Source organism: Vigna unguiculata, chromosome 7 (assembly GCF_004118075.2).
Source record: "Vigna unguiculata cultivar IT97K-499-35 chromosome 7, ASM411807v1, whole genome shotgun sequence".
NCBI lineage: Eukaryota > Viridiplantae > Streptophyta > Magnoliopsida > Fabales > Fabaceae > Vigna > Vigna unguiculata.
Window position 1 is genome coordinate 10,218,907 of NC_040285.1, and position 72,089 is coordinate 10,290,995.

Consider the following 72,089-nt stretch of genomic DNA (forward strand, 5'->3'; position numbering starts at 1 on the left):
ACTCAGCTTCAGTCAAAAATATTCGAATTCGATTTTATACACTATGGGTTGGTAGGTTGAACGGATTAGTTCACGGACTCACTTAATTAAAAAAATATAATTTTTCTATTTATTTTTCAATCAAAACTAAATTATAATTTTAATTAAAATCTAAATAAACTTTAATACAATCTAAATACAAACCAAAATCACAAAAATATAAATTATCTATGTGTTGACTAAAAAAAAAACTTAACATGACCAAAATGGAAAGTCCCAACTTAACAAAAAACATTACAAGAAAATGTTTTATTAGTAACTAGTTTTAGTGACTAAAAGTTGTTAGTCACTATAGTGACCAATTTAGATACCACTTTACAAAATTAATTGGTTACTAAAATAGTCACTAATATAAATAAAAAACTATAATTGGTCACTAAATTTGTCACTAATTATTAGAGAGCAATTTAGTAACTAAGTTATTTTGGTAACCAAAACTTAGGTAGCTAATTTTCAGTGACCAGTTTTCTTTGGTAGCCAAAACTATGGTAGCTAATTTTAAAAACCAATTTAGTGACTAATTATAATTTTTTTATTCATAATAGTAACTATTTTAGTAACAAATGATTTTTTTTACTTTGTAAACTTGTATCTAAATTAATAATTATAGTAACTAACAACTTTTGGTCACTAAAATTGGTTACTAATGAAGCATTTTCTTGTAGTGAAACAGTTGTGAGACCTTTTATTTGCGACTTGGTGAGCCAACCTAGTTCACCACGGGTTCAACCCGGGTGAGCCGGGTTCTAGGTGAGTCAGGACAAAAATTAACCCGTATTAAAATTTGTAAAAAAATTTCAACCTAACCCAATCCGAATCCATGAAGCCGGGTTGACTCGCGGGTTCCAACCCATTTTGATAACTATAGCTAAGATCAATGATGATCCTTACCATTACATTATTATTTTTTGTTTTATCAATGATAGACTCAAATTATATTCAAGAGAAGAGTATTTCTATATTTATTTATATTTATATATTTAACATCAATTCAAAACATTACCAAACAAGAGATATAAATCACAAGGGCAACATGAGTATTAAAACAATTGAGGGTATAAAAGAAAAATAAGGAGGTGCAAAACGTAGTTATCTAAACTTTTAAATTCAAAATAATGCATTCAATCATGAACCAAGGCCCAAGCCCAAACCACCAAGTGACTACTTCAGGCTTTTTTCTTCTGCACACCATGAGTACTAACCGCAGTCCCCCACAGAAAACAAAAATACTCTTCCCACTCCAAGGAAGAAAAAGAAGAGAAAGTTTGTTCCGAAAGACAATTTTGTTATGAAATGCATTTTATTTGTTCTGAAAATTTCATTTTGAAAAAATCGTTTAAAAAATTATCACATATGTTTTGGAATACTTGGTCTAAAAAATTTATTTTGAAAAACTTGTTATGAAACGTATTTCATATATTTAAGAAAGCTTATTTCATAAATTATGTTTCAAAAATTATATTTTAAAACTTTTGTTTTGAAAATCCTATTTTAAAACTCATTCAAAAAATTATAAAAAATTTTGAAAAATAAATAATTCTACAAAAGATAAATTAATCATTTTACATTTAGGGGATACAGTTAGAAATTATTGAGTACAGGAAAAAAATTGAAACAACTGAAATTTGATTATGTAGTATCTATTATAGAAAAAAGCACAATAATTATTAATGAAAAATTCTATTATGAATCCCAATTTTTAACTCTTATTCTTTATTTTTTATTTTCTGACATAGTTTGAGGTAGATCATTTATTCTTTCAAAAAAAAGATAGTAGTATATTAATCAATGACTCAGACTAAATTATATAAGAAAGTAAAGAATTTGAGTCAAAAATTAGAAGTCATAATATCATTATTCATTATTAGTTTTATTGGTATTGTATTAAATAACTTATTCACCATGAAACAAATTAGGGCATTATATATATATATATATATATAAATTGCATAAGATTACTTTTATCAATTTTCAAGCTATGTGAAGCACTAGAGATTATTGTGTTTATAAACCTAGCCGCAACGATTAAAAAAACAAATTTAATGATATTTGACTTAGTAAGTGATAACATAACACGTGAGCGTTGAAAATGGAGGTTTTGGTAAAACAAGTTTATCATATCTGTGGTGACTGATATTGATGCCAGGAACCATCGTTTTCAGATTTTGATCATCATTGGAATTTCAATATGTCCGACAACTGTGTTTGTTGAATACACATTACTTTATTCTCACTTTGCATATTTTTTACTTAATGCTTAGCTTCAGATAACGCTTACAGATAACCCAAAATAACTTAACACTCATCAAATTTTATAAATTATAACTACTTGTATCATAAAAAATATTACACGTATTATAAATTATAGATATACCAAATTATTTAATTTAAGTGATGATGTTTAGTAAACACTCTTCTAATACTTATTGCAATTGTTTACCTAACGTTGGAAAGAATTTGTTAAACAGATAACTTACTATTTTTAAAGGCATAATTGAATTTTAAGCCCTTCGTGAATTTATTTATTTCTAATCGAGTATTTCCATTAATTGCTTGGTTACTATGTTGTTTTATCGTGTTACTTGTTTATTATTGATAAAAATGTTGCTTTCTTATTTTTAACAAGTTAATAAATTGAAATTTTGTGTTTAATATAAAATGATATCATAGTCATCTATTTCAATAAATAGTGGTAACTAGCCCTCTGATTTGTATGGATGATGATGACATTGAAGCCATCGACCAATATGATGATCTCTTTATTCAACATATTTCAATAAAAGAATTATAAAAATCATTAATACGAACTCAATTTAAAATACTAAAATTTATGGAAGAGTTAAAATATAATTAGGCATTTTTTTATAATAATTTTATCTTAGTATATTTAAGGTTGAGATTATTAGATTCTACAATATCGTGTTTGAATTATTCTCAATAATGTTTTATCTATCAAATCATTCATTTAAAAGATTTAATATAATTTTTAACTCAAAATTTTAAAATATTAAGTTTGTCACTTATTTTTATCCTCTATGCAAATGAAAAAAAAAAAAAAAGAGGTTTAAAACGGAACACTCGTTTATTCGTTAGCCATCAATTAACCGTTCATGTTTTGGTACTTCCAGAAATTTTACATCATTTAAGAGTTAAAAATAATAATTATTATTATTACTAGTGTAAACACAGGCGCGATAGCGCCTGTGTGTACGCATTTTTTGAATTATATTAATAATTGATGATATTGTAATGTTATTAATTTAATAAACAAAATAAAAGTATATTTATAAAAAATAAAATAAAATGTACGGAGAAAATAAGAGAAAAATAACTGTTGATGAATAGTAAGAGAAAAAAAGAAAAAGGAGATAAGTAAATAATTTTATAAAAACTTGTAAAAGTAACCGTTAATTTTTAAAAATTTAATAAATAATTAAATTATAAAGGGTAAAGTTGGAATTATGAAATGTGAACACAAAAGAGAGAATCCCCTTTATATATAGTTATAGATTATTATTATTATTATTATTATTATTATTATTATTATTATTATTATTATTCATATACATCTTTATATCTTATTTATCCAAATATTTTTTTAAAGATAAAATTATAACGAAGATATAAAAATTCAAAGCAAATAATATCACACATAATAATTGATCTGATAGTATATTCTTGAAATTGGAACAGATGGTAGAATTGTAATTTTTATTTTGTTTTTGTTGAAAGTGCTAACGACTAGAGATGACAAATAAATCCGTTTCCGTGGGTATTGTCTGAACTCATCTCCGTTTTGACGGGAAATCTCCGCATTGACTGCGTATGGGTATGGGTATGGGGAATCTCCGACTTTTTCAGTTGGGTATGGGGATGTACATATCCCCGCCATAATACCCGTCCCCGCCATATCTCCATTCTCGTTTAAATTATTAAAATATTCCAATTAATGAAGTAACCCTCTATGGGGAATCTCCGACTTTTTCAGTTGGGTATGGGGATGTACATATCCCCGCCATAATACCCGTCCCCGCCATATCTCCATTCTCGTTTAAATTATTAAAATATTCCAATTAATGAAGTAACCCTCTATATATATATATTCTATTTTTTATTTCTTTTAATTATTTGGTTTGTCATGAAACTCATTTGCATCTCCAATATATTTTTTATCTTATCATAACCTTTATGTAATTATGTTAAAATGATGTATGTTAATTAAAAAAAAATTATGCCTCACATTTGAATATTTCTATTATTTTTTAATATTTTTATTTATTATATATTTTTCTTTCACATGAGAATGTTTATACTCTCAATTTAAGGTAATATAACAAAAATTATTTACTTATTATTATTATTATTATTAATTTTGGTTTAATCTGAAGAACTCTTTTGTTTCATTAAAATAATTTTCGTTATTTTTCAACTATTGAGTATATATGTTGATATTTGAAAAGTTTTCTTAGTTCTCTAAGATATTTTTCATCTTATCATACTTTAATTATACATTTGATTTTCTTTGTGCGATTTCTTTCGATAGTCTCTCAAATTATTTCTAAAACACACATTTGTTAGTTTTTTAATATTTTTATTTATTGTTTATTTTCATCATGTAAAAAAATATTTTGATATATTCTATCTAATTATTTTTTATTTTATAATTCATTATTAATCATACTGTAATTTTTTCACTTTAAATTATGTTTGAAGTAGTTAAAGTTATATATATATATATATATATATATATATATATATATATATATATATATATATATATATATATATATATAATGATATTTAGGAATAGTATATGATAATTCACTACAAGAAAAACATGAAATAGTGACTGATTTAGTCATTAACCCATATCAGTCACTATTTTTCGTCATTGGTGGTAGTAATTGATTTATTGTCTGAATTAGTGATTAAATTAGTGACCGATTCAATGATCGAATCGGTACTTGATTTAGTGACCAATTTAATTACTAATTTATTTGTAATTTAATGACAAATTTTTTGGTCACTAATGATATTTATATTTAATTTTAACCACTTCAAACATATTTTAATAATTAGTTCTCTAAGATATTTTTCATCTTATCATACTTTAATTATACATTTGATTTTCTTTGTGCAATTTCTTTCAATAGTCTATCAAATTATTTCTAAAACACACATTTGTTAGTTTTTTAATATTTTTATTTATTGTTTATTTTCATCATGTAAAATAATATTTCGATATATTCTATCTAATTATTTGTTATTTTATAACTCATTATTAATCATACTGTAATTTTTTCACTTTAATTGTATCAATAAATTTTATTTACTACAATATAAAAATTTAATGTAATTGCTATGAATATTTATTTGTCACTATCCAACATATATTGAAGTTCAAAAGATACAAAATCTATGTCAAAATTTTATTATTATGTTTATTATTTGTTCTTTGTTTCATTTTGATCAAGTGATGTATTATAACTTTTATTAGTCTATAAAAAAGAGATTCATTAGAATTTAAAAGATTGAAGTAAACAAACATTTAAAATATATTTTAATTTGATTTTTTTTCCTTTTATATTTTTTTGAAATATTTTTTAATTTTATCAACTAAGTTTCATCAATGTTGTAGTTTGCAAATTTAATAAATGTTTTGGTTCTCATGAAATTTTATTTGGTATTCTACTCTAAACTGTAGACAATTATAATTTATTTCAAAGTATTTGATATGGAAGAAATAATCATCCTCCTAATATTGAATATTTGATAATATTATGTTTGCTTTATCGTAATTTTTGTTCTTTTATAAAAATTAATATTGAAATAGTTAGAACACGGGTACGGGTATGGGTACGAGATTATACCCGTTATTGGGGATGGGGATGAGACAAAAGTTTGATACCCGTTGGGTTTGGGTATGGGGATGGAGATGAATTTTTTATGCGGGGATGAGTATGAAATAGCGAAACCCGTCCCCGCCCCGCTCCGTTGCCATCCTTACTAATGACTATACTTAGGACCAAAATTCTAAGTGTATATGTTGCGGATATCATGCAAATTAGTCACCGGTAGATCCATGTTGTATTTAAACTTCTATTTTAAGTGTTATTTGAACATTTTTTTTCTTATCATTTAATAAACATGAAAATTTTGTCACCGTTTCTTTTACTTATACAATTTGAGCTTTAGTTACTCATTGAAGTTTGTAATTCTTTTAAATGAATTACTGTAAAAGAGTAAGATCGTAAAAAAAAAAAAATCTATGAAACAAAAAAAAATAAATATATATATCATATTTATTTGGTATAAAATTAATTTGCTACACCAAAAATTCATGCAAAAATAAGATGAGAAAACTTGCTTTAATATTTATTATAAAAGAAACGTTTAAATATTGAGGACAAATATTTAATAGTTTTTTAATATTTTTTCACTCAATTAGGTTGCGATGTTTGTCTTTATATATTTTGATGTTATTTGGATTATGAGGTTAGATGAATAAATTGGTTTCCTCTTTTGATTCTTATTATGATTTATTTTCATCTATTTCTTTTGGTTCTTAATATAGTAAGAGTAATAATTTGGTTAAAATACTCCATTGGTCCTTATTTTTGTACCAAAATTTTAATTTGGTCATCGTATTTTTATTAGTCTCAATTAGGTCCTCAATTTTGTAAATTAGTATCAATTAAGTCATTTCCGTTAGTGTAGAACTAACACCATTAAGTAGGTGCCATGTGTCAGCTACTCGTTTTTTTTTTGTTTTTTTTAATTTAAAAAAAAATAAAAAATATTTATGTCACGTGTCACGTTTGTAGTGTGTCACATGTCAATCTAATATGGTGACACGTATCAAATTATTGTATGAATCTCAATTTGGTCCTCATATTTGTTAATTTGATTTGATTTCAGTCCCAATTTTTTTTTAAAATTTTCAATTTTAGGTGCTCCAAATTTATACCAAATTTTACTTTTATATAATGTTATGATTATTTTTATTAAAATTGATATTTTTATTAAATATTTCAATAATATTAATTGTATTTAATATTAAAATTTTAAATATATTTATTTTAATTTGTTATAAAATTGTTTTAAAATTTTACATTTGAATTTATAAAATTTTTATTTTTAAGTCAACTCTAAAATATTGTTGATATAGAATGTTATACAAATATTTCGAATATAAATTTATTAATCTATTTATTTATAATTTTAAAATAAAATTTAAATAAAGTTTAATGTAAAATATAAATTTAAATAAATTAAATATTGTTAAAAATATGTAATAGAAATATCACTTGTAATAAAAGTATCATCATTACATTTGTATAAAAATTAAATTTGGTCTAAATTTGGAGCACATAAAATTAATTTTTTTTTTTTAAATTTGGGATTGAAATCAAATCAAATTAACAAATATGAGGACCAAATTGAGATTCATACAATAATTTGACACATGTTACCATATTAGATTGACACGTGGCACACTACAAACGTGACATGTGGCATAAATTTTTTTTTTAATTTAAAAAAAATTAAAAAATTAAAAAAAAAAATCAAATAAACGAGGAGTTGACATGTGGTACCAACTTAACGGTGTTTGTTCTACACTAACGGAAATGACTTAATTGATACTAATTTACAAAATTGAGGACCTAATTGAGAATAATAAAAATACGAGGATCAAATTGAGATTTGGGGACAAAAACAAGTACAATGTTAAATCTACATAACATAACAATCATATGAGTCCAAGGGTTTTTAAATTTCAATTGAGAAGTTAGTTTTTTCTAATAATTTAGAAGTTAATTTGATTAAAGGTGAAAGCTTTGATTAGAATTGATCAAGAAGTTACTTTGGTTAATTTGTTTTTTACTAGATATAAGAGGTAAAAGAATAAACACGATTGGGCATAGTAACATTTAATTGAGAAGTTACTTTGACTAAATTTACTATGATTAATCTATAAAGTTCTTAAATCTAGATAACAAAACAATCATGTGAGTCCAAGGGTTTTAAAATTTTAATTGAGAAGTTACTTTGATTAAATTTAGAAACTTTCATACGATTGAATGAGTTTTTTCTAATAATTGAGAAGTTACTTTGATTAAAGGTGAAAACTTTGATTAGAATTAATCAAGAAGTTACTTTGGTTAATTAGTTTTTTACTAGATATAAGAGGTTAAAAATAAACACGATTAGACATAGTAATATTTAATTGAGAAGTTACTTTGGCTAAATTTACTATGATTAATCTATAAAGTTCTTGTTTTTTATTGAGAAGTTACTTTGGTTAAAAGTGAGGATGCCAACAAATTAATTAAGAAGTTACATTGATTAATTTGAAATCTTAGACAAGAAGTCAATAGCAATAATCTTCCATAAACCAATAATGAATCCTATTTTTAAAAGCAAGTGAAATCAATTTATTTTCTTTATAATTGTTTTAATATCTTTCTAGCTTTTTCCAATTTTATTTCTTTATTTCCTATTTTATTTGACTAACCCTTTTGTATAGTTTTTATAAGGACTAATTTATTTGGAATCAATTATGTGTTCGTTGGGAGACGAATTTGGGTTACTTTACCCTTTCTATTTTACTGACTACTTTCTTAACAATACTGAAGTTGTTATAGATAAGTAATATTAATTTGATCGTGTCAATGACAACGTTATCAGCATGACAACTCTTCGTTGAACGAATTATGAGTGATTTAATCTCTATGAGTTCCAGTGCTTGTGGATGATCTTCGTTAGGTGAGTAGACCTATAAGCACTACTCGTTGAGCGAGTGGATGATCTCGTTGAGCAGGATTAGCAGGGTTGTTCAGTCTTTCATGTTCACTATTTTGTATGTTTAATGTAATTTTATGTATGATTAAAAGAATTATTTGTGTATGTGATTTGTGTAAGGATGTGTCGCAACCAAAATCGTGACGGGACGACGAACCAAAAATTAAAATTTGTAAAAACAGAGTTTGGAGTCGCCACCATAGTTATTATAGGAAACTATGGAAAACCATAAAAAAGAGCAAGGTCTGCAAAAAACCAGATTTTGGATCCGGGAGTTGGTTACGTGTGGGGAAGGTATTAGCACCCCACAACGTCCGTCCTAAGACAGTACCTTTAATTAAATGTGCAAAAGTTGTGTGGTTTTTTCAAAATATTTAATTTTCCACAAAAATATTAATAAAAGAATGTACAAAAAATAACAAAACTATTTTTTTGAATGAGAATCAGGATTACGTAGTTCTTTTCGAAAAATCTATTTGGAAAATTATTTGAAAATGATTTAATTTGTTTTATAATTTTGAAAATCTTTTTATTTAAATTTAGTATTATTTTAAAATTGGTGTCACACGACGCGAGTGGCCGGACAGACACTTGAAATAAATTCTTTTTTCTAATATTTTATTTTTTTATTTTTTAATCATTTATAAATTTTTAATATTTTTTAAAGCTATTTTAAAGTAATTGTGGATGTCATTGCGACGTGAGCAACCAAATAGATATAAAAGAGTAAACAAAGAAAGTTATATTTTATTTTTAGATCATCTGTATATATTTTTAGAAAAAACAAAAGTCTAAATTAGATGTCATGCGACGCGAGTGGTCGGGCAGACAATAAAGAAAGGGGAAAAATATTTTTTATGATTTAAAAAAAAAAGAATGAAAATTGAAAAAAACTAAATCAAAAGCTGAAAGTATTGAGAGTGACGTACCTTAAAAAAAATTCAATATCTCCTCACCTTTTCTCTTTTCTTTTTTATTTTTGCTTCCTTTTCTAATTTGTGTTTGTCTTTCCTATAGAGATAAAGATGAGAGGTGTCTATGTGGGTGGTAATGAGAGGAAGAGAGAGTGTAGAGAATGTTTTTTTTTTCTACCTCCTTCAATATGTTTTTTTTAATTGAGATCAGAAAGGATGTGTGTATATGGGAGTGGTGATGGGAAAGAATTAGAGAAGTGTCAAGAATCTTTTCTTCGTTATGACAGAGTGCGTATTTATATTCACAACTTGCAATCTCAGTCTTAATTGTAACGAACAATATAAGGAAGGAATTGGTCATTATAGTAGCAAATTATGAGTATCAAATCGCAGCAAATCAGAGTACAAAATCAATCATCATCAATAACAAATCAGTGCACAAAATTAATCCCAATTAATAATATTGATTCTTACCATTTGAAGAGATATTGCTTCTAATTATTATTATATAATTAATTTCTCTATCAGGAACAAAGGTAGAAAATATTTGAGTTATCGGGCTTAGAGATGGCAAATAAACCCGTGCCCGTGGGTATCACCCGAACTCGTCCCCGTTTTGACGGGGAATCCCCGCTTTGACTGGGTATGGGTATGGGTATGGGTAATACCCGAAATTTTCAACTGGGGATGGGGATGGGGATGGGGATATATATATACCCGCCCAAATACCCGTCCCCGCTTAAATTACTAAACTATTTATAATTTATTAAATAATCTAAAAAATATATATAAATAAATAATATATTTACACATAAAATATAATATAATATAATATAATATAATATAGTATATATACATATAAATAAAATATACTTTTATATATATATATATATATATATATATATATATATATATATATTTACACATATACATGTAATATAATATAATATAATATAATATAATATAATATAATATAATATACATATAATATATATACATAATAATATAATATAATATATATAATATATACGTATAAAACAAATTAATCATTTAACTAGTGAGATCTTTTATAAACAAATTTATAACATTACAAATTTATAAAAATTTAAAAGAAATATATATATATATATATATATATATATATATATATATATATATATATATATATATATATATATATATATATATATATATATATATATATATATATATATATATATAAAAGGATAAAATATCTACGCATATACATATAATATATATACATAATAATATAATATATATTATTATATTTATATTATTATATAATATAATATAATATATACTTAAAATAAATATATATCTATAAATATATATATATATATATATATATATATATATATATATATATATATATATATATATATATATATAAACATAAGATATCCACACATATAATATATATACATAGTAATAATAATATAATATATAATATAATATAATATATATAAATAATTATATATATATATATATAAACATAAGATATCCACACATATAATATATATATATACATAGTAATATAATATAATATAATATATATATATATATATATATATATATATAACATATTTCTCATTCTCTTTGTTTTTGTTATACACTTTGTTTACTCTCTCAATTGTCTGGTTTGTTTTTCAAGATTTAATTTTGAAGGTAATTTTTCTTCTTCTTATTACATAATTTTTACTCTCTGTACATGGTTATGTTCAAATAGGTGTTCCTCAATTTCATTCTATGAAATAATTTTTAGGTTACACATTTGATTATCTTTATTTATTTATTTATTTTCATGAAAATGTTTGACTCTTATTTTGTAGCTCTTCTTTTTGTTACTTTGGTTATACACTTTTTTACTCTCTTTTAATTGTTTGGCTTGTTCTTTAAGGTTTAAGCAGATCTTCAAGGTACTTTTCCTTTTATCATAATCTTAATTATACATTTTTTTTTTCTGTTATGTTATGTTCAAATGGATATTCTCAAATTTGGGTCACACATTTAATTATCTTTACTCCTTTATGATAATTTTATTTATTATTTATTTTTTGTTTCATGATAATGTTTAATTCTCAATTTTAAGTGCTCAATTGCATAAATCCTTAATTTAATTCAAGATCAAAAGATGAAGAATCTATGTTTAAATTTGAATTATTATTAATTTAATTTTGTTATTTGTGCTATTTCGTTTAAGTGGTATAGTATAAATTTTTAATAGTATAAAAAATATTTGAAATATTTTTAAACTTGATTATTGGTTTTCCTTTTATATTTTGTTAAAAAAGAAATTAACCTTTTTACTTTGTTTGATTTTTTTTTGTTACGTATGTTAGTTTCTAGAGAAAATGAGCACAGGAGATCAAGATTTGCAGGTACCAAGTCCACCACAGTGTTCACAACAACCAACTCCCTTTCAAAGTTCCAATAATGACAGTCAATCTCCATTGAATCCATCTACGCAAACACCTTCAGAAGTTCATGATGAAATACATTCAACAACACAAGTAGAGCCTGAGAAAGGGAAATTGAAAAGTGTTGTGTGGGAACACTTTGAAAAGATAAAAGTTGAAGGAAAAGGGGGACAAAAAACACTTTTTTCTAAGATTTCAAGTGGCAAAAAGGAATTGGCTTGTGGAGCTTATAATGAAGAAAATGCCAAGAGGGAACTTGCAACAATGATTATATTGCATGAATATCCATTGTCAATAGTGGACCATATTGGTTTTATTAGATTCGTGACAACAATTCAACCATTATTTCAACTTCCTTCACGAAATACGATAAAGAAAGAGATACTCGGCATCTATGAACATGAAAAACAAGTTGTTATGAAGTTGATAGATACAAATAAAGGAAGAATAGCAATTACATCGGATATGTGGACTGCAAGCAATCAAAAGAAAGGGTATATGTCTATCACAGCTCACTATATTGATGACAATTGGACATTGCAAAATACAATTTTGAGGTACACCTTTTTTAATTTATAAATTTTCCAGTAATTTTTTTTATGCACCTCTAGAAAGATTATATGTCTTACAAAATATTGCTTAATTTATAGGTTCATTTATGTTCCCGCACCTCACACAGCTGATCGACTTTGCAATGTATTAGTTGATTGTTTGTTCGATTGGAATATTGATACAAAATTGTCTACTATCACTTTAGACAACTGCAACATAAATGATAGCATGATTGAAAAAATTAAGGATAAGTTGAAGTTGGACACACTCATTAAGAAAGGGTCTTTGCTTCATATGCGTTGTTCAGCACATATCCTTAATTTGATTGTGAAAGAAGGGTTAGCCGTCCTAAAAGAAGGGGTGGAAAAAATTCGAGAAAGTGTAGCATATTGGACAGCAACTCCTAAAAGAATGGAAAAATTTGAGGAAACAGCTAGACAATTGCGAATTTCTTTCACTAAAAAGTTAAGTTTGGATTGCCCAACTAGATGGAATTCTACTTACAAGATGCTTGATATTGCCATATGTTATAAGGATGTGTTTTTTAGGTTAAAGCAACGTGAAGCTCAATACACTTCTTTGCCAACTGATATGCAGTGGGAATTTGCAAAGGATGTTTGTCGAAGGCTAAAATTATTTAATGACATCACAGAAATCATTTCTGGCTCCAAATACCCAACTGCCAACATCTTTTTCCCAAAGATTTGTGAGATCAAGATTGCAATAAATGATTGGGTTAAATCTCCTGAGATAACCATTCAAAATATGGCAATACAAATGTTAAAGAAATTTGAAAGTTACTGGAGTGTTATTCATGATATATTGGCAATTGCTTCAGTTTTAGATCCAAGGTACAAGATGGACATGTTAGAATATTATTTTTATAAATTGTATGGTAATGATTTTGATCTGAAACTTAGTAGGATTCGTCAAATGTGCTATGATTTGGTTTTGGAATATCAATCAAAAAAGAATGAAACTTCTTCTTATAGAGCTACATCATTGGAGTTGGGAAAGGATGTTGATAATGATGCGAATGAATTTTTAGAGTTTATGGCAAAAAAGAAAAAATCTAGAACTACAGTTATGAAAACAGAGTTGGATTATTACTTGGAAGAAGATAATTTGCCGGTTACACAAGAATTTGATATCCTATCATGGTGGAAAACAAATGGGTTAAAGTTTCCAACCCTTCAAGCAATTGCAAGGGATGTTTTAGCTATTCCAATAACAACTGTAGCTTCTGAATCTGCTTTTAGTACTGGTGGTCAGATATTAACTTCTCACCGTAGTCGACTTCATCATATTACTATAGAGGCTTTGATGTGTACAAGAAGTTGGATATGGAACTCAAACCATCTAGGTAAGTTACTCAAATTTATTAATATTTTTTGTTAGTATTTTTTGTGAATTCTCATCTAATATTCTACATTTGGTGTTTGTAGGTGTTAAAAAATTAAAAGGAAAAGATGTTCTCATGAGTGAAAATGAATCTGATGAAGAAGGTACATTATATTCTAGTAATTAAAATTTTCAATTTCAATTATTATATCATATCTAATTTTTCATTTTTTTTCTATGTGTAGGTGGATCGAATGCAAATGAAACCACTGATCATTTGTAAAATTAATAAATATTTTGGTTATTATAAAATTTTAGTAATGTGTAATTTTTTAGCTTTTATATAATTATTTGAATTTTATTTAGTTGTTATTTGATACTTTAATTTGAGATTTATACTATTATAATATTTTTCTTAATATTTGACATCATGAAAATCAAAAAGAGTATGTTATTTTAATATTGAATATTTTGATAGTATCATGATTCCGTTGGTGTGATTTTTAAATTTTTTTTATAAAAAATATTTAATTGATATATGGAACAATAAAAAAATGGGTATGGGTATGGGTATAAGAAAATACCCGTTACCCGGTGGGGATGGGGATGGGTTAAAAGTTGTATACCCGTTGGGTTTGGGGATGGGGATGGGGATGAATTTTTATTATGGGGATGGGGATGGGATCATGATACCCGTACCCGCCCCGCCCCGTTGCCATCCCTAATTGGGCTCATGAAAATTAATAACAAATTGGGCTCTTCCTCCTTTTTTTCTTCTTTTTTTTTCTCTTTTTTTTTCTTTTTTTTTCTAAAGTTGATGTTTGAAAATCTTTTTGAAGAAAATTTGGTTTCACATTTTTTTTTTATTTTCCATTAACTAAAAAACCCTTTTTTATTATTTTTTTTATTTTTTTCGAAAATAAATTTATTCACCCGGACGAAATTGGGTGTTGACAAGATGAATGGTACTAATCCGAGGAGGATTAGGATTTGATTTCATTAGTGTATGCATTGATATGAATATTTAATATTGGAAGTTATCTTAACGCTCTAAGAATCATCTAGTCTCAAGTAGAGAAGGATTAGGTATGTGGTGAGGGAGCTGAAGGTCCTATTTTAGGGGCTTTACCCTGGCCAAGATGTTAAGGGACTAACCTTGTGTATGATAAGGTGAAACTCATTGGCAATGACTCTACAGAGCAATAAAGGCCACCACAAGTGCAAAACTTGTCAAAGTCTGATGCAATGCATGTATATGGATAGTTGAGTCTTGTTTGAGTCTTTGTATGTGACATGCTTGTCTTTATAAATGATTTGTATGATTGACTAAGTATGTGATGTTAATTTTATTTTCATTATGTGAAAACTCTTTTTCACATTAGCTTACCCTTCTTTTGTGTTATTCAGTCTTGTTTTATTTTCTTATTTTGCAATGATCACCTTAATGGTGTGAGCAAATGAGGAGATACAAATTAAACCCCCCCTAAGATGAAGGAGATGCAATAGTTTAGTTTTTAGGTTTGATCTAGTTGTATATAATCTTTTTGAAAAATTTGGATGTTTTCTTCATTTCTAGTTATAGTTCCTTATGTTGTATAGAACTATTGTATATGGTTTTGGTATTATGGTTATACTTAGGATAATTGTAATAACCTTTTCTTTATATGTCAAACTAGTATGAGACTCGTGCCTATGCACGTTTTTTTTTTTGTTTTTGTGTATTATTGTTATTATTGATTTTGTGTTTAAATATTATATTAAAAAAATTAAATCCAACTATTGTTATTATTAGTGTAGTTATGCGGATAAATATATTATTTATATCTAGATTTTGGTTAATTAACGACAATCTGTTTATTGTAGAAAAAAGATATATTTTCTATATTTTGGATATTATCTAATTATTTTCACAATGTTTAAGTAATAATTTGGTTCATTAAGTATTGATATAATCTACATTTTATAGTGGTTATACTTAATTTATTTTGAAATGATTATATTGGAGAATGAATGTGGAGGGTCTAGTTTTGGCGGCAAGGTATAGTTATTAGGTGTCTTTTTCGATATCTCTGCACGTTGGTTTTGTAGTCTATGTTTTAGATTTGGTGTTTGGGTTTTCTATAGTTGTCATTAAAGAGGTGTTTGTGTTTCCTATATACGTTGATGAAATAGGAAAAAAAGAAACCTTAAAAAATGTGAATGTCATCTAGCCTGGTTCCAGGGAGGAGAAAATGTCAAGTTCGAAGCGCTTTAGTTTTAACAATTTTTCCCAGAACTCAATCATGTTCATGGTTCCTTCCGAGGTTAGTGTATATGGTTTCGTAGCTTTAATTGTCTGTGTTTCTTTTTTCAAATGTGATTTGTTTGGACATAGTTTTCTTATTAGAATAATAATTTGGGTTACTAAAATAATTTTCCTTCTAAAAAAAAAATTGTTTTCATTCAACGTTAATCCTTAGGCATTTTGTTTTTCCCAGGAGTTTCTAGTTTTTTATGAAGGTTTCTTTTTGGAACAAGGTAAATTGTTGTTGATGGGGACAAACTATTTCTCAAATCTGAGGGGAAACATTCTGAACATTGAGTTCGAGTAAAGTCTTATGGTTGAGAGGAAGTTCCGCATTAACCAATGAGGTATTAGTGTTTTATGATCTAGATGATGTTGGATACGTATGTACTATGTAACATCCCGACTAGATATTACGGGTTTAAATAATAAAATAAAATAAGAAAATAAAATCACATTTATTTCAAATCCATTTCCTAAAAACATGGGAAATTTCAAATAATTTATTTTATAATAAAAATACCTCTAAGTTCAAATCTTCTTAAAATTCAATAAAATACCAAAACAGTCTCATAATAGATTATATCTTTATTCCAAAACCATAAATGATAAAACTCTATAAAACTGTTCCCATGAGTTTTCCTCGCTCCGTTGCTAAGCCTCACCAGATCCACTTGCAACATTATCTGCTCTCGTGTACCGCGTACACGATCATCACCAAACACAAGCAAATAGGGTGAGCTAACAAAATAAACATATATATATATATATATATATATATATATATATATATGGCACAAATATACAAATCACATAATCACACCAAAGGAATTCCATCCTTTGATATCACATCACATGCCCACCACCATGTTATTCGTGTTCTACATCTTCTAATGACTACATCTAGGTGTCTTGCTGCCATACCTTTCGGCCACAACTGATAGAGAACGTGCGGAAAACCATGCTACGAATCATACACCGTAACACCAGGTGGAGTTCCCATATACGAACATAATTCGTAACGTCCCAAGACTACCAAACTCATTAGTCAACTACTGAGGAGGGCAATCTATCTGGACCTATCCGTACTGGCCACAACCAGCACACTCACACCGGCAACACTTGCCAACTCAAGGTTTCTCGTGTTCATCCGCCATCCCGAGCTCAACTCGAGGGATGCCATTCTGAGCTTAACTCGAGGAATGCCACGTGCTTAGCCCCTATCCCGAGCTCAACTCAAGGGATACGTTCCGAGCTCAACTCAAGGAACACTAGCAAGCCGACCTTTAAGATATCCTAGAAGCCTTGTAGATCACCCACATCATAGCAAGCATAACACCAATCTGTTGCAGCAAAATCACCTGGCGGGGGACACGTACCGCCAAGCGCCTTAGTCTTCACTGCCACTGCAACTATCGCCTGGCGGGACTTCCTCTACCGCCAGGCGCCACGTGCCTTAGTATTTACTGAACTGCAGACTTCGCTTGGCGCACCCCACCTTATCGCCAAGCGTAATCGTGATCCAAAACCCCCCTATTTCTACGTTGTCGTTTGGCGAGTCGATCACCACCGCCAGACACTACACCAGTACTTGTGTAGTACTGGTTTTAGTTCAGGTTCAAGCACACTTCACACCAATTGATCTCATTTGCTCTCATTCTAGAGTACCCCTAATGAAAAATATTGCCATCTATAATGTTCCAGGCCTTATATCACCTCACATGTGCATTCATCCCCTAGTCATATAGACCATCCCAAGCATGCTCAAGCAAAATATAAGCAACAACACTCTAACAATTTTAAGCACATGATCTTATGCACCAATACAATTTAATATTGACACCCATGCCTTCACCAAACCCATTCTCCACATGTGACTAACAAATTGATAAAGACTTACCACATAACCCAATCATGCTTCATAAGAAGTTACTAGGAATTATCAAGAGGTTACTCATGCATTTTAAAGACTTCAAAATCAGCAATATTGAGTAACGTATATCTCTAGCTACTGACCTCCAAATCCATTCTTCACCGTTCAAAGTGAAGAACCACATGCTATGGACCACCTGTCAAAAGTTTACCTAAATCGGACGGTTAAGAACCAGGAAATGCAGTTTTACGAAAACTGTGCGAACCAGAAAAATTGGTGGCGCCTAGCGCCCAAAATTAGGAGCCTGGCACCTGGCGGTACAGACCCTGCGTCGAGCGATTCCTGTTCAGCGAAAATACGAAAAACACTGTTTTTCATGAATCAGAACACCATGCCTCTCTAGTATGGCGCCTGGCGGCCAAATGGGTGCCGTTAGACGGTTCTTGCACCTACGAACCTTACCCCCTTCACAACAACTCTGATTTCCATCAATTTCTGACTCCATAGGATACAATCCCAGTTATTGGAATTACAGTTCATCCCTAACACTTCCCATTCCCGAATTCATTCACATTTTCCCCTTAGATTGCTGCCACTATAGAAATTCCCAATTCATCAACCTTAAGATAATATTCTTATTGTTTCATCCAATTTAGCCATCAATTAAATGAATTTCAATGATGTTTGACATCCAATCACCCCTTAACCATTAAAATTTTCTTTCCCTCCTATTAGAGTCATCCTAAAACATCCAAAACATCAAAATCAAACCAAATTTGGTTCGCATCGCTTGGCGGGTGTTCATCACCGCCAGGCCCTTCAACCAAAACCTAGTAAATTGGGTGAACAACCAAGCGTCGCCTAGCGGTTAGGCTCACACCGCCAGGCGATTCCACCTCTAGAACCCAAAAATAACATGAAAATGGCATAGGCCGCCTGGCGGCTTTGAATGCCTGCCAAGCGGTTCTTGGAATTTTCCAAAACATAGAAATTCAACATAACAGACACGAATTGATAAGTATACAATATATTCATCATGCAATTAAATTTTCTACACATAAGTAGCGTTTCTAGCTCCCCTAACCTAGATTCCTCACTTTAAAATGGATGATTCTAGAGTTCTTCCTTGATCACCAATTTCCTCCCTTGGCTCCAACCCAATTCAGCTCCTTTGCTTACTCTCTAATCACTTTGTTTCCTCTGAATTCGTGTACCTTACAACACTATAATTTTCCGGTCTCAAAAACCCTTCCAATTGTCTTAGTTTGCCTTTTTATTATGGTCCTTAATCGTGGTTAATGGCCAAAAAAGAAAATGGCAATAAAATGAATGTAATTGCCATTCAAATTAGTTTATGAGCTGTTTTTCAGCCTTGGCTTCCTATGCCCCTTCACCTTCATGCCACAAGGAATTTTGGCAAAAAGGAAGCTTAATATGGTTCTATCAAGGTTTGAACCCATGACCATGCCAATGCCAACTCAATACACAATCATTTAACCAATTCATGTTTTGTGATGATTAATATAATTTTATGATTATATTATCACTCAACATGATCAAGCATATTATTAAAAATAATAATAGATCAAATAACACACAATTGACATACATAAGACTTGAACCCAAGTCCTCTCACATAATCAAGTACTCTTAACCATTTGAGCTAGTACTTTTCCATGTCATATCAATCAATATTAATTGCCATAAAGGCTCCCACTACTCACATTTATTAAATAATTATTTAAATTTCTCGGGTCTTACATACTCTATATTATGATCATAGATACTTTAGGTTAAGAGTATTTGACTTAGATTGGAATGAAGTCTAGTATCCCGTGGTAGGATAGTCGAGGTCTGGTTTACGTTCTAATCCTCTATGTTTACCTAGATTTTTCCAATCCTTCAGAGTCAAGTTCGTGGCATCGAAGGTATAAGTTTTTATTCCTTATTTACTATTAGTGGTTTTGTATATAGTTATCTATAGTTAGTAATGTTGGTTTGCTTTTCATGTTTGTCAACAACCATATATACTTTTGTCTGAAAAGATTCAAATATTTTGTGAACATGAACTTAAACTTGATGACAAGGTTGAAATGTATGATCTTTTATCCAAAAAGTTTGAGGTATTTCTGGACACAAATGTAGATGGGAATATTGTTTGTTTAGTTTGACAGAGTTTATGAAGTACTATGGTTTGAACATCAGCAATCACCTACATTTAAATTATACAAGAAACAATATATTTCTTCATAAGATTTTCTCGCCTGAAGGAATATAAATGATGTATGAGAGGGATTTAGTTGCTGGGTTGAACAATGATTTTTATGTTGTTATTGATGATGTTGATGATGTCATTGATGATGTTGATGCTATCATTGATGATGTTGTGATTAGTGATGACTTTCATAAGTGTCAAGATGGGCTGGTGAAGAAGTTAACTGAATATGATGTTCAAACTTCCTCTTTGGTATATTTTTTGTTTATAGTTTTATGTTTTTCCTTGGTATTTCATTTTCCATTTGTTGTCTAAAGGAATTCCTTTGTGTTTGCAGTATCTACACTCGAATTTTGCTACACAGTTTTGGGTTAAGGGTCGTAAGAGGTATTTGCTTACGAATGCAACTTCCATGTATTGGCCTTGCGACATTCAATGGACTTGTAGAACTTTTTGTTGAATGCTATATGATGTGTGGGTGAAAAAGATTCTACAAGGACAATATCTTAGCAACTGGTGATGCAATCAAATTTATCATAGACAATGGTCACAAAAATGTCATCCATGTGCTTAATGTTTAGATTTTATAAGTAGTTTTTTTAATATGTATGTGGTTTTTTTTGGAAGGAACGTATGTTTGTTATGAACAATGTTATTTTTTTCTGTTTTGGATGGTTTTATAGATAGATATCAAGATCAACATTTGGAAGGATTGTATTTGGTCCTTGGTCCCCATTTTGGAGGCAAAGTCTCAATTTGGTACCCTTATTTATAAAAGTCTCAATTTGGTCCCTTTTTTTGTTAAAATGTCTCAAATATGTCCTTTTTGTTAAGTTGGGCTAGACGACGTTAACTGAATAGTGACATGGCAAGGTTGACCAGTGGTGGAACTGTGACAAGCAACAGAGCACAATGACATGGAAGGGGAATTTTTAAAAAAAAAATAATAATAGTAAAATTAAATTAGGATTAGGGTTTTTAGGCACATGAGCACAAAAGGTGAATAGCCAGCCTCCTCCTTGATGGAAAACTTTTCAGGCAATGGTGAAGTGAATCTCCTTCCGTCATTCCCCAGCGAGGAAAGAAAATTATGATTGCAAAAGAAGGGGGGAAAGTGCACATGACAACACAGAAGGTGCTGAAAGTGTTCACATCGTTGATTTTGACATTGTGGAGGGAATCTAGTGGCCGCCCTTGATGGTGGATCTTGTAATGAGGAAAAGTGGTACTTCGCTTAGAGTACCAGCCATCACAGTGGACCAGAGAGGTGTTGCTTCTGCTCAACAAACATGAAGAAGGCTCAGAGAATTTGCAGCTTCTATCAACTTTCATTTCATGTTTGATCAAATCATGATGGAAAGAGAAGAAGATATTCAAGGAATGGAAGTTGGTGAGACATTGGTAGTGAATTGTATGATACATCAGTGGATGCTTAATAGGAGCTTCTCACTGGTGAAAACTTTTTTGGATAGTGTGAGCAAGTTGTGGCCGAGGCTTGTGGTTTTGGTGGAAGAAGAACTATTTAATTTTTCTAGGCTAAAACTTATGTCCCCTGTAGAGTTCTTCTATAAGGCTTTGCATCACTACACTGCGGTTTGTGATTCACTTGGAAGTAATGTGTGGGTAGCCACAATCTTCTTCCTGCAGCTATTGCATACTGGATAACACCATCCAACATTCCCTAAATTAAACTTCATAGTATTCACAATAATGTCACAATGTAGTTCCTATATCGAACAAAAACAAAGTTATTACAATACCAAAATTCAAGATTCAATAAGCATCTTACAAACCAATAATTAGTGCTTCATTGCCTCTTTCATAGTTGTGATTTCAGATATCGTACTAGTAACAATTTTATATATAAATTTGTCATGTTCACTACTGGACGGTGAACTCAATTGGCTACATTCTTCACTCGGACTAATTTCATTACCGAAAGGTCTATAATTTTAATATCTAATTCATTGTCATACAATAAATGGTAAACAATGTTATAGAAACTAAACAATTCAAGAAACACATACTTTATCCATTGCTCCTTGAATCGAACCAATTTAGCACATTGACGCCCATTAACAACTTTAAACCATTCCAGGATTTTGATATTGACACTGGCCACCATCCTAAAAGCAATAGCAAAATCATTATACAAAACTACAAAACACTAAAATTAAATTCACAAACCTGAACATAGTTTGATCTTAGCCTGAGTCAACATAACAACAATAATATACAAATATGGGTCTCCTCTCCAATTACTCACAAATATGAAGTAATAGAAATCTCACAACGTACACCCAATCAAAGCAAAGCTGTAAAAAGAAACCACAATAGTTTATCAATATCAACTAATAAATGAAACCACAATAATAAAAAAAACACTATAGTAAATTATTACTAACCTCAAATCCCTTATATGAAATAAAACATTATTGGACTAGGGATTACACCTTATGTTATCCACCACTCTAATAATATCTAAAACCAATAATAACATGACCACAAAATCATTAAATATTTATAGGGTCATAAATATTGAAAAACATATGTTTGATATAAAAAACCAACATTATATGTTGTAAGACCCACTAAATTTAAATAATTAAATGATTAAATATTTAATTAACGTGAGGGAGAGAAGCCTTTAAGGCATTAAATGCTAACTTCATGATGTGAAAAAAGTACTAGCTCAAGTGGTTGAGAGTATTGTGTGAGAGGACTTGGGTTCTAGTCCTATATATGCCATTTGTGTAGGATTTAATTTTTTTTATTGTTTTACTAATATGTATGTGTGTGTAAGTAAGAAGATAAAAATTGGGTTATACTAATTGGCATGAAACAGGGATTGGCATGATGGTTTGGTATTGACTTAGCAATTGCATGGTGATGAGTTCTAACCTTGGGGCAGACCTAAATTAAACCTTATATTTTTTTGCTAATGCTAGATTTAGGTGGAATGGGAAGGGTTAAAGGAAACCTATCTAGCAGCCAAGGGAGGCTGAAAAACAACCATAAAGGGACCATGAATGGTCATTAACCATTAATTAAGTGGGAATCCCGTTTTTGCATTATTGACCAAATTTAAGCACTGTTTAAAAGGTAAAAGTTGAGTATAAGGAAGGGTTTTGGCAAGGCTGAGATTATACCAGAAATAGAGCACGAAAGGAGAGTGTTGTGAGTGTTGGGTGAGGTTCTGGGTCTGAATTGGTAGAAGAGCAAGAAGGAGATTGACAAACAAGAAGGAAGTAGCACATTTAGCAAATTGAGCAAGGAAATCCAAGTTAGGGGAGTTCTTCTTTATGTTTTGTATGATAAATTACATGTCTTGTGAGAAATATGATGAATGGAATACAACTGTCTCCGCGTTTCCTTAAAATTCATCGCGTTCTGGAAATTCCAGAAACCGCCTGGCAGCATTGGGGAAGCCCGCCAGGCGACACATACACCAGAACCCAAATACTGGGTTTTCTCTATGAACCGCCTGGCGGCTGGGATGATCCGCCAGGTGGCACGAACTGCATGCTCAGATTTTTTTTTTGGTTTTTGGTGTTTCATTGTTGTGATGATGTATGGATTGAATTTTATTGCACGTATATTATTGGTAAATTGAATTATGATTGAAAGTTATTAATTTGACAAAAATTGTATGAACTCGTAATTGGAATCGGGAGTTAGGGTTTATGATGGAATCAGTGATAGATAAACTTTAATTTTGTCAATGATTGGTGGGTTGGTTTTGCAGAACTGATGTTACTGTGTGTGATGTATGAATTTTGAATGATACTTTGATAGCAAATTGTGTTAGTATGAAGGGGGAAACTGGATAGGAAGGTTTGGGTGTGTTTCGGTGCAGGAAAAATCTGGAGATTTCCATATATGTATGCACCGCCTGGCGGTGCATGAATTGCCGCCAGGCGGTCTGACAGTGTAGTGGGTGTTGTGCAGTTCTATTTGGGCTTCATGTCATTGGGTGTTTAATAGGCAAGCTATACGTGTATGATTCAAAGAAAATGTAATAGATAAGGAAAATTTGACTTAAACGAGACTAAGGGAGATTGAAATAAACGAAAGTGTGAGGTATGATATAGATAGTATTGATTTTTGAACGTTTGGGTGTATGTGGTAAGTCAGATTCAGGAAGTATGTTAATTTGATAGTAAGAGTGATATGGATGTATATGAATTGGCATGGTTGGTGTAATCTTTCCTTAGACATATTTGTGGTTGTGAATTGTTGTTATGGTACATATGCAATATTGATCAAAGTGTGGTGTCATGATTTATATAAATATCAAAATGTATGATTAAATGACTAGGGGTACCTCTCTTGTCCCTAATCTCCAAATAAAACTCCTGTAATAAGAGAGGGAGATTTGTGAGACTTTTTGTGATGAAAGCTTGATGCTCATTCAACAAAGGTCGTGGTTTGCAGATATGGCTAATTTCAAAGCTGCAGGTGTTCTCCCTGAAGATCTTTCATGGCAGCAGAAGAAAAAGTTTTTACATGATGCAAAATAGTACCTTTGGGATGACCCTTTTCTTGTTCAAGCTTGGTGCTGACAATCTTTTGAGGCGGTGTGTCACTACAGAGGAAGCTGCAGGTATCCTATGGCATTGTCATAATTCGCCATATGGTGGACACTTTAATGGAGAAAGGACAACCACAAGGGTGCTCCAATCTGTTTCTACTGGCCCACTTTATTCAAGGATGCTCATGCTCATGCTAGGAGTTGTGACAAGTGCCAGAGGATTGGAAGCATTTCAAGAAGAAATGAGATGCCACTGCAAGCAATTTTAGAAGTGGAGGTGTTTGACTGTTGGGGCATTGATTTTGTTGGTCCCCTACCTTCATCGTACAATAATGAGTATATATTGGTTGCAGTGGATTATGTCAGCAAATGGGTGGAAGCAACTGCTTGCCAAAAGAATGATGCCAAGACAGTTATCAAGTTCTTGAAGAGACAAATTTTCTCACAGTTTAGAGTTCCTAGGGTCCTCATAAGTGATGGTGGATCCCATTTTTGTAATGCTCAGTTAGCCAAGGTTTTGAAACATCATGAGGTTAGGCACAAAATAGCCTCTCCTTATCATCCTCAAACCAATGGCCAAGCTGAAGTGTCCAACCAGGAGATAAAGAGGATTCTTGAGAAGACTGTGACATCATCCAAAAAGGATTGGTCGATGAAGCTTGACGATGCTCTTTGGGCATATAGGACAGCCATGAAAACACCTGTGGGGTTGTCACCGTTCCAATTAGTATATGGCAAATCTTTTCATCTGCCAGTGGAGATGGAGCATAAGGCTTATTGGGCCTTGAAATTTCTTAACTTTGATTCATCTTTGTCTGTAGAGAAAAGAAAGTTGCAGTTGTAGGAACTTGAAGAAATGAGATTGACAGCATATGATAACTCAAGAGATACAAGGAAAAGGTAAAGCTCTATCATGATAGGAAACTTTTGAAGAGAGAATTTCACCCAGGCCAGCAAGTGCTACTTTTCAATTCAAGATTCAAGCTCTTTTCTGGCAAGTTGAAATCAAAGTGGTCAGGGCCATTCACCATCAAGGATGTCAAACCATATGGCGTAGTTGAACTAATGGATCCTTCTTCTAGTGATCCAAATAGAAGTTGGATAGTAAATGGTCAGCGCTTGAAGCATTATGTGGGGGGTGAGGTTGAACGCCTCACCACTGTCATTCATTTTTCTGATCCATGAACTGTTACCCGTCAAGCTAGTGACGTTAAAGAAGCGCTAACTGGGAGGCAACCCAGGATTGTTGTTTGTTATTATTTTAGAGTAGGTTTGCATATGTTTATATGTGCTTCTGTTCTGTTTTGTTCACCCAACGAGTGGCAGTCGCCCAACGAGTCCATTTATGCAGAATCTGTTTTTCAAAAATTATGCAGACTCGCCCAGCGACCACCACTCGCCCAGCAAATATTTGCGTTAATTTTCATCTGGAGCAGTAGCTGGGCGAGCCACTCTCGCCCAGCAAGTGTGGTTATTCTTGAATCCAAAAATTATCCAGGCTCGCCCAGCTAGCAATAGTCGCCCAGCGAATAATTGAAGAAAATTCACTCTGGAACAGTAGCTGGGCGACCACTAATCGCCCAGCGACCAAGCTTCAGAAAAAAATAAAATAAAATAAAAATCGAATTTGAAATTGGAGGGAACTAGGACGCTCGCCCAACGAGCAAGCTTAATCGCCCATCGACTAGGACATGCTTTAATGCTGTCAGGTGGTCGTTGGGTCAAATTTGACTTTTCTAAAAACGAGGCTGCTCGCCCAGCGAGTGCGTCTCGCTGGCCCTAAAATCTCATATTTCCCCTCTTTTTCTTTCTCTTTCTCTTTCGAAAAACCCTAGCCGTTTTCTCTTCTCCCCTTGGGTGTAAGTCGCGCTGCTCTTGTGTGCTTACTCCTTGCCATTCCATATTCTTCTTGCACTCATCTTCATCAAGGTAATTATTTCTCATCTTCTTTCTCCTTTTTCCTTTCAATAATTTAGGGTTTTACTTAGGGTTTTACTTAGGATTTCTCATTGTTGATTTTGAATCTATGGAAGTTTGTGTAACTTAGTGTTGTTCGATTATTGCATATAGAGTATTGTGTGTGAGTAGTGTGTTTGCAATTTTGATTGAGTCGTGTTCGCCTAGCGAGCTTGCTCGCGTTCGTTCTGCGACACTGTTCATCTGCTGCAGGTTTCGTCACTCGTCCAACGATTTGCTCGCCTAGCGAGTCTGTTACAGCAGCTTCTGTTGTCGCTGCTCGCCCAGCAAGTTGCTCGCCTAACGAGTGAACCTCTACAGCACTGTTTTCTTTTGTTATGTTTTGTTTGTTGATATTAGCATTGTTGTTTCTAACCTTGTTTTGTGGAACAATCTCTGTGCTGGTTAGCATTGTCACGCTGCTAGGCGGACAGGAAATAAATCAGTGACAGTGGTCACAGTGCGAGCAGGGCGCCTGGCGGCGTGTGATGGCTGTGCCAGACGGTGACGACGAAGCAGGGCGCCTAGTGGCGAGGTGGTGCCCGCCAGGCGGTGGTGGTGTAGTGAGGATACTGTAGACGCGTGGCACCTGGCGGTGTGTGATACCCGCCGGACGGTCTGGAGTGAATTCCGCCTAGCGGTGTAAGATGCGCGCCAGGCGGGTTTGGTCCAATGATGGTGCGCGAGGAAATTTTTCTACACAGCTTTAGGGGATGTTCATGATGTGATGCTTTGGCTGGGGGCCCAATTACGAGTGTATCTTGTATTGGGATAACACGTGACCACTCTAGGTTTTAGCTTGGTGGTTTAGGAAGTCCAGTGGAGTGTGCGGGTTGTGGCTCGTACGGCGAGGTTTCAGATGATTGCCCTCTTCAGTGGATTCTGATAGAGATTTGGTAGTCTGGAAACAACTACAAACTTAGGTTTGTTTTGGGGAACTCCACTTGGTGTCACGATGAGATGTTGTGGCAAGGTTATTCCCACGTGTAGACTATCAGGTGGTAGCCTGTAGTCGGAGGGGCGAGTAGACACTCGTACAACGAAGATCAATCATTGTTCTTACCTAAAGGGTATATAGATAATAGACGTCTAAAGACAAGTGTTGGAAATGAAGGAGTAAAAGAAAAGGGGGAAGTGTACTAACTCGAGTTTAAATTTGTTGATGTGGTCTTTAATATTATATTGTTGGTTTTATTTAAATGAGCTCACTCTATCTGTGTGTGTGTGGCGATGATCATGTAACTTGTTACATGGGAGCAGATATTGATGCAGGTGAGCAGACAGGTACATAGAGACATAGTGGGGACCTCTTAGGGATTTTATCATTACATATTATGTTGAACTATGGTTTTATTGTAATAATTTTATGGACAGTTTTATTTGTAAGACGTATTGATACGACTTATTTAATTTATGTTGGCACATTGAAGGTTAAGTTTTAAAATTTTCCCGTGTTTTTTGGGAAATTGATGATTAATAAATGAGGTTGTTATTTTATTTATTTTCTTATTTATTTTAATAAGTAATTTTCGGCTAGGACGTTACATATGTACCTACCATATACCAAATTAGTAGAGAAATTTTCATCAACTATATCCTCGATACTTTTGAAGTTGTAAATGTTTAGTGAAATACTTGAAATTGGTTGTTATTTTATAGTTGTTGCTCCTATGAACAATAACTTGTAAGGATGCCCACATACCTGAAATTTTCCTTAGTTCTTCACGATTTTAAAATTATGCATTACACACTTATGATCATCAACCAACAACACACTTTGTTTACCTTCTGATCCAAAAGAATCAACTCCATATGACTCGTCTCCCGGTTATGAACAAACCACAAGTCTTTTACTTAACGACAAGCTTCAACGTTTCTTTCTTCTCATCAATATTTTTTATCATATCGAATTTCCCCACCATTTGAAGATAAAAAACACAACCTAGACGAAGTAAAAGCGAAAATGTAAAACATACACAATAAAAGTAAACCACAAACAATGTGTTGGTATTGCGCAGCGAAATGTTTGAGCGTGCAGAAAAAAAAACTAAGAGGAGGGTGAATTGGGTTCTTAATAAAAATTGTGCTTTTAATATTTTCCCTTTTTGTATCAAAGATCAATTAAAAATCTTTCCTTTATTTTAATAAACACAATAAAATAAAGAGAGTAGAGAAGAGAAAATTGCACAAAGTATTTATACTGGTTCGGATCAAAAGACCCTACGTCCAGTTGTTAATCTTTCAAAAACGAGATTAACTAAATCACTAAAATAAACCAAACTTACAATCAATGATAAGAAAGATTAGGGTTTAGAAAACACCTCTCTTGAATCACACAAGAGATGAAGACACCTCCCTTGAAATCCACAAGGGATGAAAACACCTTCCTTGAATCACACAAGGAATGAACACCTCCTTTGAATCCCACAAAGGATGATCGGCTTCTCCTAGCAACAGCAGCAGCACTCAATCACTCAAGATCCCACTTGATGAAAGTTATCGCTCTACCCACACTAGGTTTTTCAAAGCCTTCCCACAGAGAGTTCTCAAGTACTCAAACTTCTCTAACTTCTGTATTTGATAATGAAAGCCTACCACTCTATTTATAGAAGCCTATTTAGAAATTAGGTTAAGAATATGAAAGGTTAAGTCACAACTGCCATAGATAATCGATTATCATAAGTGATAATCGATTATTCCAGAGCAGTTTCTAAAAAACATTGTTTCGTACTGTAATCGATTATCCTCTGAAATAATCGATTATTTCAGAGCAGTTTCTGAAAAATTTAAAAGAAAACTTATGATAATCGATTATCATAAGTGATAATCGATTATCACAGTGCGTTTTGTAAAAATAAGAATTTTCTCTCAGTGCTTTGTTGTTTGGGTTCTGCCTTTTGACTCTTGACCTATTATTTTAACTATCTTAAATAATGTACACATATTACAAGACTTTAAACAACTAAACTATTAAGTCTTCAATTAATCTCTTGAATCGAAACATTCTTTTAAGTCTTCAACATTTTCCATGCATCATCATCAAGTCTTCCATACTTCTTCATAGTCATCATCATCATCAAAATTCCTTATTAGAGGAAGATGTTCATCTTCTTCTTTTTGTCAACACAATGAACTCAAGAACACAAACAAATATTGAAAACATAACACTAAAATACATACCAGGTTAAACGTAAAGAAAACAAGCACCAAACACCAATGTACGAAATTGAGAAAACACAAACACGAAATCTAAAATGATCTCAAAACAACTGAGATAGAGAAATAAAATAAAAACTCAAACACGAAAATGAATAAAAGAAATGCCATACATGAGGAAACTAGGGAAAGGAAGAAGAAGTAAGAACCAAATGCAAACAAAGGAACCACACAACACTACCCTTAAAATTAAAAATTCATCTCAAAGCAACTGACCTCAGATTATAAATGCATGCAACATCAATCAAGTCATGCATAGTACTCCCTCCATCCAACACTCAAACAAGTGGGAAAGCACAAATTACTTTTATCCCCAAACAATCAAATGAAACGGAGACTGGAGAAGATGGTTACATCAGTAAAATAGTCAAGTGTTTTAGTTCAGATCACGGGTCATGTTTAAAATACGGTAAACTTATGAAAAAACATGTAAAGTGGACAAGTGTAAACGAATGAAGTTAGGGTATTTTGAAATATCAAAGGGTGTTTGCTTTCATATATTTTAGATTATCTATTTTTAATTATTGATTTTGTGATGCTTATTTTAGTAGTATTACTCTATTAAAATGAGATGTTACAAATAATCTATATAAAAATTATATTTTTTACTAATGAGTTCATTAATGAAAGTATGAAAATTTTAAAGTAATTTTTAAAACCTTTTCAAATGATTAACCTCATACTTTGCACAATCTACTTGTTTTCTCTTTCATAATTTTTTTTTCTATTATAAGTTATATTTGAAACTTTTGTAATTATTGTTCTCGTGATAATATTTTTGGGAAGTTTCACATTGCCCATCTCAAATTTTGGAGTGTGACTTATATATTTATAACTCATGTGATAACTACATACTAAACTCACTTGGTTTGATAAACATTTGTGTAGAAAAAGTGTTGCAACTAGTTTTAAGGGTAAAATCTAATTAATTGACTTTTTACTTTATATGCTATCTTGCTTTAATTATAAAAAAAAAACAATATACAAACTAAAAAAATATGAAAGTTTGAACTTTAAACACAACATAATATAAATCTTTGATATAGGATATACCCATAGGGCCATATGACCAAAGAAATATAAAATTTCTTTACAAAAATCACCACAACCAGGTATCATTAGTCGAGAAGTCAGCATCCAAACACACATGATCGCTACCTCACAGTCTTCAACATATAAACCTATTAAGATTTAGGGGTTGTTATGATGCACACAACTAGAGTACCCCCTAGGGTACAAGGCCTAGGGAGCTAGTGGGATTACACGAACAAGATACCCCTAGAGCACACAGCTTGGGGGGCTAGTGAAATAACACAACTAGGGTGCTCCCTTGGCGTACACGACCTATTTGAGTACTTATTGTCCCTTTAGGATGACATGTACTCAAATCGTGCCAGTATGCTAAGGTAGTATAAACACCAAAGGAGGTAAATTAAATATTAATTAACTCATTATAATTAACGGTAATTAGGTGAACTAAACCAAAGTCTAACTAGGTAAGACCCATGAACCCTGGTATAAAAGGCACACTTTATGAAGTACATGATTAAGTTTTCTCTGAAATTTATTCTCTGACACCTTAGATTGACTTTGGCATTGAAGTGTCTTTTGCAGGCACCTCCCCCTTTTTTGACTGAGATCAGAAGAAGAGTTTTCTTCGAAGTCAAGGCTATGGACCTTTGAAGCTTATTGAAGAGATTTTACGATATATACTTCGACCTTATAAAAGCATAAAATATACTGAGTGACATTATTTTGTGTTTTTCACACATTAACGTTTGGACACTTTGTTTTAAATTTTTGCAGCATGTAAACATCTTGTATAATATTTGAAAATGTTGGCATTATTCGCAACTTAAAATTTGAAGTTTTTTAAAGACTTATATGTAAGTTCACAGCTATGTAAAGTTATGTTTGGATATGTAGCATATAAACATTTTGTATAATATTTAAAAATGTTGGCATTACTCACAACTTACATAATTAAACATTTCATATTAAAGACTTATATGTAAGTTCATATCTATGTAAAATATTATTCATTCAATACTTACTATCATCAAGATTCGTATTTAGAGTTTTGTCTAAAGGTTCTTAGAGAGTAGGATGTAATTGATTAGAAATGTCTAAAACTAATTTGGATCAACAAAATAAATATACTCTTAAATTAAAAATTATAATTTCATTATTTTAACTATTATTTATTAAAAATTCCAATGTTAATTGTGATAAAAAAAGAAAGAATGCATAAAAAATAAATATACAATATTAAGTAAATTTTTTATATAACTGTTATAATTAAACAAACCTTATACAATTTTATAAAATATCCTTAATGCTCAACTAGGCCAAAAGATTTAGCAATTTCGGTGCATGTATTTTCTCCAAGACAAAATCTATACACAATTTAATCAGGGTTTGTTTATGCTACTCACTCATCATGAAAATAAAAAATTTATTCTGACAATGAATAAAATAAAATAATTCCATTAAAAACTTATATAAATAAAGAAAAAAAATCTCAAATTTGGAAATTAAAACAAAGGGATTGCATTGCTTCCAAGGATTGGTGTAGTTGTGATGAGCGACATTAGCCGTGCGAAATTGATGATATGCCAAAGATAGGTAGTAGAAATGTTGAATGGATCAAAGCTTCTTAGCACATCACGTTCGAATCTAAGATAGATAATATTATTATATTCATCAATCCTGACCCACATCATTCATAATATCTCCCTATCATCTTCTTCAATGATTCATAAAATAAAATCAATTAAAAAATAATTTTTATACGAAAATATTTTGAGAACAAATTTTAAAAATGAACCACTACCAAGTTTTCAAACAAAGATTCATATTTATAGAGATACCATGAAGAATCTTACCACATTATAGGATTTGGGTGGGCTTTTACCTCTCCCACGTAGCAAAAACATGTGGCAGTTAACCACAAAGAGTACTGTATACGACATCAAGGTGCCACGTGGCGAACTCACAATCCCTTATTATTCACTTGCGAGCCACGTATATTATACCCCAGACCAACTCCAACTACGCCCAATACACTCTTGTGGCTTTCAATCATCTCACTCACTTAATCCATTTTCTTCCTTTATCCAACACCAATACACCACAAAAACAGATAAATAAATAAATAATATATATATATATATATATATTTTTTATTTGGCAAACCAAATCATGAAGTGTAAACCACTCCAAAAAGTAGAAAACAAAAACAAAACCATCTTCAATCGTTGAAATATAAAAATAAATAATTAAAAAATCAGTCATAATTCAAAAAAATGACTGTTTCAGAAGCGATTATTGTAATCCATTATAATCACTCACTTTCCACAAGCACCTCTCTCTAATCCCACCCCTTAATTATCGTTCTCTCTCTCTTTCTCTCTCTATGCTGTTTCTGTGTGTGCCATTCCTTCTCCCTCGCCGGAACACTTCTCCGATCGATCTAACCATCAATTTTACGACATTCACACCGGTGATTTTACTTCAATGATTCCTCACTCGGATCCGTAGCTTTCACAATCTACGAATCGTTTTCCTTCGCCATTCTCGTTTCTCGCTATCAGATCCGAATCCCGACGCTGAAATCGGGGGATAAACAACGAACCGTTGATACATGGATTAGCATCACCTCGATGAAAACCTTTCCCTCACGCGTCTCACGCAACCACACGTTTTCCTCGTGCACAACCTCGCCTTCAGCACTACGCACCACTTCCTCCTCATCGTCATCATTCATTCCTAGGGTTAGGGTTTCAGTCGAGCGACAGCAAAATGTTCAAGAAAATCATGAAAGGCGGGCACAAGAAGCCCTCCAAGTCCGACGCAAGCGATCCCGCGGCTGCGGCGTACGCTGCCGCCAACCGCAACATGCCAGCGGTGCCCTCGCCCAATGTCGTCGTGAACCATGCCTCGCGCGGAACTGGAGGTGCCGCGCCTCCTAGCTCCGGCACCGCGATGCCGCTTGTGCCTACCCCCGGGGCCATGGAGCCTTTGCCGCCGTTCCGCGACACGCCGGTCGCTGACCGGCAGAACCTCTTCCTCCGGAAGCTCCACATCTGCTGCTACGTCCTGGACTTCTCCGACACGCTGAAGAACGTTAGAGAGAAGGAAATCAAGCGCCAAGCGCTGATGGACCTCGTCGACTTCATCCAATCCGGCTCAGGCAAGATGTCGGAGCATTGCCAGGAGGAGATGATCAGAATGATCTCAGTCAACATTTTCCGGAGCCTTCCTCCGGCGTCTCACGAGAACACCGGCCAGGAACCCACCGATCCTGAAGAGGAAGAACCAAGCATGGATCCGACCTGGCCTCACCTTCAGCTCGTCTACGAGCTTCTCCTCAGATACGTGGTTTCCTCTGATACCGATACGAAAATCGCAAAACGGTATATTGATCACTCCTTTGTTCTCAAATTGCTTGATTTGTTTGACACTGAGGACCCGCGGGAGAGGGAGTATTTGAAAACCATACTGCATCGTATATACGGGAAATTCATGGTGCATAGACCGTTTATTAGAAAGGCTATTAACAACATTTTTTATCGGTTCATATATGAGACTGAGCGGCACGCCGGTATTGGAGAGCTTCTGGAGATTCTCGGGAGCATTATTAATGGGTTTGCGCTGCCCATGAAGGAGGAGCACAAGTTGTTTCTGGTGAGGGCCCTTCTGCCTCTGCATAAACCGAAATGTGTGTCCATGTACCACCAGCAGTTGTCTTACTGCATTACTCAGTTTGTGGAGAAGGATTTCAAGCTGGCAGATACGGTGATTAGGGGGTTGTTGAAGTATTGGCCTCTTACCAATTGCCAGAAGGAGGTTCTCTACCTCGGAGAACTGGAGGAAGTGCTGGAGGTCACGCAGGCTGCGGAGTTTCAAAAATGTATGGTTCCGCTTTTTAGACAGATTTCACGCTGCCTCAATAGCTCTCACTTTCAGGTTTGTAGATGATTTCCATCTTTTATAATGGTGTTAGTTTGAAGTTGAGATTATGGGTAGCTGTCTTCCATTGTTCTTATTTCCGGTTTTGAGTTTGCAATATTACTTATTGAACTGCTACCTTGTATGCTATGATACGTTGTACGTTATACATCAAATCTAGCTCTTACTTTTAACTTGTGGGTTTCTTATTTATAGAACGCGGGGGTTGGGGAGTGTAAGTTTCAGCTGCGTAATTAATGAACTTTAATTGTCTCAATTTTTATGTTTTTCCATTTCTAGCTCCATAGTGTAGTGGGATTGAATCTGTTTTCTTTTTTTCTATAAGGACAGTTTTAAGGTCTATTGTTTAGTTACTTTTTATGTTATGCATGTATTGCTGATGCTCCAATGGATAGGAAAAAAAGGAAAAAAAAATTATACTGTGCCAGTCATTACCATTAACGTGAGAAGAGGATTTTTGTTCTGGCTGAATTAATTGTATTCTTGTCTTTCACACATTAAAACTAAAATAGACAGACACATGCACATGCTTTTGCATGTACAAGGATTTTGACTTCATTATTGTTCATTATCTAGTTCAGAGCTGAGGACTTAAGTGGAAGTTAACCATTAGTAGTTATGAGATTGTGAGATTTATATCTCTTTTAAATGGTAAAGTACCTGGCTCAAAATAAAGATTATATGGCTGAGGATATATGTTGGGGACTGTAATGTTAATTTTCTGTTTGTTAAATGCATTAAGTTACTATTTTGTCTATAGAATTAGTTAAGAAATCTGTGGGTTATATTTTATTTCTTTCTTGTTGTTATCTTTATTTATTATGTCAGTGACATGCATGTAATTGTACATTAAGAATGGTGACATAATTGAAAACAAATCTTGAGATCGCAGCTGTTGGGAAAATGGTTATAGGTTCAAGTGTTCTCTAGTCCCCTGATTTGTTTGGACAAATGCAATACTCTTCTTGATTTAACACCATGAATTACACTGTGCCCCCTAACAACAAAATTCAGTCAAGTTATAGATGGAATCAGTCACTACATTCTAGAAATAGAAACAGCTTGAAAGGACATAAGAATTCCTTATGAACGCTTTGAGAAGCCGTGCTTAGCTTCCTTAATGCGGCTTTATTGTGGATGACCTTTTTTTCTCAACTGAATAGAAATGGGGAATATTTCAAAGGGACATGACATGTTCTCATAAGTCATAATCTGCTTGCATCATCTAACAGCTTCCTTTCAACAAACCCTCCTGTGAACACCTGGAAAGGAAATTGCTCTTTTATTTGGATAATTATACAAACTAGTGTACCTTCCAATTTTCAGAAATGCCATGTGTTGTGATCTTTCGTTAAATATATTACAATCTAATGATTATGGATATGGCATAATTTTTATTCCTATTATATAGAGCTGAAGAAGAGCCCTTGATGACTTATTTTGAAGAAATTCCTTCATATCAATAATGATGTTTGTCTCGTTATCATTTACTTCCAAATAATAAGGTAGTCACCTATTTTATTCTAATTGGTTAGTGTCAAAGTCATGATGAAATTTTATGGCTGTCTCAGTACCAAATCTTTACAGGATTTTATTACTCCCTTTTGTTTCTTTTTCTGGAGTTGATAATTTTGTTTAATCTTGATTGTGGTGCACGAGCATCTATCTAAAAGATGAAAGCCAGTCCATTGCATATTTCTGAACCGGGTTTGAGCGTGCTCTTTTGAATCCAATTTAGCAATTAAATAACTATTTCTAGGGCTGGCGATACGAGTCCTTTTTAGTAGATCCAATCTGAACATTTCTGGAAGTTTTTGCTATTGGTCACTTAATCAATAAAATATCTTCCTGATGCTTGTATGTCACTAAAGGCAGAAACTATTGTTATTTATTCCAGTGAAAAGAAAATCAACACCAAGGAAAGAAATATAGCTGCACGGGAAGCCTTAAAAATATTGGGGGGAAGTAATGATGTATTTTGTGGGAGTTAACCTGTGAGGAAGTTACATAGTCTGTGATGTAATAAAGGACAAGTCTTAGTGCACCAGTAGGCTGGCCTTGGTGACCAGTTGGTCATGGATTCAAATTCAGAAACAGTCTCTGTGTATATTTAAATATAAGGTTTAGTACAAATAAACACTTCTGCACCATCATATGAGGAGTCTTGTGACACCGGGGTATGCCAATTTTTTTTATTTACTAGAACTTTAAGGACCGGAAGAGATGAAAGTGAAAATCTGTTTCCTGTAGAAGTTATTTGGTTTGGTGGGTTTAATTTGCTGAGGGACAGCATATCTGATGCCCAGAAAAGTCCATGGGCGAAATTCAGTTGTCATATCACATATAATTTGTTAATTGTTTTTATTTTAGCTGATGGCAGTGTTTTAAATCCTGGAAACTGGTGCTTGGCTGGGGTCAAAAACACAAATAGAGGGTATAACAAGATAGCTGCCATATTATGTATTTCTCAAGTATGATAAAAAAAAGTGCTAAAAATTCATGACACTCATTAACAATAAAAAAGTTATAGGCATCCTAGACAAAACATACAATAAAATACCTAAAAAAGTCATATAAGTTCCTTAGGTAGGAATTATCTCATCTTTGAAATCCAAGTCTTCATTATCATTTTCACTACTATTCCATTTGTAGATTTTACTTTTAGAATTGAATATTAGAAAGTAGACTTTAAGCCTAACTTAATCTTGCAAAATTGGATTGTGAGTTGAAGTTTGTATTTATATACTATAATTTGGTTGTATCTTTTGTCAGTATGAGATCTCCAACACATTCTCTTACTATGAGGATTAAACATCTCAAGCATGAGACTAGTGGGAATCCGATAGAAATTGACATGATAGGTTCAACAAACTTAATTAAGATAGACTCATAATAGCTTTGACACCATCTTAGAAAGGAGAATTTAAGCCTAATTCAACATCAAATATTGGTTGTAAGGTGAGATTTGCACCCACTTATATATTATAGTTGATGTGAGATCTCCAACACTGAAAATTCAAAAATAGCTCAAGCCATTTTGGTTGCCACTTTAGCTGCCATAGCACACAAAATAGTGCCCAGAATAGTGGCTGGAGAGGACATCCTTTTAGCTCTGCTCCTCTTCAGTACTTTTAGTGGTGCTAGTTAAAACCCTACCTATTAGCTGTTACTTATATGTAACTGGCTAACATAACCTTCATTTGGATTCATAGGCGGATCTATTTTGATGGGAACGGGAGTGGCACCCACATAAGGAAAGTAATTGCTGGTTTTTAATTAAATCCACCTATAAACAATTGTATATTTATACTTTTTTGCAACCCTTAAATAGTATTACTGGCTCTACTTTTGGCCTGTGGCACATTGCAAATGATCAATTCTTCACAAATCAAGTGTGAATGAGTTTAGTTTATTAGATGATGAGGGTGTTGCAATTGATATGATTTATCAGGGAGCAAATTGCAATCGAGCCTTCGTTCATCTTTTCTGATACTTCATTAATTTGTTGTTTGTAAGCTTATCTTAGTTGTATCTTGTTCCTTCTAGTATCATGATGATGAAGCTGCTGTCTCTTGGTTTCTTACTTAGCCTCTACATGATAAAATCCCTTTGAAATTGCCAACAGTTGGCAAATAACAATCTTTATTTATGTCCTCATTTTATTAATTTTTTTCTTAAAGAATTTTATTTAAAATGTTATTATGAAGTTTTTTTAAATCAGCATAGAGATTTTTTTAGTGTTAATTTTTTTCATGGTTTAGATGTTGTTTTGAGAAGTGTTTGCGCTTAGCCACACTTATAGTGCAGGTTGCAGAACGAGCCCTGTTTTTGTGGAACAATGAGCATATCGTGAGCTTAATTGCCCAAAACAGGACGGTGGTACTACCAATAATATTTGAAGCATTTGAGAGAAACATCTCGAGTCATTGGAATCAAGCAGTACATGGACTGACAGTGAATGTTCGGAAAATGTTCCTGGAAATGGATGCAGAATTGTTTGAAGAGTGCCAGCGGCAGCACGCAGAGAAAGAGGCTAAAGCGAAAGATGTAGAAGAGCAGCGGGAACTTAATTGGAAGAGACTGGAAGATGCGGCTGCACAGAATGGATTTGAGGACATGCTCTTAACTTAGCCTTGTTAGTATATACTACCACAACTGCTCTTATCCATTATTTATTGGTTTCTTTCTTTTCCGCCTAATTTTTTCTCCTCTTCTATCTTATTATATATCACTTGGATAATTAGCAATTTAAGAAATCAGTCATTAATGTAACTTATTCGAAGTTGTTAGCAATGTCTGCAGATTAAGAACAACGTTTTTGTGAAATACTTTCTTGTATTTTTCTCCTTTTTATAAAGAGAAATACGGAAGATTTTTTCTTTTCATTTCTCAACACAAAATCTCAACTTCTCTTGCTTCTTGAATTCCAAATTGAATGGGTTGTTACATTGCGACATTGTTTTTCAGCACTGCTCAGCTCAATTCAGGTTGTTGGATACCATCAATATTGAGCAATACTTTTTTTTTTTTGGGTAGAATTTGGACATTATTTTTTGAAAACCAGAGAACCTTGCTTCTTCCAAAACTACTGGACAATTTCTTTTTTATATTATATATGTTTTTTCTTGCTTTCTTTTTTATCGTTTAAATTAATATTTTTTTTGTAGGAGTTTCAAACTATCAAAGAATGTGTCTATGTATATATATATATAAATTAGAGGATTACAATGTGTTTTTGGGAGAACTGAATTTATCTTATTTTAGCCATTTTGTTTAAATAAGAAGTTTGTAGGAACATCAATTGAAATATTTTTATTTTTTAACTTGAGTTGTTTTTATATAACTTGAAGTTTATAACTTATATTTTTTTTAAATCAATTTCTTATATTCAACAATTCTTTTTTTTATTTCATACATATTCTTTTTATAAGTTATTATGTAAAAGCTATTTTTTTTATTCAAACTATGTTATTATCTTAAAATTCTTTTAAATGATTTTTTATTGTAATCATTTATAAACATAATATAACTTTTACGACTTTTCCAGATACGATGTCTACATAAAAAAAAGTATGGTGATAAATTATACCAAATAATGAGAGATTTAGTGGAATTTAAGAAAAATGTTATATAGATATCTTCCGGAGGATATATTTTTTGAAAAAAAGGAAAATATGTCTAGTAGTCCATTCAAAATATACACACAAACTCGGATTTTTCTGGCAAATTATAACTATCATCATATGCCATAGAAAAAAAAAATTTGTGTAAATACGTCTAGTTAAAGTCTGTATTTGGTACTAAATAGCTACCCTTAACGAAAACATGTTTGAGAAATGAATGTGGATATGTTATATCAATTTAGTCATAAAACATGACCCATACAACCTCGATTCTTTTCTTTTGCCGAATTATAAGTATCATCATATTTGATAGATAAGAAGAAAAAAAGCCATATATGTAAATGTGTGTGTGGGTAAAATATGGGACAAAAACTATCATAACTTTGAACTTGTGAGTCTCATTTACTATGACTAATCATTTTTATCTGCGTTTTCACAATGGTAAGAGAAAAATAATGATCGAATAAAGAGATAATTTTGTTTAAATTTATACTTAACTTTTCTATTTTCTTTTGAAGAGCAATTACGCTTTAAAGTTATACTTTATACGAATTTATATTTAAATGAGAACGAAGACTTAATGGATAAGATCGTGAAATATTAATCCAAGGAATCCTAATATTGTAATAGGATAAGGTTTGAGTCTCATAATAACTTAATATTGTTCATGTAAAAATAAAAAGTAATAATTAATATTAAATATTCATTTTCCAAGTTGTCCAAAAATTTAGTCCTATATGTAGTTCTATTTACTGATTTTTTAATTGTTTTAACGTCGTCAGTCAAAAGTATTAAGTTGACTTTAATTAGAAAACTAGAGAACTAAATTGGACAAATAAAAAACTAGGATCTATTTGAAAATTCAAATAAAATTAGAGGATCAAATAAGGTATTAAGCCAATCTTAGTTTTAGTTTATTAATTTTCAATAGTTATTAATCAACACTCCTCCTTGATCTTGGACCTACAAACTCCAAGCCTTTGCTTCAAGAATTCAAATATGGATTTTGGAAGTGCCTTGGTTAGAATATCAACCACTTGATTTTCTATTTTGCAATAAACTAGCTTCACTTGTCCTTCTTTTTAAACTTCTCTTAAAAGGAAAAGTTTTATCTTAAAATGTTTTGTTTTACCATGAAAAACTGGATTATTGGCAATTGAAAAACTGTATTATTAGCAATTGAAATTTCATTTTGATTGTCCACACAAATCTTTGTGTTACCTTCTTGTTCTATGTGCAAATCAGTCATGATTTTCCTTATCTAGAGAGTTTGATTTACAACAACAACAACATACTCTACTTCAACTATTGATTGGGCTACAATTTCTTGCCTTTTGGAACACCATGGAAAATTTCCATATCCAAGAGAGAAATAGTAACCAGAAGTGCTTCTCATATCATCAACACGTCTTGCACAATCATTATATGAATAACCATGAAAACTTAAACTTTCAACTTTATTGAACTTATACCATAATCAATTAAGCCTTTAACATAACAGAGAATTATTTTTGTTACTTGAAAATGAACTTTACTAACACAGTGCATGTATCTTGATAAGAAACTCACTAAATGCATGATATTTGGTCGGGTGGTTGTTAAATACATCAAACATCCTATTAGGCTTCTAAAAAACTTTTCACAACCTTTAAACCTCCATCTTTTTTGCAAAACTATTCTTTTTGGTTCAATGGAGTTGCATCTTTAACTTTGAAAGAACTTGCTTTGCATACTTTTCTTGGCACATAAATATTTCATTTTGCTTTTGTTGCACTTGCATACCTAGATAAAGTGTCATCTTTCTAAGGTATGTCATTTCAAAGACATGTTCCATTTCTTCTTTAAACTTGTCAATTAGAGATGTCAAAATGACTTTCAACCCGTAAGCCAACCCCCACCACGGGTTCGAGCCGGATTGGGTTGAGAAAAATTTAGTTTTTTCAAAAGTGGGTTGAATTCAACCTGGCTCACTTAGCCCACGGGTTAAATGGGTTCGAGCCGGATTGAAGGTGGGTTGACCCACCTAACCCACCAACATTTTTTTACAATTTTTTTTATTTTTTTAATAATTATTTACTACTCCTAATTATATAGGTTTATAATTTCATATTTTTAAATGCTAGAATGTTGTTTAATAATATTTGAATAGTTTGAATGTTTAATTAATTTGATTGTCAAGTTACATATGTTGATACTTTAATCTTCAACTATAATCTTTATAGTAAATTACTCAAGCAACCGTCTTATAAACAAATTTTTCTGAATTAGCATGACAAGAAGGTGTAGTTTTTTTATTTATATTTTGTTGAATAGTATGATAGAAAATGTGTAATATTAGCAACGTTTTCTTGGACTATATAGACACTTTCTTAAAAACAATTCATCATATATTGGTAGTGAGCACGATGAAGACATTGATTATTGATTTTATTGTGATTGTCATCTCATGAGTTGCTTTAAAAATTATTTGAATATTTCAATATTTAAAAATAAATAAATAAATATTTTTTTTATGTGGGTTGGTGAGCAAACCCACTTAACTCACCAACCCGTGGTGGGTTGAGTCTGGTTACAAAATTTCTATCTCACTATAAAGTGAGTTGGGTTGGATTCACTCATTTTCAACCCAACTCGTGGTGAGCCAACCTGTGTGAGTCGGGTTGGCTCACGTTGACATGTCTATTATCAATCATCTCTTTACAACTTCCTCTAACAAATACGTCATCAACATATAAAGATATTACAAGTATATCTTCATCCACCTTTTTAATGTATAAGGTAGACTCACTTAGACTTTTCACAAAGCCTAAGCTCATGAAATGTGCATCAATTCTACTATACCAAGACCTTGGTGCTTGTTTTAAATCATATAATGCCTTTTTTAGTAGATAAACCTTGTCTTCTTGTCCTTGAAGAGCAAATCCTTTTGACTGTTCCACAAAATTTTCTCCCTCCAAATATCCATTCAAAAAGGTTGATTTGACATTCAATTGATGTATAACCCAACCTTATGGTGTCTAGCCTTGCAACTCGGGAAAATGATTAAAAGAAATCTACCCTAAAATATGGGTATATGCCTTGACAACGAGTCTTGCCTTGTACTTGTTCACAGAGCAATCAAGATTGAACTTGGTTCTATAAATCCACTTTACTCTAATGGATTTTTATGATTAGGTTTGTCCACCAACTCCCCCGTATGATCTTTTTCAATCATTTTAAGCTTCTCTTTCATAGCATTTATCCACTTCTTGTCATTTATAGCCTCTTCATATCCTATAGGTTCCATGACAACAACATTACACCTTTGATAAATGTCTGAAAGTAATCTCGTTCCTCGAACCGGTTTGTCATCCACATCTTCATTCTCCTTCTGAAGTTCCAGCTCGTTGTTGCCTTTCCAACTCCAACAATCAAACTCCAAGAATTTTGCATCCCTACTAAAAGTTACTTTGTTGTTATGTAGGAGATCGATCTTGTAGGCCTTTGAAATTAAGCTATAGCCTACAAAAATTACAGGTTCTTCTTTCTTGTCCAATTTGTCTCTCTTAATATGAGGAATGTAAGAGAAACACTAGCAACCAAACGTCTTTAAATTAAAGAGCTTAGGTTTGTAACTGTACCATGCTTCAAAAAGTGTTCTTTGTTGTAGAGCTTTTGTCGTAACCTATTAAGTAAAAATACTTATGTATTTCTAGCTTTTGCCCATGGAGTAAGCACTTAGTGATCTCCATGATCGTTCACTTTTTCCTTTCTGTAGTGCCATTTTGTTGAGGTGAATAAGGGGTTGTAAGTTGGTGTTCTACACCTGTATCTTCATAAAAACTTGTTAAATTTCTTAGAAATATATTTAGTTCCATTGTCAAATCTAATGACATGCAATTTGCACTTGTTTTGATTTTCCACCCAAGTTTTAAAATTCCAAAAAAATGTCAACAACTTTAGACTTAAGCTTCATAAAATAAATCTAACACATTTTTGTCTTGTCATCAATGAAAAGAATATAGTACTTAATGTCATTCAATGATCATGTGCTCATAGGACCTTGAACATTTGTGTATCAATTGTAGCTTTTGTATGGCCTTCCAAGTCTTGTTTTGTGTAAATGGGAGTCTCGTTTCCTTCCCATTCTGAGAAGCAATGCATGTAGGAAGTTCTTCTTCTATATTAGGCAAGCCTTTCACCATATTATTCTTCATCATGAATATTAAAGCACTATGATGAAAATGGCCAAATATTTTATACCAAAGTATTGTATTGTTGACCTCTTTGTACACTACAGCATGTTCATCGCTCATGAAGTCCAAGGCAAATCTTTTTCCATTCGTTCTAACTTTAAACACTTCTCTACCTTCTGAATCTATACTCATGCAATTTTTTTTCTTCAAATAGTACATTATAACCCTTTTCAAGAAACTGAGGAACACTCAATATGTTTTGGTTAACTTCAGAAACATATAAAACATCTGAAATCATTTTCAAACCTGTTTGACCTTCAATTGTCATTGTTCCTTTGCCTTTTACTGCAATATATGCTCCATTACCAACTCTGACTTTAGAAAGTGCAATTTTGTCAAGTTCTTTAACGAGTTCTCAATCATAACTCATGTGATTTATGCAACCATCACTACACTATTTTGTAGTTTAAAAAATAACTTAAAAATGTTTCCTAAAGTAAAAAAAATCGTGGTCTTAAATTTAGGCAACAATTTTACCACGGTGAAATCTAAGCCCATAAGGTAAACTTCACAATGGTAAAAAATATTGTAATGGTTTAGCACTCTTTTTTTTTCGAACTTAACTTCTCACAAAGTAAAACTGAGAATGATTTGCTATTTTCTTTCTTGTGAATATTGTTGTTGTTGTGTTTCATGTTCAACATGGCATCCACTTTATAGTTATTGAGAATATAATTGTTGGTGTATTGCTGAAAGGGTACCTGTCAGGGAGAAGAAAAAGATTGTAGAGAAAAGGGGAATAAAGTAGAAAGAAAGAATTTTCACTGAATAATTTGTTGTCCCTTCTTTTATTAACAACCCTTAATATATAGAATTCCTTGCCTTGCAATACACATGACATGTAGGAAAAAACAAAATACATATAACAATAAGATTCCTCCCTCATCATTTAGGCATAACAGAATTCCCTTTCTTGTAGTTGTTTGGAATTGTCACAACGTAATCATTCAGACGTTGGGGTTGACGTGTCTCCCTTCTAGGTCTTTCCTCAAGTGCACTGTTGGGAAGATTTGGGCTCTCCTGTGGGTCATTGTGTGTGTTAGGAACCAAACTTTCTATGCTCTCAGTGCTAGCAATAAGAGTGAGGGGAATTGGGCTTGTGTTCCTTACATCTCCTCCCGGTTCAAATAGCACCTTGTCCTCAAGGTGAAACTAGTCTCTAAAAATATCCCACGGTTCCCAGCTGGCCTCTTTGAGGGATATGTCCTTCCACTGAACCAAAACTTGAAGGCAGGAGGTGGGAGTGGAGTTATCCCATTTCCGATCAATGATAGCTAATGGGACTAACACAGGTTGGTTGTCGAAGATGTCATGAGGCAATGTGAGAGGTGAGGAAGGAAGAGGACCCTTATGTGGTCGAAGTAAGCAGACATGAAAAATGTTATGGATCTTTGCCTCTAGAGGTAACGCCAATTCATAAGCTACTGCCCCTATTTTATTGGTGATCTGGAAGGGACCAAAGAACCACTTCTGAAGCTTGCCAAAGGTTTGACTAGTAACAGAAGTCTGTTTGTGTGGTCGTAAGCGAACGTAGACCCAATCACCAATGGTAAATTGGAGCTCGCAGCGAGAAACATCTGCCCAATATTTCATAGACTCTTGTGCCTTTGCAAGGTTAGAGCGTAGTTTGCGAAGAATCATCTCGCGAGTTGAAAGCTCGTATTGAACAGCAGCATTAGAGGTATCTGTAGATGGAAAGGAAGGAATAATGGGAGGTGGGAACCCATACATAACCTAAAAAGGGGTGTAACTAGTGGAGGAATTCACTGTTGTATTGAAACTCCATTCAACCCATGGAAGTAATTTGTCCCAAAGTGAAGGTTTGTGGTGAACAAAACAATGTAAATATTGTTGTAACACTTTATTAACTACCTCAGCCTGCCCATCCGTTTGAGGGTGGTAAGCGGTCGACATACGGTGCTTAGTACAACTCAAGCGGAACAATTCACACCAAAATTGACTAAGGAAAATTGGGTCGCAATTAGAAATGAGGTTGTGAGGGAGACCATGGAGTTTGCAGACCATGTTGACAAATAACTCAACCACGCTAATAGCAGTGAAGAAATGGGGTAGCAACCCAAAATGAGCTCCTTTTGAGAAGCTATCCACCACGACGAGAATGGTAGTAAATCCCTTAAATGGAGGGAGACCTATAATGAAGTCCAGGGAAAGATCCTACCAACAACGTGACGCTGTGTAGGAATTTTAGTTTGCTGACAAATGGTACAAGCGGCCACATAATCCTGGACATCTTTGCGGATATTATTCCAATAAAAACTGGCCAGAAGTCTGCTGAGGGTTCTAGCCACTGCTAACGGGGTGGAGTGGAATTCATGAAGGAGGAGGGGGATGAATGGGCAAGATGAAGGAAACCTAATTTTGTCCTTGTAGGTAATGAATTCATGGTGAACGGCAAAACCAGGGAAATCCGCAAATGTAGCATTAATCTTAGTTTTCAAGTCTTGGAATTCAGAGTTGGTGCTAAGTGATAACTTGAGAGCATCCAGAAAATCCAAGTGTAGAATTGATAAGACCAACAGAGATTCCTCCAAGGGCTCTACACGTGAAAGAGTGTCAGCTACAGTGTTAGACTTGCCTGGGCAATATTGGATTTCAAAGTCATAACCCAATAGCTTGAAGAGATACTTTTGTTGTTCGGGGGTTAGAACTGTTTGGTGTATGAGTTCCTTGATTGAACTTTGATTAGTCTGAATAATAAAGTGTCAACCAAGGAGATACTGACGCCACTTTTAAACTGCGGAGGTTATGGCACATAACTTTCGGATGTAAGTGGAAGAGTTTCTAAGCTTGGGGCAAAATTGTTTGCTAAAATAAGCAACCAGATGACGATTCTGAGATAGAACAACACCCATACCCAGACCTGAAGCATTAGTTTGAATAACAAAGGTGGAACTAAAATTCAGAATGACCAACACTTGTTCTTGAAGAAGGATATGTTTAAGGTGGTCAAAGGCCTGTTGAGCATCATCATTCCAAAGGAAGGAGTCCTTCTTGAGAAGGGCAGTGAAAGGGTGAGCGATTGAGGCATACCGAGGGACAAATTTGTGATAGAAGCCTGTAAGTCCTAAGAAACTCTAGAAAGACTCACTGATGATGGTGAAGGCCAGTTGCGTATAGCCACTAACTTCTCAGGATCGGGTTGCACTAGTTGAAAAGAGACAATATGATCCAAGTATTGAATAGAATGTCTGTCTATAAGACATTTACTGCCCTTTAACTTGAAGTGATTGGAATGTAGCAATTTAAAAACAGTCTCAAGGTGCATGGCATGAGAGTCCAGAGAGGGACTATAGACAAGAATGTCATCAAAGAAAACAATGATGAACTTCCGCAGATGTGGTCTGAATAGATCATTCATCGTTGCTTGAAATGTTGAGGGCGCATTACACAGTCCAAAAGGCATGACCGTAAATTCAAAGTGACCATTATGAGTTCTGAAGGTAGTCTTACAAGCATTTGTTGGTACCATCAGAATTTGGTGGAATCCAAAAAGTAGATCCAATTTAGAAAACCAGGATGCATTGCCCAATTCATCAAGAAGTTCGTCCACCGTTGGGATAGGGAATTTGTCCTTGATTGTAATAGCGTTATGTGCTCGGTAATCGACACAGAAACGCCATGTTGCGTTCTTCTTTTTAACAAGGAGGACCGGAGAATAGAAAGGACTGTGTTCTTGGCACAATAAATCCCGAAGCTAACATTTTCTGAACTTAGCTTTCAATTTCCTGTTTTTGGAAGTGCAGATAGTGGTAGGGGCGAACTGAAACAACAGTGGAGTTTGGGAGAAGGTTAATGAAATGGTTGGTGGAACATGAAGGAGGTAGTGATGTGGGGGCGGAGAAAAGGGATGAGTATTTGGAAATGAGTTGTTGTAGTGGAGAAATTGGGTTGCAGGTAAAGTGGATGGGGAAAGAGGGGGTTGGTTAATATCATGTGAGGGAGAAGTTAAATGAGGCCCGGGGGGTGAAGGTTCCATTGTGACTTGAAAGAGGGCCTCGACCAGATTAGTGGATTGAAGCCTCTTTAGCTGGTGGGCGGAAATGAGTGATTTAAGTGGACCTTGGTCACCTTGTAACTCCACCAAAGTATTATTCCACATAAACCTCATAAAAGGATCATTATAGTCCATCACATAAGGACTTATAAGTGTCAGCCAATGCACTCCAAGAACCACATCGGTACCCGAATGTTCCAAAGGATATAAGTCAATCGGGAATTGATTTTGGGCCAGATGCAATGTAACATTAAGGAAAAAATTAGAACATGGTAAAAATTCTCCATTACCAACCATGACTCTTAATGGGCTTGGAGTGGACTGGAGAGGTAGCTGCAAGAATTGGGCCACACGTGTTTGGATAAAGTTGTGGGTTGCCCCACTATCCACCAGAATTTGAACATTGAACCCATTGATAGCTCTAATGACCCGAAAAGTCTGTGGTGTCCACTGCCCAAAGAAGGCGTGAAGGCTGATCATGCTAGCCTCTGGTTCCGATGGCATTGCGGGCGTGGTGTCGACAGAAAGGGATTCATCTAAGGAATCATCAGTGTCAAAAGTGGAAAGCAGCAGAAATTGAGGCTTACAACGGTGACCGCGAGTGTATCTCTCGTCACAATTGAAGCAAAGATTCTTGTCCCGACAAGCTTGCATCTCAGCCTCAGTTAATCGCTTATAGAGGTAATGGGGTCTTCAAACTTGGATGGGGCAAAACAGAGTTCCAAGGCGCGGAGGAAGGCTTCCCAAGACGTAAGGAGCCCATTGTTAGACATCCACTAGAACCATGATAGTGCTGAGCCTTCAAGGTAGAAGGATGAGATCTAGATGCGTTGCTAAGGTGGGGTTTGGTGGTAGTCAAAGAATTGAGTGACTTTGAAGATCCAACCTAGGGCATCATTGCCATCAAAGGTGGGAAGGTCAGATTTCAGGGGACGTGAAGAAATGGGTTGAGATGGAGGTGGTGATGATTTGGTTTCAAGGAGAGAGGTACATTCGGAGATGTCATGAAGGGTATTGGCAAAGTTGGCTTGGGACAAAATGATTTGTTCAAGTTGTTTGTGTAATTTGGCAAATTCTTCTGAGTGTGATGAGGACGTGGCCATGGAGGGGAGTAAGGACAATGAAAAGCACCAATTGAAAGGGTACCTGTCAGGGAGAAGAATATATATAACAATAAGATTCCTCCCTCATCATTTAGGCATAACAGAATTCTATTTCTTGTGGTTCTTTGGAATTGTCACAACGTAATCATTCAGATGTTGGGGTTGATGTGTCTCCCTTCTAGGTCTTTTCTCAAATGCACTATTGGGAAGATTTGGGCTCTCCTGTGGGTCATTGTGTGTTAGGAACCAACCTTTCTGTGCTCTCAGTACTAACAACAAGAGTGAGGGAAATTGGGCATGTGTTCCTTACAATTGCTAAATGTTAAGGATTTGAGCTTTCAATTGTATCTTCTCTTATAATTCTTCACAAAGAATGACTTGATAATTTTTTTAATTGATCTTCAAATCTTCGAAATATTTTCATTGAAACTTTTTTTTTCCTTCTTTGATTCAGGAAGATCTTGATTTGGAATCATTTGCTGTTAAAAAAACGTGAACAATAAATTTTGTAAGAAATCGTTAAATTATATTATATAATAATTGATTATGTTAAATAATAGATTATATTATATAATATAATCGACTACGGTTACATTCATAACACGTAAAGATAATGAATTATGTTTACGTAATCGATTATATTATATAACATAGTTGATTATCATGTTATTTTTTAGGTTAAAATTGTAAAATGTTATCTTCTTGCTAGCATTTCTATTGTTGTATTTCATCTGCATTCAAAGTTTGTGGTTCTGCTGCCCCTACCATGTCGAGATTTTCCTCTAGACACACTTAAACTCTGCATTAATTTTTATTTTCTATTTTTGCAATATTTAGCAAGAATAATGTCTGATATGGTCAAAAAGAGATTTTAAGTTTTATGATTGATTAGGCTTACTCTTATAAACAAAAATCATAAACCATGAAAAAATATCTCCTTCTTTACCGTGTTAGACAATAGTTCAATAAAATGTGACAGTATCACATTTTCTACAATTATTTTACAACTGGATACACAACACGATCATTGTTAAAACCATTCTTAACAAAGAAACCACTTTTAATAAAAAGGAGTTAATTTAGTCTTTTACAAAATATATGAATTAATTATATTGGCACTATAATAATTACAAATAATTACATTTTCAAATAAAGTTATTTACTATGAATTTTAACACATCTCAATTATATTGACACTCTAAACTTTATTAATCTTTGCTATCACATAAAAAATTATTAAAAAGTTAAAATAAAATAAAAGATCAAGGGAACTGCACCAATATTTTATCTTGTGTTCTGCTTTCACTTTGAATACTTTCGCAAATAATCTCACGTTTGTTTGGTAACCTTTGAGGGAAAATTATAAAATTAACAATAAAATTGTAAAGTTAAGAGAGAAAAAATTAAAACTAATGTTGATATTTAAAATTTTAAAATTAAAATTCAATTGAAGGTGTGAGATTCAGATTCTAATGCAGAATGAAAGTTTGTTATGACAATTAATCCTACTATACTAAGAATATTATGAACTTATGTTTGGTTTTGCATGTCGTAGCGTTTTCACTTTTAAAGGATAAACCACCCTCTCAATAACTTTTAAATTTAAAATTAAAGAAACACCACCATTGTTATTTCCGCATTCGTTGGGCCTTTTTTTTTTCTTTTAAATTAAAGAATCATGACATAGATATGGGAAAGCGTATATGGTCCATAAAAAACACGAAAATCACGGGGACAATTCTGGTCAAAAGGAAAAGAAAACAATATCTGTTCGTCAAAATGAAACATCAATTAAAACCTATATACACGCATCAGGATTATCTGTTACTTTGTTTCATTTTTGTGTAATAAACACTCTTTTAGACACAGTAGTTGGTAGCCATTGGTTAATATCCTTCTGAAAGTTAAAGAGTATAAGGGTTGTGTGTGACGCATAAACATCCTCCTCGCGGAGAGCTACACAAATATTATAATGCAAATCATCAAATATTCTATGCGGCAAAGATAATTAAAGAAAACTTTACTCATACGCAACTTCCGTTTCCCTTCAAATTGTGTTTTATTTTCTAAAATTTATTTTAATTTGCTCCTTTTTGTTAAACTATTATTGATTACGTTAATGATATGTTATATCAGCTTACGGTCTTTTTTATTTTTTTTTTAATTTTTAATTTTTTTATTTGCTTTCTTTAAAAAAAATTAACTGACACGTATCGGCTTATTTTTTTATTCTTTTAAATATATATATATAATTTTTATTTAAAAAATTTTGTGAAATGTCAAATTATGATTCTATCACGTGTCAATTGTTTATGCGAAAAATCTCGATGTGTTGATTTTTGTGTTTGTTATTTTCTGTCACGCTAACTTTAATTTTTTTATAAACTAAATAATTTCATCCCTTCCAAATTAAGATCAAATTTAATTTTTATATGAATATTATAATAGCATTTTTATTATAATAGATATTTTAAACCAAATTTATATAAATTTTAAATTTTGCATTGAAATTTATTTGAAATTTGTTTTAATAATTGCTCGACAACTTCAAAAATTTAAATGTAAAATTTTTAAATAATTTTATAGTAATTACAAAATCTAAATGTAAAATTTAAGACTAAATTGAGACAAAATAATAAATTCAAGAATCAAATTAAGATTTTTCGAGACATAAAAATCATAATTCGACATGTAAAAGTCTTTTTTTTTAATTTAAAAATTAAAAATTAAAGAAATTAAAAGTTGAATGTGACAAAAATTTTAATTTGACACATGTCAATTATTTTTAAAAAAAATATTAAAAATTTTAAAAAATTAAAAAAATCATAAGCTAACATATAACACACAATTAATATCATCAATCATACTCTAACAAAAATATTAAATTGAAACAAATTTTAAAAATAGAATCCAATTGAAACATCTTAATACCTGAATCCCAATTGAAATTTTTGAAAAAAATACGAAAATCTTTCAGGTGATTAAACCTTAAAGAAAACAAATTGCATTTTAGTTTTTCATATCATTAAAATGAAGAAACAAATGTTCTAAACCCTAAGCTCTTTTTTTATATCTGTCCTGGATATTAACCAACTTCTCCTTCACTACAGGACTGACAAACTTACAATTTTCTCTATTTGACATTATGGAAGAAGTCGACTCAAAATCCAAAAGGGTAAAATCCTTATTTTAGATTTCTAAAAAAATATCTTAAAAATTATTTCAAGTTTAAAACAAAATCTTAAATTCAATTTTTAAATTTGTTTTAGAGATTCCGTAAACCGTTCATGTTTGGAACACATAATGCCTATCATAGAAAAAGTTGTTGAGGGAAAAATTAAAGAGAATGGGGAGATGAGGTTGGAAGGAAGATATAAAATGACGATGGAAGAAAAAATTTAGTCTAAACTCAATTAATGGGTGTCTGGTTTGATTTCATTCCAACAGTGACAAGAAACATCATCGTATTCGATTGATTGGTTACAACTCATTTGCTATAGAAGTTTTGTTAAGGTAATTGTATGAAATAAGAGGCAGAAGAAGAAAGCAAGAAATGCAGAGAGAAGAGTGAAAGTACGTGAAGGTGTCACCGCCATTGTACTCTGGGACTTATCATCCGTCCACTTTCCCACATTATTGTCCCTGTTCATCAAATTGAATTTTAATGTAAAAGACAATTTTATCTATTCATAATAAAATAAAATATACCGAAGCAATTAACTTTATTTTTTCCGTTAACTAATGTGCTCTCCCATCGATGCTTAGTGGTGTCATATCATGAGTTGTTACAATTTACATTTAACAGTATTCATATTACTTTGTTTTTATATTTATAAGTTAATTTTTCATTTTTAAACATTGATACAGTAGGAAGTCAGAAAAAATAAATAAAAATAGAGAACAATTCAACTTTAAATTTTCTTTCTTTCTTTCTAAAATTTCAGCACAATTTGAATTAATTGTAGTTCTACATAAAACTTAATTCCTTGAGTATTAATATCAACATCACCTCTAAAATACCGAAGCAATTAACTTTACACATTTTTATTTATTATATTTTGTATACTTTGATAATTATTATGTATATGTAGAATTGTTTTATAGGATTTGATAATTATCTCTGATTATGATAATGATTTCATACTAATTTACTTCTATTAACTAATTTTTATAATTAAAGAAAAATGAGGACAAAGTTGCGTTAATTATAATTAAAATAATTAATGAAGATGTAAAGATAATTAAGATACCTGGCAATGCCGAGAACACCAGCGGAATTTGTGAGGAGCGAGATGCGTTCCACGTTCTTAGGCTGAACGCTGTACGCATTTTGGTAGGCAGTTCCGGCCTCACCTCCTGAAGCCACGAAAAAGGCGCCGTTCAGCATCACATCCCCTTCCGACCTCCAATTCCAGCCGCTCCACTCACCTTCTCCGGCGTCCAGCCTCTTCGTAATCTGCTTCGCGTCCGGATCTTCCGGCGCAGTGTAGCGGTTTCCCTGGCTGTTAATCGTAGGCCTCGCACTTCCTCCGATCGCGTACATCTCCCATCGCGTGAAGTCGTTGTTCACCACGTGAAAGTAACCTAGTCTGCAACGCGGCATGCGCTGCACCAGATTCTCCCCGAAGTGGTTGAACGCGATCGTCACCTGCATCGCCGAGTCTGGCAGGTAGTCGTCGTTGTGGCCTAAGAGCATCACGTCGTTGTGGTGCGAAAAGTGGTTGTTCGAGATCGTTATTGCCGTCGAACCCATCACCGCGTCGATCAGGCCGTCCTTGCACCGCGATAGCGTGCAGTGATCGATCCAGATGTCGCGCGACGAGAAGATCGAGATTCCATCGCCGTCTGATTCTGTTCGGTACCCGTAGTGCTCTGGACTCGACCGCACGTCAGCATTACCTGAAAATCGTGGTAGTAATAATCATTACTTATTTCTTCCTTCTTATATATATTATGGAAGTTTTACTAAAATTGTCATAACAATATTTTACTAAAATTTAAAACATATTATATATATATATATATATATATATATTTTTTTTAATTATATATAATTTATTTAAATATTTTAATTCAGACTAATACGTTTCCACGAAGTGGACAATGATGTCTTGCAACGACGGATGACTGACCAATTTATCTTTACATCCTTGGAGGACCTTGTTTTCTAAATGGGCATCTCCATCATTCTTGCAAAGACATTATTTTAGTATTTCTAATAACATATATCATAATAATAATAATAATTTAAAATAAAGAAAATTATGAATGATAATATATTAAAAAAAATTGAATGATATATAAGAAAAAAATTATAAATCCTAAACATTTGAGATGAAAATAATGTTATGCCTTTATATTTAATATATATATATATATATATATATATATATATATATATATATATATATATATATATATATATATATATAACATTCTGCGTTAATAATGAATCTAACTAGTCTATTCATAAAAGATCCCTATGTCTTTATATTATAAGTGGCATCACAACTTATACTAATTAAAACCTTAAACCTTATCATAGTGTACATTAAATATGGTTAATGTTTGTATCCTATTTTATCTTATTACACTTTAGAGTGCACCTTTTTTTTTTTAACTAAGATGTGTTGATAAAGTTTTGCATTTTATAAATATAGACATCGTATTTACATAATTTCAATAGAAGAGATTATAATAATGGTTAAAGGGAAACAAAATGGTACCTTTTATAATGTTTAAGAAAATGGTAGATTTTTTTAAAGTTTAAAATGAGAAAGAATGTCTCTATGAGGGTAATACTTTACTTATGTGGAAAAAATGTAGAAAGTGAAAAAATCAACATTGGAGGGAAGCAAAAGCAAGCAAAGCGGGAAAAAACATCACTGTTTCTCCATTGAATCCAACTTTGAATCTCACTTTATTGCATGTACAAAAAAAGCAAAGAGGTCCAATAAATGTATGGTCAGAGTGAAAACACTCTTTTGAGTTTTCACACTAACATATTTTCTTTTAGTTGGCTGAAATTATGTTAAAAATTCATAGAATAAAACTGTTAGTTTCTGTTAAAAAAACCAAGTAAAAGAAGAAAGTGTTACCAGAGGGATGGCAATGGTGGATGTGAATGTTGTGAATAATGACATTGTTAATATACTGAAGAGTGATGCAGCCTCCACCCACGATGTGCACATCAGCGCCACGCCCATCAATGGTTTTGAAGCTGTTGAAAATGAGTTCCTGAGAGAGCTTAATCATCATGTTACTGGGGAACACGATCCACAGTGGTTCATTCTGTATCACTGCATGTCTAAGTGTTCCTGGTTTTGGGTTCACAGGATCCTCATCAGATGAATCAGTGACTATGTAAAATTGTCCACCTTTTCCACCCTTTGCGTTCTGCCCAAACCCAATTGCACAATCAGCTAGCCTCTGTCTGTTGCTGGCCCAATCTGAGTCACACTTCCAACAATCATCAATGGGGTTCCCTGTGAGACATGGTGCTTCATCTTTCTCAGACAACCTCAGCATTTCCCTTCTTCCCATGGAAACATTCACCCTCCTAAAACAAAAAAACTAAATTAGTATATGTAGTTTCACAAAAATTGTCCCTTGCATAAAACCTAGAAAAAAAAAACATTTTTTTATCACTAAAAAGAGCCAACAAAATTGAAATGCGAGATGCTGGTATTTGGCAATGACCCAGATGTAAAGATTGTATCTTTATGTTTTAGCTTTTATGTTATGAGGATGGGATGATAATTTGCAATGTAGGGTCTTGGAGATAAGGTGAAACAAAAGGGTTAAGTTAAGTGAGTGGGTTTGTTGTGCTTTTTGTGTTAAAACCCTGAAAAAAGGAACTAAGAAGACAGACAAAAACATAGGTTTTGGAATGACGTACCTATGAACTTCTGTTGCAACAGCTTCCGGGTCTGGATGTTGGCCTGGGAGAGTGAGGTTGAGTGCTGCTGTTCCATGAGGTAAAAACGAGGGCAAAACGGAGAAGAAGAGCAAAATGTAGGTTTGAACCATTGTTGATGAAGAAGAAAAGTTCTTCTCTGTGGAGGTTTTGTAGCCTCTACTATACAGAGTGTGAAGACTTCACTCACTAACTCACTCACTCACTCTCCCAATATTGGTTGCCCAGAAAGATTGGTACTTGTTGGTGTTAGATTTTAATAAACAATTCCGTGATTAAAGGGATAGTGAACAGTGACATTGAACACAGTGAATGGCCTTTTCATAACATCTCCCAGTTTCATAGTCAAGGCAACTGAATTTCGATATCTGTTCCTAACAGAAAAAGAAAAAAAAAATCATTAGAAACCTATAATAAAAGCAGAAAGAGATTGATATAAAATGTTCATAGTGTTTAACCTTTTAGCATTTGTGTAGTGTTTTGATTATTATTGTGTGAATAAAAAGAAGTGAAGAGGGATTGGAGGGTGTGAGGGGCGCATTGAGCAATGTTACAATGAAATGAAGTTGTCCCTGATATCGAGGACCTGACCCTTGGTGTGTTTCAACCAATAGTACTGCCATTTCTGAAAAGTTGAGTAAATAATAACGTGACATAGAGAAGGACAAAGAAAAGGGTGGTTAATTAGGAGCAAGAACATTCTTGCAGAACTTCAAACTGCTTTTTCACTTTACCATCACTGCTTTCTCTAGTTCTGTTTTTGTTTCATTAACTTAAATTTTTAAGGTTTTTCTTTTATATATGCTAGTATTTTCAACCTTACCATGCACGGGTTTTTATTTTAATTGAAATTTATTGTTATTATTATATATAAAAATAAAGAATTTATGTGATTTATTGAAATTTGAATAACAATAAAAAGAATTATAAAACTGAATAATATGATATTGTGATAAATTTGACTTTAATAATATCAATTAACTTTAAATATTTGATCAATAATAATTTTAAAATCTATTAAATATATGAAGGGAACACCGAGTCACACAACTCTAAAAATAAGAAATTAGACTGATTCAAAATTTTGAAAAAAAATTAATTTCAATCTTCACTGAAAAGTAAAAAAGTTAAGAAATTAAAAATATATTTAATTAAAAAATTATAAGTTGACCAATTATATTACTCATTAACTTCGATGTAGATAACGTTCAATTTTGTATTTTTTTTATTGTTTGTCTAACTCTCTTTATGTTGCCACACTATTGAGTATTTCCATCATATAAGCATCAAACAATAACTTTATTAAAGCTAAAGTAAGAAAATGAAACCAACTTTAGATGAAGTAGAATTTTAAATTTGAACTAAATAATTTATGTCAAAATTTGGACACAAAATTATAAAAAGAGGTATATAGTAAGTTTATTCTTAGTACCAAGTTTGTATCTAGAGAAACTACTTTTGTGCCAAATTAAAAATTAATTTTATAAGGATGTTGAGTTGTTCCATAATATCCATTATTTCAAGCAACATTGAATGATTGTATACAATACATGCCATCAACAACGACTTCATTATGAAATTTATAGATTAGGATCCTTTTAACTAAAGCATGGATCCTAACCCCTAAAAATTGTATTGATAACATTATAAATTTTAGTAAAATAATTTGAAATTTAAGACAGGTTAACTAAATTTATTACTTGTTTGTCTTGTAAAACCAATTTCATTGAGAGAGGATTTTTGTTTTGTCATATCTGAGATGAACCACAATGGCATTACCCTAAGAATGATATTCCAGTTTTTTTTTTTTTTTCTAAAGTGACTTCATTTTTAGAGAGGATTTGCTTGTGCACTTGCAATATAAATATATTGACCGAACACTAGAGTACACAAATGTGAAGAATATAATATAATGCAAAGAAAAGAGCAAAATGAGTTCAAACATGAGTATATAAATAAAGCAACAAAGTAGGATTTGTGTTACTCATTGGTTTAAAGATCACATTGCACGTAAATGTGTGGTTATAAAGTGCAGTTGACAAAGTAGGATTTGTAGAAAACAACACAATGCATAGTGCACTGACACTTTAAAGAATGGTTTAAGCAAATGGAAAAAAAAATATTAGGATTCAAAGAGAGGTTGCCATTTTATAGGTCATTATAGCATTACTTTGGCAACCCTTGACAAAGAAGATGGTCCACAATAAATGAATCATGGATGAAAACAATTTACAAACCCTTACTAGTAAAAAACTATTTACTTGAAGTAATAATTAATAAGACTCCAATCTATATTTCTTACAAAAAAAATGGTTCTTTTGGTGATTGAAAACAATGTAAATAAGTTTCACGTCATAATCTGAATCTAAAATTTGAAATAAGAAAACACAAGACCTTTTATCAATTTGATCTGAAAAGGTTCAAATCTTACCACTTATGATTTTTGAGGAAGATTCGAAATTAGAAGGCAAAATAGTGAAGATGTGTAGAGAGATTTGAAAGTAGGGTTTGCGAGAGTGGAAAGTATATTAGGATTTTAAAGAGAGAAAAAGCATTGTAATGGTGACTGTAGCACAATTTTAGAAAACCCTGAAGGCATGGTGCATCGTAGATAGCATTTACGGTTTAGAAAGGAATAGAGAGCCTTGTCAACGAGGTTGAAAATAAAATGGAGAGGGAGGACACATCAGATTTATTTTTTTGTGAGAGAAGGATGTCACACATCATATAGAGGGTCAACCACGTGTCATAAATATTTTTTCTATTTTTAGCAAAGTTCACACAATTTTTCTTAATTATTTTGAAAAGTGTTTAGAATGTGACACATGTATTATTTTGAAAAGTGTTCGGTATGACCCTTCCATGTATTTACATTTTTTAACTTTTACAAAAATTTTAATTAAGATTAATAAAAAAATATATTTGTAAAATAATTATCAAATATAAAATTAGAAAAATAATATATATATATATAAAAGATATTTTTAAAATAAATATTAAAAAATAAAAAAGATTTTTAGAACTATTTATAAAATAATTAAATTTTAAAATACTAATTAATTTTTTTTTAAAATAATAATTAAAGATAAAACTTAAATTAAAAATGTGAACACAAGAAAATATCTTTTTTATATATTGTTATATATATATATAGACAAGAATTGTAACTCGTTATTTCTAAACTTTTGTCAATTTTGTTTTTAAGTTTAAATTTATATGGTTAACTTTTTTGAACATATTAACAATTAAAAGTTATGACACCATAATAAATAACAAAGATAGAGCTGTCAAAATTGATTGAAACTTGCAAGCCAATCTGACTCATCACGAATTTGGATCCGTTGTATTGAAATTTTTTTACAAATTTTTTGATACAGGTTGATTTTTGATCCGGCACACTTAGAACCCAGCTCACCCGGATTGAACCCATGGTGAGAAAGATTGACTCACCAACTTACAAATAAAGGGTTACACAAGTATTTTTTTGTTAAGTTGAGTTTTGTATTTGGGTAAGGTTAGGTTGTTTTTTTTAGCCAACACATAGATTTTTTTTTTGTTTGTATTTGGACTATTAAAGTTTATTTAAATTTTAATTAGAATTAGAATTTATTTTTTATTGAAAAAATAAAAAATATGTATTTTTTTTAATTAAGTGAGCCTGTGAGTCAACCTGTTTAACCCACAAACTCGTGATGAGCCAGGTCGGGTTCGAAATTGTTTGGCTTGCTAATAAGTGAGTCGGGTTGGGTTGGCTCACTAAGTTATCAACCCATGGTGGGTCGAGCTGGGCCGCACCGGATTACTCGTTTTGACAGCTCTAATCAAAGTAATATCAATTATGTAATTAATTAATTACGAATTTTAATTGACACAATAAATATTAAAAAAAATCCACTCTTATCTTATGATTTTAACTTCTTAATTAATGAAAATGATTTTAAAAAATGAAATCACAAAATTGCGTTAGTTAGCAACCAAACGAGCTTTGTTTTGCATTTTCTATGCTTTCAATTTTCTAGCTTATTTCTCTTGTATCAAGTAGGGATGTCAACGGGACAGGTAAAGTATGGGTAGTAGCTTCCTCGTACCGTACCCACGGGATAAATATTCGTTCCGTACCCGTATTTATATCCGTCGGGTATTTGTTATGCGGGTATCCGTCTATTTTTCTCATATCCACAGGTACCTGCGGATATTTACAAAATTATTTAAAAAACAAATATTTAATCATAAATTCAAATAAAATAAAATAAAATACATCAATATCATAAATTTTAAACTAATGCTTTGATCAATACCCGCAAATCGAACCAGTGACCTTGACTCTGATACCAATTGTTACGATCAAACACTTACCACTGGATCAAAAGCTATAGCTAATAGTTAGGACGCAACTCTTTTTATTTATAAGTGTAACATTTCCAAGGCCACGATTCGATTATGACCCGCCACTTGACCTCTGTCATGGAACAATTAATGCCACTTATAACAACGCTTTATGTCTGAAAGTCCCTACAAGAGCATCTTTCATTGATTTAAACTTAAGCAACTTTATAATTTTTAAATTAATTAAAATTAATAGCCTTACAATGTACTAAATTCATAATGGCCGATAAATTAGGCTTCCAAATTATGGGTACAGACGACATCAACATTAGAAGCCAGTACATTTTATATGAAAGGTATGCTTTTGGAATATGAACAGATTGAAGTTGTTTGCCTGGTTCACTACTTACCCCAAAAATTGTAATAAATTAAAAATCTCTACATTCTGGTATTTTCTGTCTAAAACTGCACCAAATAAGTAAAAGAAACAACAGGGTACACAAAAACTCACACCCAACTTCTTCTACCACTATGCCTCTTCTCCCCCAACACGTTACAACGTTACATACCCAACGCCTATGCTTCTACAGATCCCTGAATGAACTCTTCCACTCTCAATCATGGAGGTGCCAAGCAGCGTTGAGAAAATGGAGAAGGGCAAACCAAAAACAATGAATGGAGGCAATCATGAGGTGTGCAAAAAAGAACCAAAATAACGAGATAATAATGGCTCAGCCCAAATAATAAAATCAAACAAATACAGGTCAGAAAAATCATTGTTCAGCTCACAACACACCACACAACTATAATCATAGTGGAAATATAAAATAGGAGTACGAAAAGAAGGAACGGAACGGCCCAACCAAACCCACAAATCAAAATGACGGGGCTTTCTTCCTCCACCGCCAAAATTTCTTCTCAACCTCCAAATATTTTTAAACCTCCAAATTTATATATATATATATATATATATATATATTTTGTCGTTTAATTTATTTTTTAATACATTATATTAAAACAAAATAATATATATATATATATATATATATATATATATATATATATAAATTTTTAATTTCATTTTTTAAAATATTTATTTAAAATACTTAAGAAATAAATTAAATTAAAAACATAAAAAATATTAATTTTGTTTTAAATTTTTTAAATTTTATTTAAAGTTAATGTTTTCTAAATTTTTAATTCTGTTTAAAATTTAAATTTAAATTTAAATTATTTTTTCCTTATTTTTTTATTTTGAATTTTCTTTAATACAATTTGATTAAAATTTAATAAAAATTAAATATATATACCGAAAGTAAGTCGAGATGTGTTTATATATATACCGAAGTCGGTATACATCTGTGTATATATATATATATATATTTTTTTTACTTTAAAGTTTTAATATTTTAATTTGAATTATTTTTTAATTTTATTTATTTTGTAATTATTTTTATAATTATTTTATATATATAATTAATATATTTTATTTTCTATTTTATTTGAATTTTTTAATTCTTTTAAAATTTAAAATTTTAATTTTAATTATTTTATATATATATATATATATATATATATATATATATATATATATATATATATATATTTGAAGTCGATTTTCGATATATATTTCTTTTGACATCCGGTAATTTAAATTCTTCGTCAAATGTAGACATCCGGAAGATTTTTACCTGAAGTTTACATTCGGATGTAATTAGGGAATGCAATTTGCGTTACTGTGATTAAGTAGTCAATGGATAATTTTGGAATTTAAGAAATTATGGAGGTGCATGAGAAATCCCCCAAAATAACGTAAATGTGAAAATAGTGGTGTAGGAGTTGAACCAAATGGTTTAGCCTATCAAGCAACATAACACAAAATTGTGCAAAAATGAAGAAATGGGATGCATGAAGTAAAACATTTAACAGCAACGACTTCATAGCATGTTCACCTTCTTGCCACATTTCAAGTTGCAGATGTTTTAACTCAACAACCCTAATTTTCATACACACAAACACACATAAAATATAGATTTTTGAAACAAAACATTTAAGAAAATATTCAATTTACTTTTATAAACGTACAAATATATATCTATATATGGAGGGAGAATGTATTAAAATTAAATAAACCTATTCACATATTAATTTATAGGATTAAATATATATTTGGGCCCTATTTTTATCAAAATTATTCAATTTGTTCTCTATTTTTGTTTGTGGTCAATTTGGTCCTCATTTTGTAAAATTGCATTCAATCAAGTCCTTTTAGTAAACGGTGTTAAAATTATTAACGGTACAGTGACAACGTGGAATTGTTTACGGGACGTGGCAGATTTTTGCACTGACGTTGGCACATATTTATTTAGGTTTAATTTAGGAAAAAAAATTAACTGCGTAAAAGAATGTGTAAGTGAAAAAATTAAAAAGTTGGGAGTGAAGATTAAATGCAACGAGAGAAAGTGGAACCGAATAAGTTAAACTTGGACATTTGACTTCGAGAGAAAGGGGAAAATTAGGGTTCATGAGCATCAAATTAGGGTTCGTGAGAAAGGAGGAAATCAAGAACGATTGGAGATTGTGCTTTGTTCATGGGTGAAGTTCGTCTTGAAGTAGTGTGATCGATTAGAGCTTCAACCAGGTTAGTAAGCTTCAGAAATATTTGTGCAGTGTGTTTTCGTTTATGGTGGGTTTGCGGTGGGTTTTATAGTTTTGTTGTTTATTATTTATAAAATAACACTTTTTTGGTTGATTTGTTGTTTTGTTGTCGCTTTTGATATGTGTTCGGTGGTCCCCTTATGTTCCCCTTTGTTTATGCGTTTTTCAGTTGTGGTCCCCCGTTTAATTGATAGCATGTTATTTTATTTTTGTATTTAGATGTGTGACGAGAGATTCAAGATTGTGGTCCACCATGGTGGACATTTTATTTAGAATGGTGGGCTTTTATATGTGGGGATTTACTAATGATTGGTCATGTGACCCAGACACATGGGGGTATTTTGAGGTGTTAAACACACTTAAGTCTATGGGTTATTTAGCTGTTAAAGAGTTGTGGTATGCTGTAGATAGACAATTGCAATTGTTGTATGATGATAATTGGTTAATTAATATGGTGAACGTTGTTAAGCGTATTGGAGAAGTCCACTTGTTTGTGGTCCACATTGTGTTAGAAGTAGTAGTTGTAGATAATGATATAGAAAGTGTAAAACCCGTGAAAATTAATTAATTAAATAATTAATTAATTAATAAATGCGGGTAGTAAAAACCTTTATGACATTTAATTCTAACTTGTATGATGTGTAAAAATATTAGGTCAAGTGGTTGAGAGTATTTTGATTGTGTGAGAGGACTTGGGTTCAAGTCCTATGTATGTTATTTCTATGTGATTTAATTTATTATTATTTTGAACAAAATGCTTGATCATGTTGAGTGATAACATAATTATAGAATTATACGAATTGTCATGAAACATGAATTGGTTGATTGGTTGTGCATTGAAATGACATTAGCATGGTTATGGGTTCAAATCTTGGTAGAACTAAATTAAGCTTTCTTTTTGCAAATTTTACATTGGGCATGAATGTGAACGATTAGAGAAAATCCTGGCTGAATGGACAACCAAGGGAGGTTGGAAAAACAACCGTAATGGTCCTTGAATGGTAATTACAAGCATCATTAAACCAAATTTTCGTTTTTGGTTATTAACCTAGCATTAAGGCACCATTAAAAGGCCAATTTTAGGTTAGAAGAAAGGTTTTGTAGTATTGTCATTGTTACATAGTGAGAGGAGAGCGAAATTGAGAGTGTGCTGAGATAATTGAGAGCTTGTTTGGAGCTGAATTGTGGTAGTATTAAGGGAAGCCATTTTTGGGCCAAGAAGAACTATCACACATTTGAAAGTTAAGTTAAGGAATCCAGGTTAGGGGAGCTGGACCCTGTGTTTTACTTCGTGTTGTTAATTGCATGAATTGTATATTGTTTTGGATGCATATACACTGCTTATTTCATGTATTCTTCGTGTTTCTGGAATTTTTCAGAAACCGCCGGGCGGATGGTGAACCATCGCCAGGCAACTCATCCTATTTCTATGCAATTTTGGGTTCCTGTAGAGGAACCGCTTGGCGGCATATCCTTGGCCGCTAGGCGACACAAGCCACGCCACTCAGTTTTTGGGTTTTCTATGAACAACCTGGCAGTGGTAATTGACCCGCTAGGCGACGCGAGCCATATTGGCTCAACTTCGATGTTTTTCTGAGTTTTGTGTTGTTTAGATTAGTGGAAATGGAGTTGTAATCGTGAATTGATAAAAAGAGAGATGATAAGTTGTGACAATTCGTGGTGGCACGTGAGGATTAAGTGAGAATAGCTATATTAGAATATTAGGGTTTACAAAATTGGGGGTTTTGGTGAGTTGAGTGTACTAGTCGTGATTGCACTAAAATCTGTTACTGGAGATTGTTAAAAAAATTGAATAATTATGGCGTTGTTACCATGGTCATGTGAGAAATAGTTGAGATAAGTAGAAGAGAGCAATGGGGAATTGTTAGGGAGTCTTTGCAGGTGCTAAAATTCTGGAAAATTGGCTAGAATTGTAAGTACCGCCAAGCTCCAGCGCAGGGCAGTGATACTGTGTGGCTGTGATGGCAGGCACTGGGTTGGGCTCTATTGCAGTCTTAATTGGAACTGGAAGTGTGGATTTGGTGATATCTTTGAGTAATTGATGATAGAGTCCTAAGGCATAAATTAAAGATGTCGACTTAACTTAGAATGTGATGATATTATTTATTCTAAGACTTGCTTATATAAATTGTGACATAGTATAAATTATGGATTTGGACAAGCTATGTGAAGGGGGTCCAGAAACTTGACCTATTTCGTGATTGAGTTTAGATTTATGAGTGAAGTGTTGGTAAAAATTTAGATAGTAGTGAATGGAAATTAAACTCAAAGCTAATATTTGGAATGTGAGTGAGTTGTGATTTATCTAGGAGGAGTTGACTTGGAATGAGTTAGGAATGGTTGTAATGACTAGTACCAAGGTTAAGGAATAAGCAATATGAGTGCATTGTGGTATGGTAGGGATGAATAAGGTTAACTTTAAGAAAGCCAATTTTGTAGACTTGGGTGGTTGAACTTAAATGGAAGTAGGAACTTTGAAAATAAGTTAGCCACTAGAAAAGCGATTCAACTAAATTGGTGAAAGACATCGTGAGTCTTGATGCCTGGATTGAGGATCCAAATCTGTGCGGGATTACCAAAAGAGCCAGTATTGTGCAGGCACTGATATAATGCTTGGCAGTGGTTTTAGACCGCCAGGCGATAGTTGCTAAATCAGAGAGGATCTGGAACGGTTGCGCCTGGCGGTGAGGGGGGTCCCACCAGGCAGTGTCTGCAGCTTTTGAGGATCTGAGGCGCTTGGCGCTTGGAGGTACGCATTCCCCGTCGGGCGGTCTGGAAGTGAGCAGCACTTGGCGCCTTGTGAGTAGTGCCAAGTGATGTTGTTACAACAGATTTGGGTTGTGCTTACGTTGATGTGCGTGGTCTACAATGCTTCTATGATATCTCAAAGGTTGGCTTGCTGATGTTCCTTGAGTTGTGGCTTGGGACATATCCCTTGAGTTGTGGCTCGGGATAGGGGTAAAGCACGTGGTATTCCTTGAGTTGTGGCTCAGAATGACATCCCTCGAGTTGTGGATCAGGATGACGAATGAACACGAGGAACTCTTGAGTTGTGGCTCGGGTTGGCGAATGTGGCCGGTGTGAGTGTGGGGGTTGTGGCTCGTACGTCGGGTCTAGTAGATTGTCCTCCTCAATAATAAGTTGACGAGTTTGGTAGTCTTGGGACATTACGAATGTTATTCGTATTGGGAACTTCACCTGGCGTTACGGTGTGTGATCCGTAGCATGGTTTCCTACATGTGCTCTATCAGTTATTGCCGATAGGTGTGACAACAAGACATCTTAAGGTACTCACTAGAAGATGCAGAACACGGTTGACATGGTTGTGATCGTATACGTGGTATACGTGAGTAGATGATGTTGCAGGTGGATCTGGTGAGGCATAGAGCCAGAGCAGGGCTAGTCTGGGTTAAAGATTTCACAGAGTTTTATTTAATATGTTTTGTAATCAGTTGTAACACTTTATATCGTTAAACTTGGATATTGTATTTAAGTTTTATAAAGTTTAGATTCAATTATTTTATGATTGAATAAAGTTTGAAATTTCTTGCGTTTTGGGAAATGGGTTTATAATTAATGAATTTTTATTTTTCTTATTTTATTTTATTTTTAAATTTGTAATATCCGATTGGGATGTTATAGAAAGTAATTTGGAATATGCAATATTTGAAGTTAATGCTGAGTTAGGAGGTGGAGGTTTGAATGAGGTCGTCTTGGGGGTGAAGGTTTGACTGATGTTGTCTTGGGGGTTGGTGGTGACATCGATGGTGAGTTGGGGGGTGAAGGTGAGAATGAGGTTGACTTAGGGGTGAAGGTGAGAATGAGGCTGACTTGGGAGGTGGAGGTGAAGATGAGGCTGACTTGGGAGGTGGAGGTGAGGATGAAGTTGACTTGGGAGATGGAGGTGAGGAGGAGGCTGACTTAGGAGGTGGAGGTGAGGATGAGGCTGATTTGGGAGGTGGATGCCAGATTGATGGTGAGTTTGGAGATGGAGGTGAGCCTGACTTGGGACGTGGAGGTGAGGATGAGTTTGGAGGTGGAGGTGAGCCTGACTTAGGTGGTGGAGGAGCTAAGGAGGGAGTGTTTGAAACTGAGGTGGATATTGAGGCTGAGGTGCACAATTGGGTTGATTCGAAGACTAAGGGTGAGGATTTATTTGATATTCCTGTCAGTGTAATGGGGGGCATTAATAATTGTGATAATGATGTGGGTTTTGTGGTAGTTGAAGTGGGTACAACTGAAGAAGAGAATCAAAGTTAGTGTGAGGAAAAGAGGGGAGGGTGTGTGAAAACACATTGATATGGGGCTTTCTGATGATCAGTGACAATCAGATGAATTGTTGAGTGGTGGAGAAATAGATTGTGAATCAGAGGATGGTGATAACAGTCGAGATGTATTTGGGATGTTTGTGATGCCGAAATCCATGACAGACTATAAGTGGGATGTGGGAACATATTTCTTTGATAAGGAACACTTTAGAGATGTTGTTAAAACGTATGCAGTTCATGGTGGAAGAAATATAAGATTTGTCAAAAATGATAAATGTAGAATTAGGGTGAGATGCATGGGGGCCTAAGGAAACTGTCCTTGGTTAGCTTATTGTGCATTGTTGACTTCCCATAATAATTAGAAATTAAGGAAAGTTGTTGATGTTTATACTTATAGTAGGGAATTTACCATTGATATAATCAATTCAAAGTGGTTGAGTGGGACTTTGGAGACAAACTTAAGAGAAAATCTAAGTTTAAAAATAAATGAAATACTTAACAAGGTTGTTAGGAAATGGAATACTAGAGTTTCATTGTCTATGGCTCGTAGGGCAAGAGCAATGGCAGCAGACCAAGTTCAAGGTTCATTGAGCAGTTTAGGAGAATTTATGATTATGCAAATGAATTGCTGAAATCTAATCCTGGATCTACAATAAAATTGAAAGTGGAAGACGTGCAAGGTCAAGTAACATTCAAAAGGTTCTACACTTGTTTAAAAGCATGTAAAGATAGTTTTGTGTCATGTAGACCAATAATTGGGTTGGGTGGATGCTTTTTGAAAGGAAGGTATGGGGGTGAGTTATTAACTACTATTGGTCGAGATGGTAATGATCAAATGCTACCACTATGTTATGCACTTGTTGAAGTGGATAACAAAGAGACATGGACTTGATTTATGGAGCTATTGATTGAAGACCTAGGTGGACCAGAAGTATGTAAGTCCATCACCTTCATGTCAGACCAACAAAAGGTAAATATCAGTAATGATTTAATAAATATTTTAAAGTGTTTGCACTATGGTGATGGACTTATATATTTGATTTTTGGCTTATGACAGGGACTTATGCCTGCTATACAAGAACTGTTACCTGGAGCAGAACAAAGATTCTACATGCGGTATTTGTACTCCAATTTTAGGAAAAAAATTTGGTGGGAAGAAATTAAAGAATTTAATGTGGCAGGCTAATGCGAGTACATATCCCCAAGCTTGAGAAAGAGAGATGAGAAATATTAAAGAAGTCAATGTTGAGGCTTACAAATACCTCATAGTCATTCCACCAAGGTTTGTTTTTTATCCTTCATATTGACAATACTGTTATACATTATGATGATGCTAACCTTTGTGTGACACATTCATTTTTAGATTTTGGTCCAAATCTAGGTTTACAAATCAAGCCATTTGTGACACTCTGGTAAACAACATGAGCGAAGCTTTCAATAGTGTCATTATTGATGCAAGTACTAAACCACTTATATCAATGCTAGAGGACATCATAATTTATTTAATGAAGAGGTGGGCAAAAAAATGAAAGAAGGTGAAAGCTTTTAGAGGTTCAATTTGCCCAAAGATTAAAAGTAGACTGCGAGAAGAATCAGCCTTAACAAAGAACTGGATTCCAAGGTATGTAAATAGTGTCTTTCACACACATAATCATTTTCAGCCTTATTGCTAACTTTTTACACTTTGATAGTTGGTGAGGAGAAAAGATTTTTGAAGTCAGACTCATTTCCTATAATGATGTGCAACCCCCCTAAAAAGGAGATTACCTGGGAGGCCAAAGAAAAATAAGAGATTGGAACAGTGAGAGTTAAAGAAAAATGATACAAAATTGAGGAAAGGTGGCCAACATAAGAGATGTAAGGTTTACCGTGAAGTGGGACATAACAAAAGTAATTGTCCACAAGTCCCTCAACAACCTAATCCACAATCAAGTCAACCAACAGAACCACCACCCCTCATCAACAGTCCACACAACCAACACAGCCTACACAACAACCACAAGAAGTCTCAATACAGACTGGGCAACCAAGCACAAGGCAAATATTGCAGATTCGAAGACCAACTTGAAGATCCTTTTGTGTGTTTTAATTAGGCCTACTTAGGAGACCATATTTTGTGTGAAATGTATTTAGGCCTCTTTTGGTGTAATTTTGTAGTAATTGGTACTCTATTTTGTTTAGTTCTTTTGTATAACACTTGATTATTTTTTTAACATCTGAATTGCTTGAGTAAACAGGTTCTGATTGTACTTAAAGGAATATTGGTCTCCAATATTGGAGTTGTGATTGACATTTGTGCTTTTGTGCTTGGCAAGTTGTCTTACCAAAATATGGATTGGATTATATTATGCACTTCTGATTGGCAGGTTGTCTTATAAAATTACAAACTCCATGACATAAATTTTCACGAAAATAGGGACTTCATTGAATATATTTAACTTAAAGTAGGGACCAAATTGAACAATTTAAACGAAATTAGTGACTTAATTAAACATATTTAAACTAGAGTTGGGACCGAATTGAACAACTTAAACGAAGATAAAGATTCATATTCATGCATTCAAAAAAAAATAAAGATTGCTCAACCGTGCTTCATCTAGAGCACAAATAAAATCCATAACTTCATTCATAAATTACAAATCAGAACCAATGATTGGTCTTTTAACATCCATAACTTGATCAACATCCAAAAAACGACATCCTCACCTAAACACAATGATTTTTTAACATTACTGGCACCATTACTATAAAGATTACAACAATAACAATAACTAATCCTAAGAAAAATTGGATTGTTTTCTTCATAACCCTGACTAAAGCCTCCAGTTCATAAATCTTCATCCTTTGTTGGGCTATAATACCATCCCTTTCATCATATAATTTCTTCATCACACCACTTGAAGTAGTTACACCACACCATATCACTGGAAGCAACACTCTATTATTGAACACAAAACAATTGAAGCATAAATTTTGTCTTATCAATCTATACGAAAGGCAAATGACAATGAGTTTCTTAAGGCACATCAATCTAACCTTGTACTTAGAACAACCCCAAAATTGCCTACCATTATTCCTCAAAGTTCTTGCCACTCGAACCACTACAAGTTCTCCACATTTGAAAATGGGGTTAAACCCATACTCTTGGAACCACGAATATGAGACCCACTACAACTTGGTTGGCCCCAACTATTATAGTAAGAGGAGGAAGACGAATGGTGACGAGACATACCTCACAAACACGAATTCAAACTCACCAAGTGGATTGTGCACACGTTCTTGCTAGCCACAGATTTCATGCAAACCCTAATTCAATTTCTTCCCCAATTGTTTTTATTCATTTTTAAACCTACAACGGCCAAAACAATGAATACAGTGCCAACGTCAGTGCAAAAATTTGCCACTTACCCCAAACAGTTCCACGTTGTCACTATGTTGTTAACAATATTAACACCGTTTGTTAAAAGGACTTGATTGAATCCAATTTCACAAAAGTGAGGACCAAATTGACAGCAAAACGAAAATATGGACCAAATTGAATAATTTTAACGAAAATAGGGACCAAATGTATATTTAAGCCTAATTTATATATAAAAATGATGGTTAGATATGTTTTTAGTCTTTTAACTTTTAATAAAAATTTAAAATTAGTCTATCTTTTAAATTTTGAAACGTTAAATAAACTTAAAAAAATTAATTTAAAAGATTAAATTTATACATTTCTAAAAATAAAAATCTAAATTGAACCGAAATTTAAAAAAAAATAATTTTTTTTTACTCAAAAATGAAAAAAATAAATATTTAACCTTAAAAAAAATTGGGAAGTCCAATCCTATTGATACCCAACAAAGTAAAATAAAGATGTTTGGAATTTCGTCATGGCTGCTCTCCGCTTGGCTGGAGTTAAGCTTAAAATATTTGGTCTCCAGAAGATTGGTCAGAATGACAGGTTTGCGGGACACCTTTCTGTTCTCAACTAACTCTGAGTTTCGACAACATATACAATATGTTTCCTTAGAAACAGATTTTAATACTTTCTTTTGCTTCACGACAACAAAACAAATACAATTTATTCATTCTTCCATTTTACTTAATTTCTTAGTTGGGTTGGGTAGATAACTGAATATACAAATGTCTCGGATTCTTCCTTCAAGAAGGCGTGTTTTCGGTTTAAAATTTCAACTTTTTGTTGCTTTTACCAACCCAATATTTTTAGACACAAGCCAAGTCAACAACTAAACATTCTATATTTAATTATAATTAGTCATACGTACACACATTATTACATTCTT

At 32.7% G+C, this 72,089-nt stretch overlaps 2 protein-coding genes across 4 annotated transcripts; one reads left to right on the forward strand and one right to left on the reverse strand.

The window, feature by feature from the left end:
* Positions 1 to 33,500: 33,500 nt before the first annotated feature.
* On the forward strand, positions 33,501 to 39,525 carry LOC114190646 (serine/threonine protein phosphatase 2A 57 kDa regulatory subunit B' beta isoform-like). 3 transcript variants are annotated; one of them, XM_028079608.1, is made up of 2 exons: positions 33,501 to 35,129; positions 38,923 to 39,176. In XM_028079608.1, exons 1-2 carry the CDS (start codon positions 33,963 to 33,965, stop codon positions 38,932 to 38,934), a joined length of 1,179 nt encoding a protein of 392 aa, XP_027935409.1. In that variant the 5' UTR covers positions 33,501 to 33,962; the 3' UTR covers positions 38,935 to 39,176. The 3 variants fall into 3 exon arrangements, with proteins under 3 accessions (XP_027935409.1, XP_027935408.1, XP_027935407.1); XM_028079607.1 differs by having other exon boundaries at positions 38,935 to 39,072; XM_028079606.1 differs by having other exon boundaries at positions 33,505 to 35,129; positions 38,940 to 39,525.
* Positions 39,526 to 53,005: 13,480 nt separating this feature from the next.
* On the reverse strand, positions 53,006 to 56,747 carry LOC114190452 (probable pectate lyase 12). Its single transcript, XM_028079340.1, has 4 exons — positions 56,507 to 56,747; positions 55,707 to 56,167; positions 53,859 to 54,507; positions 53,006 to 53,250 (listed from the first exon to the last, which is right to left on the reverse strand). Exons 1-4 carry the CDS (start codon positions 56,635 to 56,637, stop codon positions 53,103 to 53,105), a joined length of 1,389 nt encoding a protein of 462 aa, XP_027935141.1. The 5' UTR covers positions 56,638 to 56,747; the 3' UTR covers positions 53,006 to 53,102.
* Positions 56,748 to 72,089: the final 15,342 nt, after the last annotated feature.

Coding starts and splice junctions, on each gene's coding strand:
- LOC114190646 (XM_028079606.1), top strand. CDS start 33,963: ATGTTCAAGAAAATCATGAAAGGCGGGCACAAGAAGCCCTCCAAGTCC. Junction 35,130..38,939: donor TCAATAGCTCTCACTTTCAG/GTTTGTAGATGA, acceptor CTTATAGTGCAG/GTTGCAGAACGAGCCCTGTT.
- LOC114190452 (XM_028079340.1), bottom strand. CDS start 56,637: ATGGTTCAAACCTACATTTTGCTCTTCTTCTCCGTTTTGCCCTCGTTT. Junction 56,168..56,506: donor GTTGCAACAGAAGTTCATAG/GTACGTCATTCC, acceptor TTTTTGTTTTAG/GAGGGTGAATGTTTCCATGG. Junction 53,251..53,858: donor GGTGTTCTCGGCATTGCCAG/GTATCTTAATTA, acceptor TTTGATGAACAG/GGACAATAATGTGGGAAAGT.